The sequence below is a fragment of the Lethenteron reissneri genome, chromosome 21 (genome assembly GCF_015708825.2).
Source record: "Lethenteron reissneri isolate LAM-NWPU_2019-01 chromosome 21, ASM1570882v1, whole genome shotgun sequence".
Lineage (NCBI taxonomy): Eukaryota > Metazoa > Chordata > Hyperoartia > Petromyzontiformes > Petromyzontidae > Lethenteron > Lethenteron reissneri.
Genome location: NC_083799.1, coordinates 22,038,375 through 22,110,463, shown reverse-complemented (window position 1 = coordinate 22,110,463; position 72,089 = coordinate 22,038,375). Strand labels below are relative to the sequence as shown.

General features: G+C 41.8%; 1 protein-coding gene across 1 annotated transcript; it reads right to left on the bottom strand.

Annotated features, from left to right (window-relative positions):
- Positions 1 to 30,017: 30,017 nt before the first annotated feature.
- On the bottom strand, positions 30,018 to 71,816 carry LOC133344958 (amyloid beta A4 precursor protein-binding family B member 1-interacting protein-like). The gene is made up of 15 exons (XM_061555287.1): positions 71,539 to 71,816; positions 62,494 to 62,610; positions 61,955 to 62,039; positions 60,026 to 60,373; positions 58,361 to 58,440; positions 57,209 to 57,286; positions 55,059 to 55,218; positions 51,663 to 51,784; positions 48,148 to 48,213; positions 46,745 to 46,888; positions 45,095 to 45,205; positions 44,571 to 44,669; positions 43,592 to 43,697; positions 37,186 to 37,295; positions 30,018 to 32,423 (listed from the first exon to the last, which is right to left on the bottom strand). Exons 2-15 carry the CDS (start codon positions 62,596 to 62,598, stop codon positions 31,389 to 31,391), a joined length of 2,649 nt encoding a protein of 882 aa, XP_061411271.1. The 5' UTR covers positions 62,599 to 62,610; positions 71,539 to 71,816; the 3' UTR covers positions 30,018 to 31,388.
- Between the last annotated feature and the right edge of the window lie 273 nt (positions 71,817 to 72,089).

Sequence of the window (72,089 nt, the reverse complement as noted above, 5' to 3'; positions counted from 1 at the left end):
TACATAAGCGTTAACTGTACATGGTGGCCCAGATGTGTTGTTACCCCCTATTAAATTACCCCTAAAATGTTGTTTTCCCAGATAAACCTTACTTTAAAAACATATATCAAGCTTTAGAGTTTGAAATGGGGATCACAAGACATCTGGACCACCCTTTGCATTTGCGAAAAGGGAGCCTCCCTCATTGGAGAATGTGCGTGGTTCTATTTTCTCGTTGGAAGTGCACAATGTAGTTGCTTATGGTAGTCATCAAGTTTGTTTTACTGATAGGGTTTTCCCCCTTTTTCTGTACTGGCAAAGGAAGTCTCATGAAATTTGTTTTACATAATACGTTTTTAAACATTTGACCCGATTTCCATCTCCAACCAATCACAGAACTTGGCCTGATTTTGAGATGAAAATGTCCATGAGAGCATTATTATCTGCTCGGTCTGGGTTTAAGAATATTTGCAGACAGGTGCCTGTTAATGCATCCAACCCATTAAATGGAATAGTTAATTTAGGAATTATGATGTGCCTAACACCTGAGAGGAGACTGAACTATTAATGAAATACCTTGTGGTATATACATGGACTGTGCATGTGTCATGTGACATCACCTTCAATTCAACTAATTATGGAGCTACATTTTAAGAGGCACATGGGAATACAACAAAAATTCCGTACATCAGATTTTTTCTCGTGCCTTAATGTGATATAATATAATCACTGCCATGTTCTTGAAGCAGCAATTTTGTTAATTGTGTTACATGTTTAGTATGAGCAAGTGGTAATTACAGTGTTCATAAAGTGTTGAGATATTTCTCACGTAATACTTTAGACCTGTGCTGAAGAAATATTGTTGTCACTTTGATGTCTGCTGAGCATGGTCCCATTTATCAGTCATCCATTGGTTAATACTGGAGGTGTGTGAACTTCCATAATTCATTCATTACGAATTTAACCATACATCACCGGATAATTTTCGATTTAAAGCTTTCGTGACTACAGGGATTCATCTTCTTGGTTATAATAAAAATAAAACATGTTTTATAAAAATAAAACATGTTTTATTTTTATTCTTTTATTACTTCCCTTCTACGTGACTTTACCGAAAGAATCAAGAAGATGAATCACCAGATAACATGACATTCTGTTTGTAATATTTTTTGTATCCCCTATCTTGTAACTAAGCTTGAAATATACATGGGAACTATTGAATAAGTTATATTTCCAATCAGAAATTATGTACATTTTATAAGTACCCGGGTAGGGAAGATTAAAGAGAGCCCATTACAAAGACAATTTTTTTTAAGTCGCTCTGGTTTGACGTGTCTGTTTTTGCTGTGTATGTGGTGATGGGTAGTGCAGTTGTTATAATTCTATGCTACAAACATGGATCATTGATAACATCAATGACAAGCAGTATCTAAACCTGTCTCAGACCGTTCATGGATTGAATAATAATCCATACTTCAGTAGCTTATGCAGCAGTGTGCAAGAACAACAGTGCTGTGGAGACAAAGCTGAACAGCCATTAATTCGAGATTTGAAGCTTTCGTGACTGCAAGGATTCATATTTTTAGGTTTTTTCGGTAAAGTCACGTAGGTAAAACATCAAAATTAATAAAAATAAAATAAAGATCTTTATTTTATTTTATTTTTTATTAATTTTGATGTTTTACCTATGTGACTGACCAGCCATGGTTCTAGCCATACTGTTCCCCAATGTGCTATGCTGGTCTTAGTAGGCGCTCACCAACAGCATGTCCCTGCAGTCTATAAGGATAAATCGTAGATGTGTGATAGTCCATTAATGTGGACTCACCCAAGCTCACGCTCATGTTGTGTCTTCAACTTTCTTAGCCTTAATTCCATCTCTTGCTTTAGCTGCACGTCCATGACAGAGACACACCAAGCAACACATTGAAACTTACTTCACAACGCGTTTATACACTCATGTTACTAAATATGATATTTCCACCGTTGATAACATTTATATCAATAGCTTATTTGATACAATTGTCAAGGCATTATAAAAATCACTTAATATATTATTTTTTTGCAGGATTTTTTTTTATTCTTAACCCAGATTTATGGTTTGCACAAATTAACGTGAGGATACTTTTGAGCACTTAAGACATTGTTGACGTATGTGTGGAATGTTTCAGGAACTGCCTTAAGACTATGGAAGTGGTTTGTAGAAAATCTGAAGGCCTGGCAGAGGTGAAACCCAGAAAATCCCGCTATGTTGTTCGTCATAATGTCCGATAGTTTTAGTCTATATGCTGGGAGTTCCTTCAGCTGCTGAATCATTTCTAGAAGTTACCAAGACGTGGAAAAAAACATTGGACGTCCTGCCAAACAACACGTAGTACAGCCCGATAAAAAACACATTCAGAGCTGTACAACACAACTGTAAAAACCAAAGCGGTGCAGTGTACTGTGAAGGTTAATGCAATATTTGTTTTGTCATTAATGTTTAACAAAGGGCAACTTCATAAATAATAAACTGACCACAAATTGCATTTGTTACGTGTTGGGTTGGTTCTCATTCTTTTATATTTTAGCCCACGTGCTGGAAGATGGTGGCTTGTATATAAAACATTGAGTATTGAGAGGCCATTGTTGAAATACACAGATTTCAGCTGTATATGTATGTTTTATTTGCACTTAGGGTCAGACCTCATAAGGCACATGACCCCAAACGATCTCTTATTGGAAAGCTGGTGTATATGATGGATATAAAACGACATGACGGTGTGTACAAACAGAGCTCAAAGTGTAAGGAGGATGCTGCTATCAGTTACTCTTTTAGAGGTGTTCAGTGTAAGTGTGGTACAGCTGGATTCAACTTGCAGGCCAGCTGTAAATGCAATAATTGGCACTCGGCCTATTTACACTACAGCTTTAATGTCACAAGAATTGCAAAACAGTCTTTCATGAAATCAAACGGCAGCATGTGACAATCAAATCGGGTAATTATCGCTGGCGTACATAAAACAAAATTAGGCAATGAAATATATGCAGAAAATATATTACGTACTATACCTGACACTTATTTTTCTGTACGAGTTTTATGTGTGGCTTTCACCGTTTACGGACCTAGACATACCAAAATACGTTCCAATATAATAAAATCACAGCTACCATAGCTTCTAGCTACAGGGCTCAGATTACAATAAAATGGACATAGTCAGTGGAAAAGCCATGACTTAGTTTCATATTCTAGAATAAAACAAGATAAGCACTCAGATTGAAATGGCAACGCAAGTACTGTACCTCACTGCGTTCTCGATATTGCATCCATATTTGATGGATTTCAAGCACAAATAAGCAGAACAATTGTTTTTTCAAGCACGAATAATTTAACTCAATAATGATTAATAAGTCATTAATTTTTCGGGTAGATCGTGTAGCTATAAAGTAAATTCTGAAACTCTTATACCTACACGATCTAACCCAAAAATAACTAATTATGAATCATAATATTGGTCGTGAAAGCTTATCTATAAAATGTACATATTTTCATAATAAAGGTGTATGAAGACCTCTACAGACCCTGATGATCCTATCACACATTATCTTGACATCTCCGTAGCGCATCTCCCTCTTAGTCGTCTTCCCTCCGCTGGCTGCTATTCGATCACCAGTCCACCTACTTTCATGAACAGTCAATGTGATATCTATAATTTACATTTGTTCCCTGATCTATGAATTCCTCTTGGGTCCCTATGTGTAATTCCAAGCATGCATATCTCCATGATTGGTTGTATACTTCTTTTGTACACGTGTGGGAAATGTTGTAACTATCTTACTTTGCATTTGGCTCTCAAACCAGATCCCTTGAATTTTATTTCACAGGTCAGTGAGTGTTTATTAGATTCTCACTGACCTATAACCACCGTACTGCAGCTCATGGTAGCAGAGGTGGCCAGAGTGCGGTGGTGATTGTGGGTTAGTATACCATACGAATGTTAGGTCCTGCATGTAGTTGTAAGGTAACATACTTTTCACATAAAGTGACATCCAAACTAGATAGATATCTTATAGCAGTTTACCTCTTTACATATTGATGTCCAGTCCTACAAGTGGTATCTAACACATGCACACTCTGTTGGTCTGTAACTGGGAAGAAATGTACACCGACGGTGCGATAGTGTATATACAATTGGGGGACTACTACTACTACTGTAATTATGATTGTTAAACGATCATCTGTAAACCAGTAATCGTTTGCAGAATTAGATTTTCGACTCCAAAAGTCAGGACAGGGTAATTGATTCTGGATGAATTTTCTGAATGAATGTACTTATTGGCACGGACAGAGTGTTCAACCTGCACTGCGTGTGATCCGCGTCGGGGCGTGTTAAGGCACCAGTGGCAGGCCCAAGTCACAGCGTGGTGGTCATATTCACCTCCGTTTAGTACGGTTGGCTACGTACGGTGCGAAGGAAGTTCAACATACATACAGCCCAGCAATTGCTCACTCACTCCCCTTACTCGTGGAAAGGCCTCAGCCACAGGGAGCTCTAGAGATAATTTCGTCTACTCTTCCATGCTGACCAGAGGTGTTGGAAGAGGTGGGCGTCCCCACACTTTACCCCACCACCCGCAACCTGCCAGTCGACTGTGGTGAACCCATTCCTACTGCTGGCTGAACAGAGACGGGGGGGGGGGATTTAGGATTGAAAACCTAATTTCTTGATAACTGCTTTTTGTGTTTAGTTTGTTATCCTTCCCAAGCACCTCCGATTAGCACCGTTGGCCACGTACGGTGTAAAAGAAGTTAAACATACATACGCGAAACTTGTACCATTGCTTCCTCGGCTGTGCTGGGCGAAAGTTGAACTGGTTACCTCTGAGTGGCAAGTGCTGTATGCTAAATATTACACCACATCAGTTCCTACCCAGTTAAAAGGGTAAACTTGTCATGTTTAATGCCGGTAACTCACTTTTTATAGTTTTTATTTATGCAAATAATCCGATTTCAACTACTAATATATGCTTTCCAATATGCCAAGATGTAACCGTTGCTGAGTTATGATTAAATTGTTTACTCATGTTTGGCATGGTGGAGGTGTAGAGACTTGACGGCAATTGATCGAGCTCATTATATAAGAGTATATTTCTGGAAAACATTATTGCTAATATATGTTGCAGATTTTAATCACTGCAAGCGGGAGGGCTCATAAATAGGAATGAGCGTTTGTTATTTACACGGTGTGCTTCAAAAGGTTACTTGCAACACTCTTGGCCACACGATGATACATTAACCTTCCTTCGTCCCTCAATCATAGAGTTGGGGGCCATACAGATATCCCTTGATGACAAAAGTTAATTATTCATTGTTTTAACGAATAACTTTCCTCACCTAAAAAAATACCCAATTCAAACTGCATCTGAAAAGCATCTTATTCCATGTAGCAGTTTATCACACATGGCAGTAACGAACAGAAAATAGGCAGAGTGCCTACACATTCCACATGCAAACCAAAAATATCCACAGTTTTGTGCACAATTGAAAGTTTCGCTATGGAGCAGACCAACGTGTGCACCGGCTGAGAGAGCTTTGAGATGAATTAAAGGGCAGCACAGTTCTATGTGCACCGAATAGCACATTGTAATTCTGTCCAGAAGAACACCTCTTGCTTTGGTTGATTGATTAGTTGAGTGAATGTGAGTAAAGTACATTTTTGGTTGGTGTTGCTTGCTTCAACGCCCATCTCAAGAACATCGCACATTCACTGTACAGTTTTCTCTTGCTCTATGCGGATTTAGTTAGTGCGATTTCGCGTATGTATGTATGTATGTTGAACTTCTTTCACACTATACATAGTCAACCATGCTAATCGTAGGTGCAATATGCGGCTAACCAATTTATACCCAAAATTCACTATTTGTGGTTTGAATTCACTCACATGGAGCTATGCGGTGGGACGTGGGACAAGATTGTGCGTGCACTGTGTGCGCTACTTGGCAGGCAGCTGTCACATGCGATTTCACTTTGTGCTCGCCCATTTTTTTAATGCATCTACCGCATAAAGCGAGGGGAATCTGCACATGTCCATTTAACATCTATGTTACTGTTTGGCAGTGCAAATTCTAATTTTGTTTTGAACACAACTCATCTTTCCTGTTGTCTAACAAAAATGGCACATAATGGTTGCATGAAGCATATTGATTTTTAAAAATACTAACTGTCTGAAAAAACATGGATTTTGGTGCACTTTCTTGAAAAAAAAACCCCTGATATATTTTTGCAATGATTTTACTCTAACATTCATCTCTGGACTATCTACAGAGCGTACTCCAAAAGTTGTGTGTATCATGCACCTTTTATGTGTTGCCATGGAAAGGCCTTAAGGAGGTTAAAATTCCATTTGGTTGATAGACAACAGCCAATAACATGAAAGCACACCTGTCTTATTTTCAAAATGTGAGGAAAATTTCATTTTCTCTATCGGTGACCTGTGAGGTCCGAGCTTCATTTGTAAATGTGGAATTTTAATGGAGGAATATTTTCTTTATATAAATCGGTGGAGTTCACTGAACATGTATGCATCCAAGACAAGTGACTCAGAACACACGTATAAATGAGCTTTGTGCAGGATATCTGATTGAAACGTGATGCAAAATGCCTGATTTACAAAAGTCTTAGTGAGTCTCTTTTTATATCCTATCATTACCGAAGTGATCGAATAATAGCACGTCCACCTTTGGCCCTGCACTGGTGGTATTAAACAGCAGAGAAATATGCACCGCCTCAGTTCAAAAGACAACGAAATCAGTCTTATTCCTTTCTAAAAGCTAACATATTCCGTTACCCCAATATAATGGCACGTGCACATTGCTCACACGGACAGGCAGCCACTGCAGTGCCATGATGCTATCAAAGATACATTACAATAATAGGGTTATGTCTCAGAAGTGGATTTCAGTCCTACCCATTTTTCAGTATGTTAAGATCTCTCTTGGGCTATTCTTTTCAGTTTAGCGTTAAAACTGATAGCTGAGTAAAGCGTGACGCATGAACAAAGCTTTTATATGGAAGCACACCAATTGCTATCAGAACTATATTCTGAAATGAAATTAAAACTTCCTTTTGATGTAGTAGTCTAAAGTAAATTCAATGAATGAGTATCATCAGTCGGAGTAATGTGTAGAATTCCAACTAATGGTTGTATTGTGCACAATTAATATCTGCATGAACTAAAGGGTTTTGAAATGTCACCAAGCCCCGGAATTTGTAAGAAAATGTGTTTTATTTAATGATATACTTGTAATTTAAAATGGCAATACAATGTATAATTTGTCCTAACAAAAAAGTTAACAGTATTTGATCATACAACGTGCACACACGTTAATGATTAATGTGTATGTATGGATGTATGTATGTTGAACTTATTTCACACTCTTCGTAGCCATCTGAATTACATGATCAGCTGAATTACATGAATAAACCATTGAGCACATAATTGTTTTATGCAAATGATGGGAAAGTAAGATTTTGTTTTATAGATGTATAATTTCCATTAAAGACTAATTAATCGGACGGGCCAGGAGTGGAATTTTCTCAAATGCTTTTTCGTGTCCTAAGTAGTCCACCAGGGTCACAGTGACACTCTTCTGCTGTAGTATTATGCATTAACCTTGTCTGTTCTGATTCTTTACCATTGTGGATATTTTGTCTGTTTAATTAGCCCATCACATGAATGGTTTGTACCACTTGACCTTGTTCTAATAGACGCGGTAATACAATTATCCATTTGGCATGCAAACAAATGGAAACAAAATTACGTAGGTATAAAATAAAATAAATTATACCTACGTGACTTTACCGAAGGAACCAAAGAGTATGGATCCCTGCAGTCACGAAAACTTCAAATCTAGATGTAAACAAAATTATTAAATACATTGGATAGTTGCTGTACATCTCTTCTTCTTCATAAAAATACATAATACTCTATGGTATACGTCAATGACAAAATACAATTTTATCACACCTCAGAAGCTACACAAGACTACACAAGAGAAGCTACACAAGACGTAAACATTTGGATGGGTGACCACCAGGGCTTGCCAGGTAGTGTAGGTCTGGAGCTGTGAATCGGCAAGGGCATTCTGTTTGTTTTCTAAATGCCAAACACTAATTCATGTAATTGGTCAAACATCCCCCCAGCAGAACTCTGCGGGAAAAGTACTGAGACTCGGCGTGGCTTTTCTAGATATATAATTGACATTATTATTCATATTCACATTGGTTCGAGATGAGGTGGAGTGGTGGTTAAGTGGATAATACATTGTGCAATTAACCCAGCGGCCTTAGTTGGATTCCCCGCCATGGCTAACATCAGAGGTGAGTTATATCTAAACCAGTCCTGGGCCCCTCATTTCACCAACCTGCACTGACCAGTGTGGTGAAGTATAGTCATGACTGACATGGTATGTGGAGGCCTTCATCCAGCAGTGGATTGACAATGGGCTGTAAATTACTGTTAATATTAAGAAGTACCGTATTTTAAACAAACTCAGTAAATACTTTGCATTAAAAGTGAGACATGTAAAATTAGTTATTAAGTGATCAAATAAATGAAGCGTATACAATCACTGTTTTGTACCTTTTGTGAGTAGTGACAACTTTTTTTAGTTTATCAGCATGGAAATATACCTCTGGAAAATAAAAACGAACACGGAGCATCATAAGGAAGCTAAATATGAATGAAGCCATGGAGAGAGAGTGTTCATGTACAACCTTTCTGTCATCGGTTGTACTACATTTCATTTCAATCATGGTTACACAAGCAACACATTAATTATACTCATGTCAATCAATGGGGCAAAAAATGGTAGACAACTCACTTAATCTTAATATTCTCCCAGCTTCAATTCAATATAAAGCACCAACTAATAGATTGACGTAATCTGAGGCGACTGAAACCAAGTTAATGTCATGTTTATACACAATGTAGCTCTTGGGGTGTGCACAACATCCTCCATGTGATACAATTATCCAGGAAGCACTTTACGTATAGTCAGAGTACTGCTATGCATGATTAATATTAGGTACAAAAGGTTAATAACCACTGCGCAATGGGCCAAGAATTTCATCCACTTGACTCAAACTTTATTTTAAACACAATATTCGATATGTCAAACCTTCTGAATGCATATGGCAAGTTATCCTTTCAGTCGAGGTAGCTATCTTCCAAGGATTAGTCTCCAACACAGCATTAATCTTACACCACAGATCATGAATTGTGTTGTGCGGAGTAGACCAGGATTTAACTACAGACAAACCTTGGAATCCATTATTTGGCAGTTGCTCGATGATACTCATCCAATTCCAATGGAATGGCTTCTGTCAAGGTAAGCGTGACTGGCAGTTTTCAAACTTGAACAAGGACTGATTAGATGTCGACTTGAGGTAAAACACAAATCACAAGGTTTTGTTTGATAACTGGTTACTAGATGATAAAAATAACCATTATTAACTTAACATGTAGGCATCCGCAGCCAATATTTGAGTCATTTCTCGGCCTCGCTGTGCGCTGCGTTGCACCACTATCCGAGTAGTTAACCTCGCATTCAATAAACTTCCAGAGCCAGGGTGAACATTCGACTCCAACGTATTTAATGAATGAAATGAGGTAATAAGACAATGCTTCTTAAAGTCCCACGATGAACAGATGCACCCATCTTCACTGATACGCTAATTGTGCCTCCATTTTGTACTCTTTGTAATGGCTGACACCCCAACCTTACCTCGTGGCTTCGAGACCCTTAACTCGTAACTTCCTGGTCACGTGACCAAACTAAACACCAATGCTTGACTCAGGGAGGAGGACGCCCCTGCCATGCATAGTCCCATGGGATGTTGGCTATCAATAACAAGGCAACTCCTATGACTAATTGGGAATGGGACGCAAGCGTAGGATTGATCACCCTGTCGCTGGCCGCCTTTGGGGAGGGTGTATAGTATGAAAGGCCGAAACACCCTTGGATCCAAAGGTTCACTACTGACGATGCGCTCCCCAAATTTCACCAGGCTCACTGTTCATGAACTCTTGGAAGTGCTTGCACAAAGGATAGTAACATCTCATCCTGTGTTCTTTGGAATCATCATATCAGGAAGTTACTGTGTAACCACACCCCCATATCTGCCGTGGGTAGAACAAGTCATATTGGCTGAACCCCCAAAGTCAAGTATACAACTATATATAATAATTTGGATTATAGTAATAAAATTGACTCTTACAAAATTTTAATTATTGTGAAAGATGATCCCTTTCTTTGCTTTCAACATATATTTTCTGATGACTTAACTGCTCTGAAGGATGATTGCAGCTGTATTGACATCTACTAGCACTGAGTTTGTCCTATACAAAAACATTGACTACCAATCTTCACAATCTCTACCTCATATACAACATAATTTATGCAAACGTTGACACGCATTTATATCAATGAGGTGCTGTAGCTTGGATTGCCAGGAGAATGTGGTACAGCAAAAATGTGGACTCCACCTGTTCCATCCATATGAAAGTGGGTCTTTCCCCTTCATATGCATTGGTTTTCTCCACGTGCTCTGGTGTCCTCCCACATGTAAAACGCTCATTAAGCGGCTGTTAACACAGAGCTTGGGAAATTGTTGGTGGTGTCTCACCACGTGGCTGCCTTTTCTGCTTGTCTGTGGTTTCTCCTCACGCCTCTTGAGTCATTCTCTTTGAGAGTGGGCATAAACTGTGCGGCGCATTACAAGTGTAACGGGTTCCGGAGACACTTGTAGATGTAACTTCTTTATTACAATACAACACTCCAACAGTCCTGATACTCTGTTACAGCCTAGGTACACAGCCTAGCTACACAGCCTAGATACTCTAGATACTCTACTCTGGCTACGCTCGCCCTCACAAGGTCGTAGAGTCGGGAGTTCCAGAGTCCCAGCGCTGGCTCTCACAGCATCCCAGGGTCTTCAGATGGCTGGTCGTGGGTCTTGGGTCTTGAGTTACAACTGGGCCCCGATCGTCCAGGGAGCTCTCCGTTTATGCCTGGTCCGACGAGGGGTGGGGCCGTGTGCGCCACCAGACATCCCACAGAGCACACACAGCCCCCCCCCCGTTGGCGGCGCCAAAAAGGCTTAAGCGCCTGGGAACCCAACGCCTGGCGCCCAAAGGCTTAAAAGCGTCTGGACCCACCTGGGAACCCAGAGCCTACAGCAGCCCCTCCCTTCTTATGTCACTACATTACCCCCCTCTACGTAGCCTCCAGCCGACCCGGCTGTCAAAAAAAAAAATACAATTGTACAAGAAATTATTTGTTAACCATCAGAATGAGTGTGTGACAATCAAGAAAAAAAAATGAGAAGAAAGCGCCTCTCCCCCTCCTGTGGTCACCGATGCAGAACAACACTGTATAAACACATATATGCAGGATGAACGCACGCCCCAATCGCCCACTATACATGATGGCAAGGTGAGTGGCGTCGCATTGGGACGAGAGTTCGTGGGCGGGGGTCATGAAAATCGTTTGAGTTTTGAGCGAGTCCGAGTGGCAGGTCCATCGGTCGCGATGGAGGCGGGAGGGGACCGACGACCCGCTGTTGCGCTTGTGTCCTGGGTCGCTGATCCCGCGGGCAAGCTTGTTCCCGCTTGGTCGGCCGTGGCGGATTTCATTCCCAAGGCACCTGAGGGCGGGACAGCGGGACCTGCCCGAGAGTTAGAAGCAGCATCATCGCGGCGCGGCTCGTCAGACATGTCGCGCTCTCGGCCCCGGAGAAGTGAAGGAGGTGTGTAGGGTTGAATGTAAGGTTTTAGACGTGACGGGTGCACGAACCAACGTCGCTTGCCATGCTGGATCCTGACACACTGCGGGCGGAGAACGCGAATAATAACAACCGGGCCTCTCCAAGGCTTAAGCAGTTTTGAGGAAGTAGCCAATGGTACCTGCGGGCAGTGGAGCCAGGCGCGGTCCCCTTCCACCCAAACGTGGTGGGATGTGCGGAGATTCCGCAACCGCTCGTTGGCAAGCTGACGGGCTTCTGAGTTATTTTGAGCAGCCTCCCGGGCATCCATGAGACGACGCACATTAGCACGGATGTGGTCGGCAATCTTAGCCTTAGGTGCGGGCTGTTTAATGTGCAATTGTACGTCGATTGGGGGGCAAACCTCCCTACCATATATAAGATAGAATGGCGAGTACCCCGTGGCAGCATGGGGCGCCATTCTATAGGCGGCCAAGACACTAGGTATGTGGAGATCCCAATCAGTCTGTGACTCAGACACCTGGTGGCTTAGCATGGAGGTAAGTGTCCTATGTAATCGCTCGACCATACCGTCAGTCTAGGGGTGATATGGCGAGGTGCGAATTTTGTGTGTCCCTAGCAGGTTGCACACATCCCGCAACAGCGTGGAAGAGAAATTTTTCCCTTGGTCGGTCAGCAGGCGTTCGGGAGCACCCTTGTCCAGGACGTAGCCCTGGAAAAAGGCCTCCGTAATGGCTGCTGCAGACTGGTTGGGGAGTGGCCAGGCCATGGCCCATCGGGTAAAATATTCGACCCTAACCAAAAGGTACTTACTACCCCGAGGAGTAGCGGGAAACGGACCCAAAATATCCAATGCGACGATCTCATTGACCCGGGAAACTTTAATGGATTGGAGCGGCGGGCAGGACGGCCTAGCAGGTGGTTTCCGCCGTGCACATTCTGTGCAACCTTGCACAAGGTCAGCCACATCGTTTGCCATGCCCGGCCAGAAAAATTCCAATTGGATTTTAGCTAGTGTTTTCTGAACACCCAAGTGCAAGAGGCGACTGTGGGTTTCCCACACAAGTCGCCCCCGCAGGGAGGTGGGCACCACCAATGTGTGGGATTGGGACCCCCCATCCCAATGCATGAGGACGCCTTCCCGGATGACATATGATACGGGGCCCCCCTGCCCCCTGTGACCCTCGGCATCCCTAGCGCGGCGTCTCAATTTGAGGAGGGAGACGTCTTCCATCTGAAGACGTCCCCAGTCGTCCAACCCGAGGCCCAGCAATGCGTCCTGCGGAACTTGCGTGGAGGGAGCCCCGTGGTCCCCGACCCCATCCCCGGCCGCGGCCGCAAGGGATGGGGGCGGGACCCCGTCAGGCTGCCTACAACGGCCCGCACCCAAAAAACAAGCACAGCGCCCATTGTTCGGCAGTCGCGACAACCCGTCGGCGTTCCCGTGTTGAATCCCCTTGCGGTAAATGACAGTGAACGCAAAGTCCTGGAGGATCTCGAGCCAACGCGAGAGCTGTCCAGATGGTTGGTCCACTCGCAAGGCGTATTGTAGCGCCGCGTGGTCGGAGCGTACTGTGAAATGCCTGCCATACACGTATGGCCTGTACTGCTTTATGAAAAAAACGATAGCAAGCAATTCGCGGCGCGTAACGCAGTAACGTTGCTCCGCGGGCGACAGCACCCTGCTGCCATAGGCGACGACACGCTCCACTCCATTGACAATTTGCGACAGCACCCCTCCAATTCCGGTGTTGCTGGCGTCTGTATCCAGAATGAACGGAGTGGTAAAATCTGGATAAGACAGGGTAGGAGCATCGACCAGTGCTTTTCGGACGGCATTGAAAGATGCGTGTTCTAACTCTCCCCAGCGGAATTTGACCCCTTTGGCCGTTAATGCGTGGAGGGGCTTCGCGATGGATGCGAATCCCGCAACAAATCGTCGATAATATGAGGCGAAGCCGATAAAACTCCGCACCTCCCCAACAGAGGTAGGAGTTGGCCATGAGCGCACGCAATTTGTCTTTTCGGGGTCCGTGGCAATTCCCGAGCGGCTGACAATATGGCCCAAATAACGAACCGAATCCCTCATGAGGTGGCACTTTTGCGGTTTGAATTTGAGGTTAGCCGCTCGCATTTTAAGGAAAACTGCCTTCAATCGCGTGAGGTGTTCATCAAAAGTTTTGCTGAACACGATTACATCGTCGAGGTAGATTAGGCAAGAATCCCACTGGAGCCCAGCGAGGCTCAGCTCCATCAGGCGCTGGAACGTCGCCGGGGCCGAGTGAAGACCCATGGGAAGTCTGTTGAATTTGAACAGTCCCTGCGGCGTGGGAAAGGCCGTCTTTGGTTTGGATGCGTCATCAAGGGGTAGCTGCCAAAACCCCGAGAGGAGATCCAAGGTGGAGAAGTAATGCGCACCTGCTAAGGCATCGAGCGACTCGTCCATCCTGGGAAGCGGGTAGGCGTCGGCCACAGAAATCTTATTAAGTTTCCTGAAGTCAACACAAAAGCGGAGGCTCCCGTCGTGCTTCTTAACAAGAACGATCGGCGCCCCCCATGGGCTATTTGATGGCGCAATGACATCGGCCGCCAACATATCATTGACGGCCACCCGTACATGTTCCTTTTCGGCCGGGCTCAACCGGAATGGGTTTTGACGAATTGGAGCGGCATCACCCGTGTCGATGTGGTGGCTTAGCAATTTAGTGCAGCCAATGTCGAATTTGCTTTGACTGAAAACGTCGGCGAAATCGCTCAGCAGCGTGCGTAATTTAGCATGCTGTAATGGTGACAAATCGGCAGAAGTGGAGCAAAGCGCGTCGAGCCATCCTGTGTCAGGACCTGGCTTGGCAACGGAAGAGAACTCGCCCCCTACGTGACCCACGATCACATCTTCTGGCGGGGCTGGCGTCGCGTGAGCAAGCACCATTCCCTGACAGATAACGGCCGTTTCCAATCCCGCGTTAAGGACCTGGATAAAGGGGTCGTGGTCGCTTCGCACGAGCGTTTGTGCACACACGAGGTCCGGCACCCGCTCAGCTGAACGCGAAGGCCCGATCACAGCACCCCCCATGAACGCGTCGTAATCAAGGGGTTTACGAAACCGGAGGGGAACTAACATCTGAGAGCCAGGAGGAATGTGAATTGTGCACGCCGCCAACGCCTGCACCGTCGTAGATGCGGAGTGCAACCGAGTGGGTGTGGGTAGGAAGGCCATGCGTCGGCCGGAGGGGAGCTCAATACACCCTTTGTTAATGAGAATTTTAATGGGCATCTTCTCCAAGAAATCTGTTCCGAGGAGGCACGGAACGGCGAGGGTTGATGAGACCAAAATGGGCCCAACTAATTGGACGTCAGCAATGCGGATCTGAGCATTGATCCGTCCGGTGATGCCCAACGAACCCCCATTTGCGGCATAGCATGGCACATCAACTGGCTGCAAGGGACGGCATGTATCGGGCAAAATGTTATAAATTATGTCTGAAATGATGGTCGCCGACGCACCCGTATCGATCAACATACGAACATCAACGCCCTCGATGGAACCCACTACGGCAGAGGACCCTGCCGCAGCGGCAACGACCCTATGGGCCAACTCGGACCATTGACCCGGTCCGAGCGCCCGGTTGTTCAATGATGGGCCCGAATCCCCCTCCTCCGAAGCATGACCCCCCTGTGTGGTGTGAGGGTGCGTGCTTGTTGTAAGTGGGGGCCGAGAGTGCGAGGTGTCGTGACTCGCCTGGGTATGCCGAGGATAAGGTGGTGGCCGAGGCGCCGGAGGTCCTGAAGTCCGGCGTCGGGGGACCCGGCAGCCGGACGCCACATGGCCCCGAAGGCCACAGTTGTGGCAGACGATGGACGCTCCGTCCTGGCGCGAGGTTGGCCGGTCCCGCTGGTGGTGATCTCGCTGGGATCGCTAGTTGGACGATCCGCGATTTTCTGTTGCTGCGAAGGCCTGATGAGGCCCCGAATGCACGTCATAGGCTTGTGCATCAGGTGGGCCTGCGCAGGCGGCGATGGTCGTGTCCTCATCGCAATGTAGGTGTGCTTGGATGCACCTGGCAGCACGTAGCGACGTGAAGTCGTCGTCGTCGTCGGCTGTCGGCATGGCAACTCGAAGCTGGCGGGCCAAGCTCATGAGCTTCTGCAGCACGAGTGACTCCACAGCATCTTCATCCATGCGAGGGTAGGCAACCTTCGCCATGGCCAGCAGCGCGCTGCGGTACCCCATCGCCGACTCGGAGGCCTTCTTCCTCCTCGCATCGAAGCGGTGACGTGCTTCGGATGGGGGTCCATAAATCAGCCGCATCTGATGAAGGGCATCCGTGAGCGTGGCACGTTTCGCGCGTGGCACAGCAAGGAGTGCTGCGAGGGAGTCGTCGTCGAGCATGGCCGGGAGGCCCTGGAGCGCTTCATACTCCGACCAGCCGGACGTCTCTATAAGAGAGACGAACCGGCGTTCGAACGCTGCCCACTCACCCCCCTCTGAAGAAAATGCCTTGAGTGCCGGCAAGCGTTGCTGGACGTGAGCCAAGCTTCCGTTGCCTGGCAACCCGGCTGAAGGTGGCTGCGCGTTCGCAGCGCTGTCACTCGGCGGTTGCAAACAGCTGTCACTCGGCGGTGAGGGACGCAGCGCTGATGACGCGGCGTTGCTGGGTTGCCAACAGCTGTCACCCGGCGGTGAGGGACGCCGCGCTGATGACGCGGCGTTGCTGGGTTGCCAACAGCTGTCACCCGGCGGTGAGGGACGCAGCGCTGATGACGCGGCATCATCGGGATGGCCCACGCTGGGCCCGGAAGTGACGTCGCTCCCAGCGGCCACTGCTCCCCCCGCAGAAGTGACGACACACCCGGATGTGTTTGTGTTGGAGCCGGCGGAATGGCGCGGTCGCTGCGCCGCCTCTCTCCCTCCTGCCTCCGCCTGTGAGCGACGCACGTCGTCCAGGATGGAGACGGTGGCGTGGAGCAGCTCGGTGAGGCGAAGCAGCGTTTCCTCCATTGCTGCTCCCGACGCTGGAGGAGGATCGGCAGGTGTGGTGGACGCCTGCTCAGCCGGTGGTGCGGCGTTGTTGTCGGCCCGAGTTGGCTGCCCCGTTGCCGCTTGCTCCTCAACATCGCCGTCAGGACTGAAGGTACGTGGCTTACTTCTTGTCTCCATTACCCCACTTCTGACACCAAATGTAGCGGGTTCCGGAGACACTTGTAGATGTAACTTCTTTATTACAATACAACACTCCAACAGTCCTGATACTCTGTTACAGCCTAGGTACACAGCCTAGCTACACAGCCTAGATACTCTAGATACTCTACTCTGGCTACGCTCGCCCTCACAAGGTCGTAGAGTCGGGAGTTCCAGAGTCCCAGCGCTGGCTCTCACAGCATCCTAGGGTCTTCAGATGGCTGGTCGTGGGTCTTGGGTCTTGAGTTACAACTGGGCCCCGATCGTCCAGGGAGCTCTCCTTTTATGCCTGGTCCGACGAGGGGTGGGGCCGTGTGCGCCACCAGACATCCCACAGAGCACACACAGCCCCCCCCCCCCCCGTTGGCGGCGCCAAAAAGGCTTAAGCGCCTGGGAACCCAACGCCTGGCGCCCAAAGGCTTAAAAGCGTCTGGACCCACCTGGGAACCCAGAGCCTACAGCAGCCCCTCCCTTCTTATGTCACTACACAAGTTGGAATTATTTTTGCATCACCACCGAATTTTGGAGTTTTGCTGTGTTTATTAAAGACACCTGATGGAAGTTTTCAATTGGTTTCAGCGCTCCTGAATTTCCCTCGAATACAGACCCTAATTGTGAAGTATTGATCCCTCTCTGTGCTTAAATGATGTGCAAATCCTTTATGCGGTCTGCAAGTCATACTTCGTCTTGTTCCTTACGATGCTTGTGTTGTTCCTCTTGCACCATGAGCGACAGCAGGGAGATCTGTTGCTGAAGTTCAGCGACCATTTCCTCCCTGATTACCACACACACGCAGTACACACCAGTGACACTACACAGCGCACACTGCACACACAAAAACAACACTTTGCATTTCCTAGACACAGTAAAAGGGTGTCATAGGTACAGATCACAACAGAACAGTCCCACTGTTGTTAGGCTTTGTTTTATGGATTTTCCTCACTGATAATAGAATTAATGGTCACCACGGTGAATCTTGTCTTATCCCCCTCCCCTGATGCCTCATCGCTTCGAGATGATTCATCATCTGTTTCTCTGATCTGAACAGAGGTTCATGAACTCTGGCTTTGCCTCCAAAAACAGTTTGTGAAGCATCTCCGTCTTGGAAAATAATTCGTAGCTTTGTACATGCTTTAGTTGCCATTCCAGGCAAATAAAAACATAATCTATATTTTAAATATACAGTAAACTTAACAAGACAATGCATGATTAACTTTGCAATACAAAAGACCATGTAAATTTAGTACACCTTGAGATATTAATCCACGAGTGTCAGTTTAGTCTCTCTCATTGACAGTGACCAGATGTCACATTGATGCCAGAGGGGCGCATCAAAGGCAGGCTTCTATCTCAGGAACCTATCACCACAGCATATTTTTCCTGAAACCTTCGGGTCATAACTCATTCACATGGCAGCTAGACTGTTGGTTATCTTGCCCCAACACTTTCTTCTTTATTGTGGAGTGTTGCAGAGATAATGTATTTATCACAAGCATCTCACAAATAGATTCATGGGCTCTTTAGCCATTCAACGGCATTGGTTTTAAGCTCATGAATTGCTTGCTTGAAACTGTCCAATGGTCTTGATGGGGCAGCAGTTGGCTATTTTCTCCTTTATTCCATTCCACAATCGACTCACTAAGTATGATAGGTGGTTGGGATGAAAGGAATGTTTAAAACTAACGTTTAACTATTTTCATTTTACCAGGTAAGGCCCACTGAGCTATATAGCTCTTTTCAGAAGGGACCTGACCACAAATGATAGCTCAACGAAGTGACTTATCAAGTGAAAATTTATAGCAGCCAAATTCTATAAACGCATGTTGATTCTAAATGTGGAGGGAAAAACATGAGGACCCGGAGAAAAATCCACGCGACCACAGGGGAAAAGGCGCAAACTCCAAAAATACAGCAGGTGTCAGGGTTAGGATCGAGCCCACGACCTCCTATATACCAGGTGAGGTAGTTAACATCTCGCCACCATGTAAATTCATGATGACAGCAGCAGATGACAGGCTTATCATTTCCATTGCTTTAGTGTAGTCGATTCTGGTTGCACATAGGCAGGTGTGAATAGCAGTTCAATACATTTCAAATTAAAGTCCATATAAATATGAAATATTACTCTGTAATAAAAATGTTAAAGTATTAATAATATATCCACACATATTCGAATGAGTGGGAAAAATTAACATTTTAAATATTTAAACCTAACCAATATGAATAACAAGCGTGTACTTAATTAATACAATAGTGCTCAAAATACAAATGGATAAGTAATTTGCAAAACAAATAGACACCAACGTATTAGCGATGTATGACTTGGCACTACTCACATTGCATTTATGATACGTGCCCTACCTCTCTCCACCAGTATTTAAATTTTTTAAAGAGCCAGTAGATTTTAATATCATCGGTGCAATATTTTCATGCACCATAATACGATGTGAACTTCAATTGATCAGAATATATATTAAATCCCATTATTTTAGCTTCAAGCCTATTAAGTAATCGAAAAAATTGTTAAAATAATAATAAAAAAACAATGCCCGGATAAAGATATGTGGTGATGGTCAATTGAATGTATTTTGACGACGATGTCAGATTCAAGTCCCTGCTTTTTCGAGCGGAATGTGGGCAGCTATTGCAAGAGCACCACCATGCATGCGCCTGTAGATTGGATAGTCGCAATGCAAACCCCAGGGGTGTGGGGGATGCAGAGTTTTAAGACCTAGTCCCTGCTTTTCTAATGCTACTCTGGCACCTTGACATATCACCATTATCTCTTTAAACAGCCCACAGGAATGCCAGCCAAATTCCAACTGTCCATCAGGCTCATGTTGTGAACAAAGGATGGTGTATAACATTTAACCTGTTATTGACCTCGGCTGTCATTTTTTTAGAGAAACCCTTTAAACGTTGTAAATATATCTTAAACGTGTTTTTTAAATGCTCAGTGGTTTTTGTTGTTGCTCCGAAACATATGATCGCTTACTCTTTGGGTCTTTCGGTAAAGTCACGTAGATAGCAGATTTATAAGAGAATAATAATAAAAAATAATAATAAACCACGACGTTTCGATCGCAACACAAGCAATCGTCTTCAGGTGAAAAAATACAGCAGGTGGACTGCTGTGGCAGGAAGAAATATAGCTATATTTTTATAGCTAGGAATTTCTATACCTATATTTCTTCCTGCCTCAGCTGTCCACCTGCTGTATTTTTTCACCTGAAGACGATTGTTTGTGTTGCGATCGAAACGTCGTGATTTTTTAATTATAATTTTGTTATTATTTTATTAATTTCCTATATACGTGACTTTCCCCAAGACCCAAAGAGTATGAATTCCTGCAGTCACAAAAGCTTTAAGTCAAGATATATCATCGCTTTTTAAAGCAATATTGTATTCTGCAATCAAGCAATATACAAAGTTGCCTAATGGTTCTTGAAGTGTTACATTGTCTTCATGCAGGTATAATTTAGTCTCATGAAGTGTTTATGAGCATTAAAATAACGTGGAATAAAATACATACAACTAATAGCCAACTGTGATCATCACAATAACAATATGCCATGAGTATTGTAAGTGTTTAAATTTTTTTCGAAAATGGCTGACATTCTGTCATGACCGTTTTTTTAGTTTACGCATTAACTTTGTACATTTATCAGCATCCAAGCCACCTGCTTTTAGTGATTTTAAAGTTACCTCTCAGAAATGAAAAAATTGAAGCTTGCCTGATAAGTAATATGTGAAGCATATCTGAGAATAAAGTTTAATTGCATGTTATGGTAGCTTCCTCATGTATAATAATTATTCATGTCCTTTGTGAGCTATGTTTGCTCAAAGGCAATGCAAATATTCATTGTCTTCAACTGATAGTGTTGACAGGTACTTGCATTAGGACTGTTTGCTGTGCAGTTTTATTGGGGAAGAAAACTGTGGCTTGCATTACCAAGATTAGGGTTAGCTTTTACTGTTAAGCTCTTGTAAATACATGTGAATTGTATCCTCCTACTTCTGCTTGTGGCAGTAGATAGCAATATGAATTAATATCATATTTTTCTTGTGCAAGAGAAAAATAATAACCACTAAGAAATGAACTGGCGCTCCTTATGCATTTCATTTCACAAATAAATTAAATTTTCCTATTTACTTTGTGTTCCAATGTTGATTATTTGATGGACATGTTTTTTCTACTACAAGTTTAAATTTGAATATCTGTGGTCAAACAACTGTTGTGTTTCTTAATAATAATAAATACAGGCGAATCTGAATGATGGTTTTTAGTTCATGTCAGATATTTCCAGTTACATGTGTGGGTGTACAATATATATCCAGTCGTGAGTGATTGACTAACTTTGATGTTGTTTTGCAAGTTAGGCTTAAATTTCACTCAAATATCGTCAAGTTTAAATAATTTGAAAATCTTTAACATATTTGAGTTTAATGAAAATCAATAACTTGCAGTTGTTAAATACAAAAAACGAATTGTATCACTTCTCATGCATACTCAGATGCACATAGTGTGCCATTGGTGTGGAAAGAATTACTTTTGTATTATGACAAACATAACTGTTTGTGTTCATATTGTTTTAATTCTGTTAACACCTGATAAACTCCCTCAGTTTGAGCTTCAAATAATCACAAACCTTAATTATTTATCGTGTTTGCTTTGGATTCTGCCAAATAATGTGCACTCGTAGTGTTCCTCACTTGGCTTTGTTGATTTATTTCACATTTTGTTATGTACTTATTGAACGAAAACTTGTCCTTATAGGTTTGTAGATTGAAAGAAAAAGCAGGCAAATTTATCAAGGTATTTATGAACTCCGAATCTACTATAATCTTGCTCATCAACTGCGAACTTAATGCGTGCTTCTTGCACTGTTGTAAATTCACTCCAGTCAAAGTTATTTTTAATATCACATTCCATATGAAAACACTCATATTGTGCCATTGTTAACATTTCTGAAATTTAACCACCCAGGCAGCTGTTTATATTTAAGACATTACAGTCTTATGTTTGTTTACTCATGAATGCCTCGTTGAGTCTCAATACTCTTTTTCAGGAGGGTTCTGTCAAGTTTTCGCAGTTGCTTGGTATTGCTACATGGAATTCCCAATGGAGTAAACATGCAATGTAACTGGTAATTTACATATCTCCCGAAGCTAATTAATTACCAAGTTTTACAAATTTGGGAAGGCAATATTAGCATATATGGAGAAAATATTAACCATTTCATATTTTATGATGACATTGTCTAAGACTACCAATGTGTGTTAAACAAATTGAAGAAAAACTGTTCAACAGCGTTTAAATAATATGGGTCAGCGCAAATTGCATAGGTTACACCCGGCCATGTTTAGCATTCCTATTATTCAGTGTGAATGTCAGAGATTCCAACAGTCAAACTAATTTAACTTATTGAAGATTCTAAGAGCAGTGAGAGAAATGTACCAAACCATTCTACATGGCTGTCTTATTTAATTAATAGGGATGTGTATAGTACAATGTATCACTCACAGTTGAAAATGAAGGTCTCAAATTTCGATTTAAAGCTTTCGTGACTGCGGGGATGCATCTTCTTGGTTCTTTCGGTAAAGTCACGTAGAATGGAAATAATAAAATAATAAAAATAAAACATAATAAAATAATTCTCCCGTTTCGGCCACAACGCAAGCAGCCGTCCAGAGTCTCTGTCTTATAGACAGACCTGTTCTCCACCTGAGGACGGCTGCTTGCGTTGTGGCCGAAACGTCGTGAGAATTATTTTATTATTTTATTATGTTTTATTTTTATTATTTCCATTCTACGTGACTTTACCGAAAGAACCAAGAAAATGAAGGTCTCTTGAATATTTTCCTATTTTATTGTGCTAATTATAAGCCTGTGTTTACAACTGATGAAATAATATACCTGCGGAACATTTTCACCTAAATCGGTCAAGCAGACATTTAATTCCCTGTGCAATCCCCATAGTTCCTCAATTCCCATTGTGATTCAAATTCCTAATTTGAATTTGGAATGTCTGGTTCCTTTTCAAATGGTTTTGACAGTGTTATTCCCACTGGTGCAGATAAAACATTTAAAATTCCATAGCATTAGTCACTGAAGAAATGACACCATTCCTCACAAAACTTGCTTCGTCAAGCCTTCCAAGTCTGCTGCAATGATACTTTTATGGATTATATTTTTCAAAATGTAACCCAATTACAAAAATAAAAGACCATGCATGGCAATAACCACGCTTGAGTTACCCATTGAGACATTACTGACCTTTGCTTAGTGGGTAAGTTAAAATGTTATGGGTATGGTTCATATGAAAGGCAAATGACGTGTCGACATTTAAATTTAAAAGCAAAAATTTCACCATAACCTACACTGGGCATTAATCGCGGTGGTCCCAGACGACTAAATTTCAACTTAATTTACTGGAACTTAGCTCCCATGCAGGTCATGGTATTTGCACAGCTTTTATTTTCACACGTGAAGCTTCAGAGCAGTGCGTTGAATTGTCACACTGTTTACAGTTTTGAAAGTGTTTCCCACTCCCAATGCCACAGATGGCCTTGTAATATTTTAATTGGAACATTTATAGCCTTCAAAACCACGAAACTCATTTGGATGAGCCTGTAATTCAATTGAAATGGGTTTTTATACTGTACAGTAATTGATTCTGATTACGTAATTAGAAACTGCATGATACAGGACGTAAAAATAAGTTGACATGTTGTGTGGCTTTCTTGGGTCAAAACAATATATTTTGTAAAAACTGCACACATTTTATCTAGATACTTTTGATTTACCCTTGATCCTAAAGTTTTGACTTTTATTTCCAGCAACATATAACTTTTGTGCAGTAGAGGACACATTGTTGTGACCATTAAACATCACTCCCAATTCACACTCGTCCTTGGAAATGTTGGCTTTATCAATACTTACAATACTGTACAGCATGCATACGCTGCAATAGCATAACATGCAGAATGCCTCTTATCGGTGATGATATGGGGGGACCAGGTTCGTGGATTATTATCCACGGGGTTATCCGTGATTTGACTCCTCTTATCCGCGGGCGGGATGAAAATTTGCAGACAATTCCACAGATATTAGGAAATGGGCCACAATGAGTTGTCGCGAACCCTACAACTGCGGCTGATATGATTCGTGTGTATTAAGGCCACGGCTAAGAGGAGTTCTCCTGTACTCGAGTATCAGCTTCAGCAATACAGTTATGATACACGCAAAGGGTCGCACAGCATGCCGCACACCTAGTGTATAACGCTCTACTTACATGTTTGACACAATGTTCCGGCGCACGCGTTTTCTGCCAACGCTGTTAAAAGTGGTGGCCGTCCCTTCTGCGCGTGGACACAGCGGGGTCGATTGAGGTGGCTCATAAACTGCATAACTCGTCACCACGGAGACCACCACAACAAAACACGAATGCCATTCTTATTACTACGACGCTTGTTTACCCAGGAAAGCCTCACTGAGTCTCGTGACTTTTATTTTACAGGAGGGTCCAGCCAGGCTTTATTCGGTAGGGGGGTGGGGGGCAGATTATTGCTATGTATGATCTAAATAGAGGAATTTGCAGGTATTTTTTTTATATTTTGGCAAATTTGAACAACCAACTCTTGCGATGACATAACGGGATCCACTGTGAAGTGGACGGCACATGGTATATTTTTTTGTTATCGTAATGCACACCGCAGTGTTTATCAGGACGGCCGCTGGATTCAAACCATGAACCTCTTAAAAAATGGCGCATGTTCTACCACTACGACATGCTGCCACCCAAGCACTATGTACTAAATATGAAATAAATATTGTTTGTTTAACATTTACTCTGTATATTGTAATGCTTTGATGTAATTTTTTTCTTAAACATTTACTGCCAATATATGAAATAACAAACTCAATTACGTAAAATAACCACGACACATTCTTAATAACTGCCTTACAATAATACAATGTTATACGGGATATTTTTGGCAATGGCCCTTCATATCACAAACTAGTTACGTTTATGTATTGTTTCGAGTTTTTTTATTACCTGTGCAAAACTGCATAAAATGTATTAATCAATAACCATTGATGTCAATACATATCTATTGCCCATTCAATTAACGCTTTATAAATGTGTAGTGCAGATACTTACGTGATCTGAGGGTAAACACATGTAGTGGTTTAAGCACGCGCCACGCACGGGAGATTGTGAGCATGTGCGCGTAGAGTACAGTGGGGACATATGAGGACGAGCGTTGTTGCCAAGGCTCGAAGGGGTAGGCCAGAGACGGGTTGGGGCAATTAAGAACACGGGACCATGATTGGTTGGTGGTTGTTGTTGTCGTGGACTGGCACCGCGGAGTCTGGTAAAAGAGACAGGTGGCGGCGGGGGCTAGGGGCGAGGGGCGGCGAGGGGGTCGCCAACTAATTAATTGGGAGTTAATTGGGTCGGGCATAAATACAGGGGTGTTGGGAGCTGAGGGGGGTTCGGGCCTGGGAGTGGATGAAGACGGTCGGAGCCGAAGCAGTGGAGCGAGGAAAGTATAGGGTAGCAGTGGAGCGAGAGAAGTATAAGGTAGCAGTGGAGCGAGAGAAAGTATAGGGTAGCAGTGAAGTGAGGGACGCATAACGTAGCGCTGGAGTGTGACGGAGAAGCCGACAGAAGCAGCTGGAGTGTGACGGAGAAGCCGATAGAAAGTGGCTGGAGTGTGACGGAGAAGCCGATAGAAAGTGGCTGGAGTGTGACGGAGAAGCCGATAGAAAGTGGCTGGAGTGTGACGGAGAAGCCGATAGAAAGTGGCTGGAGTGTGACGGAGAAGCCGATAGAAAGCGGCTCGAGTGTGGCGGAGAAGCCGCGGAAGAGCGGCTGAACTGTGAAAGAGAAGCAGAGAGGAGAGGCGACGTAGACGGAGAGCGGAGCGAGTGAGGCCGGCGGAACGCGGTGAGCGAGCGGAACGATGTTGTTAGTGAAATAAAGTGACGACGGAAAAGCAAGAAGCTGTCGCGTGAAGTTCAGCACTCCACACATACTCGCTAGATTTTAGGATACAGTAGGAGGATGACGTCACAAGGAAAGGTAGGGGATGTCATCGGGAGAGGCGGAGCTCTTCTTAGCTCTTCTTTTCATTGGGTTAACAAAGTAAGTTCACATTTTCGTACTTTTTATCCTAAGCCCACTTACAAATGATGTTGGGTCATTTACAGAGCATGCCAGCATGTTGAAACTTGAGGATGATGATTGAAAATTGTTTAAAAAACAACTTTCCCAGGCACACTGGGAGCAGTGTTGGTGCCACTCTCCTCAAGGTTTTGTTGACATCAAATGTGCGCCCATGGAAATGAACTACGGTTGTGCGTTTTTGTATTCGATACCACGGGCCTTGCACTCATTTCCGTTCCTACTTTATTCCATTTTTTTAATGCAGGTCTCTCATCTTCAACTGTTCAAAACAAATTACATTTTGTCTGAGTGGTCTCGTATTCTATTCTACCAACGGTGGCCGTTTGTAGAAATTAATGAGTTGCAGCGAAAGGAGGGAATGTACCTGATAGGAGATGGAGCGATGAGATTATCTCGTGTGCGGGAGTGACGTTTATCGTTTGCATAATGTGACCGTGAGGAATGGCAGCAGCTTAGGGAAGCTTTTATCCAGCATTGGATAGCTCATGGGTGCTAATGATCACCTCTCATGTATCTACAGTATGTGTATGTATGTTTAACTTATTTCGCACCATATGCAGACAACCATGACAATCGAAAATTTGGCGAAGCACAATAAACTAAACACAAAATAAATAAGTTTTCAGTCTAGATTAAAAATTGCATAGCTCCAGTGGTTTGCTTATATTTGAAGCAAGAGAATTCCGAATTTAAGCGCACCTGAAAACGCACGATGCAGTGACCGTCTTTGTTCGACGGCTAGCCAAAAGTCACTGCGGGGATGATCGGAGTTCGCGTGATGGATTTTACTCCTTGACTAGATCAGCAAGGAATTATGCTTTATTTGTGGCAAGCACTTTGTGTGTAATGAGTGCGACCTCATAATGAATTCGTTCAGCAATCTGACGTCAATGCAGCTCATGAGGTTATGAATACATATTTTATTCATTGTAGTATAGTAATTGTATTGTATACGTTATATACATAAACACATATACATAGTTACGTGTTTTATTTAAATGTTATTGTTCATATTTGAGAGTGTGTTGTTTAGCGTGAACATGTTATAGTCAGATCGTGTTTGTTGTGTCTGCTCCTTTTATCCTTGTGCATAAATATTCAGTCCAATGGTTCAGAGGCATACATGCTCTGACCATGTGCCAGTACCGTATTTTACCGCATATAACCCGCGGGGTATACCACTTTTTACAAACAAACAAGACCTTGCAGGGTATATGGAGGTGCGGGCTATCCAAAAAATATTTTACACACGTGACATGTCATAACTCGTTAAATTGTTTCATGGTAGGACTATCCACTATGCAACACTTACCCTTGACTAAAGCATTGTTGAATAAACCACTCACCCTAAAATTGCACATGTTATCACGTTTTAAATGATTCGAATTGTTTGTACAATGAAACGACAATGTTTGAAGTGGGCGCACTTTGTTTACCGTAATACTTTTAGTGGCTGTAAGGGGGTGCGAAAGTTTTAGCTGAGGCTATGGATTGCACAATGGGAAGGGCTTTAACAAGCGTCTACCAGACTCGAATCATAATGGTTGAGTCCCTTAGGCCGCTGCTATTGGCTGAGCACGATACAGTCACGACCATGAGCTTTGTTACAAACTTCCAATGGCTTTGTTGCCAGGAGGCAATGGCGTTACCGTAGTGCCGCTATTGTCTGCGCAGTGCGCAATCTACCAGTGCTAAAACTGTACAGAGGTAACTACCGGTCCAGTAGCTGTAATATGATGAGGTCGAATGCTGGTAACCCTAACAGTACGCTTATTTACTTATCTACCAGTTATAGGTTATTTGTTGGATATTTACTTTTGTTACTTATTTACTTTATTAAGTTCACTCGTTTCCGGTTAGTTTGTTGTCTTTGTGCATGTTATGATTTTAATGTTAATAATTGATAGTGGAATGTATTACAAATGTAAACTTTGTATTAATATGATGGAATGAAGCTGTGGTAACGACGTTAAAGATATGAATACATGCAAGGTATATGGAGGTTTGGGCTATCTGAAATTTGTTTTACAACAAAACGCTATTTTTGCGGGGTATATGCGTCTGCGGGTTATATGCGTATGCGGGAAAATACGGTAGTTATCTATATATAAAAGGGATATTTGTCAATATGTGTGTCTTCGAAATGTTTATCATACTTACCGACATGCGACAAACTTGAAATTTGGCATGTGGGTAGCTAACCACTATTTTGACAATTTTTGTCTCTGTTAAATTCTTGCCTATTTTGACATTGCTGTTTTGACCATGTATTTACCATCGGATGTGAATTTGAAGTACAACACTTTTGTGGATGATTTTTGTCCATATTCTGTAAAAAAAAATTAGTTATGCTCTTTCAGATCATATAGTACAATTACTATGGTGCATTTTCTAATTATGTCTAGAAAGCACCTATACGTCTATTGTCATCCTCATAACTGAGGGTTGATACCCATGATAGATGCGTGAGCTTCAACGTCTCTCGTGGAGATTCCCATCCCAACTGCTCACTTTGTTCCACAAACGTATCTGCTATCTTCCTTTTCGAATTTTCCCTTCCGTTTTCCCTATCCAATGCAATAACGTTTAAATTACAATGTACTTGTTTTTTTTAATGTAACACGTAGGTTTTGGCGACCAATATGATTCATAATAAAGGTTTTTGGGTTAGATTGTGTAAATATAAATAGTTGTTAACCCATCACCACCCGACACAGCCAATTAGTTTTGCTGATGATTATAATTATGGCAAATCGCCTGATGTACCAGCAAAACGTCATACACAATTGTAAATGTTATGTGTGGGTTTACTCGGCATCAATTCGATTTGCTGAAATAATTTTCTAATTGACACATTTTGTTCACGTGACAAACCTTACTAATTGGCTGTGTCGGGTGTTGGTGGGTTAATGACACATATATGCTATCACACATTCCTGCGGAGCGAGCTGGTAGGAACGTTGGGTTGCTCGGTCAATGGCCAGGGTCAACGGCGGCGTGGTGTATTCCGCAAATATGGCCGACTGTGAGGGCGGGCACAAGCCGGCGTGAGTAGGTTAAACGTTTAAGGGCACCACGGGGTGACCAGCCCCTTCCCACCCAGCCCCACCCTTCCCACCCCCCAACCAGGCCCACCCTCCCCACCCAGCCCCTCCCCACCCTCCCCTCTCCACCCAGCCCCACCCCTCCCATTTTTGGATGCACGAGGGACAGACACAATAATCCCCTGTGGGCTGGTGTAACCAGGAGGTTCCTACCAGTATAACCATTATTATGAGTACTTCTTTTTCACTGCAGAGTAAATCAATAAAAACACGAAAGAGCATAACAAAACGATGATTGTTAACCCAGTGCCTTGCTGCACCCAGTCATGAAGTAGTGTGCAAACATCTATGTTGAGCAACTGCTATATTTTGAATTGCTCGAATGTAGATCGGTGTACCACAATGCATTAGCTTGAAAGAAATCACACTTTGCGAAATATTATAGGAAAATCAACGTCAAAGTTTAATATTGGCAGAAACAGTTTTTTTCTGTCACACTCACCTTCGTCCAGTGTGTGTGGTACTTTAAAAACTTGTTTTTCTTTCTAATACATTGTCATGCAACATTAATGTTCCATGTTTAATAAAACATTTTATTCAAAGAGCATGTACTGTAATGTCACAGTGAAAAGGCTTTCATTTAACTAGGTCACCTGTTTTCTTTTTACCCAGGTTATGTGGTCCATTCATCAAAAAATGGCAGGCTGCATAGCAGGGTTGTGCAGTCAGGTGTGTTTTATAACATTCCCAACGAAGTGATTAAAAGTCCACTGCATTGCCGTAGCATTGTACACGCACTGGAAATCTTTAACGAAAATACGTGAGGCTTGTCCACATTCAATAAACACACGTTTACATGGGGAAAATGTGGCATTTAATGACACATCAATTCATAGATTACAGTAAAAATCATGATACATTAAATATTGAATCATGCATGTAATAAATGATTATTTATGATTCAGGTAATTTATCCACACGTGATGAGCTAATTTTCCATTTAGACTAAGGGAGCAAAACAAACTTAACAGACTGGACAACACAAAGTTTAAAAAGTCAAACGAATTTAGTTCCCCTGGCATATGTGACAATTCATCAAATGTTGTAGCCGAGTGAATCGATTCGTGCCTCATGCAAAAGTGTCGCATGAGGCTATTGGTATTTCATTTTAGGATTATGTGTTACTCAATTTTGAACTGCATTTGTTTTTTTTCCAGGTGATGGGGAATCTCATTATCTAGAGAGGATGTTATCTTGTTTTTACCAGATTTCACTACTTATCTGAAGTGGCTTCATTGCATGCCACTGACATTGTGGCCACCTGCAAGTCATATTTCCACATCATGACATTAAGTGATGTGTGTAAGACACATAATTTACAAATATGTTGGAGGGGATTAACCAGATTGGATGGATGGATCTATAATGACATGATACAACTTGGGAAATCAGAACATACTGTGTTTATAAGTGTGTTATGGCAGGATAATTTCAATCACAAATGTGCGAATACCATTTTTATCTGAGATAATATGGACGTTAGAAGATTAGGTATTATGAGAGATAAACAGATGCGCATGTAAGAATTTGTCATAGTTGGTGATGAAAATGCACTGACATTGTGTGTTGTGCTGTAACACTTAATTTCTAAGTAAATTTTATGCTACATTTCTTGAAATTCAAGCAAGAAGTATTTTAATGATATTCTTTACAACAAAGAAACTCTGATCTCTGTTTTCATTACCAACATTTTCATTATTTAAATACAATGTCGAGGATGATGTGCAATTTTAAAAGTGTTTTCAGCATTGCAGTGAGCATATATCTTCCAAGAATGAGTCTGCATACGAAATGATAAAAAATTGTTTTTTTTAAGTAAGTGACTGGAGTTTTCAATTAAATATGAGCATCCCTTTTCATATTCAAATAATACTTTGTATTAACAAACAAAAATATCATGATGGTGCAACAGAGAAATGTTCCAATTGATTGGGGAAATTGGGCAATTTACTAGTTTCAACATTGAAAACGGTTAATTACTTACACAATTTTGTGCACTGAAGTAATCCTGCACCAACAGTTCTCAATCTCACGTAATGGGGGTGAGACTCAAAATTAGATTTGATGTTAGTTTCTATGAGGTTAGGTTGTGTACGCTAACTCTTAAAATTGCAATCAGCGATTAGTTTGCCAACTTGCTGTTAATTAATGGACATATATATCAGGGATTAACCTGTACCATGAAAACTCGGAGGTGGGAAGCCAGGCTTTGGAGGAATGGGTCGTGGAGGTGACAGCGTCAACACTGATGGTCCTGTTGCTCCATCCCCAGCGTTTTGTGCCAGTTGTTTCTTTCTAAGAGTGTTTGCAAGATCATCTAGGAAGTTGGGCTTGGGTGGAGGGATGGGATTGACAGGTGTTTTTTTGAGGACCACATTACAAGGGTTAACTGCTTTTACATGCATGGTTGAACTCGATGTAACTGGTGGTGGTGGCGGTGGCGGCGGCGGGGGCGGTGGTGGTGGTACTGCAGCACCAGGAGGGGCTGAGATGGACACATCTGGCATGCTGGGTTGAGCTGAGGGTAAGGAATTGTGGGCTCTCGGTGCTTGATGTATTGTGCCAACTTTGTTATGGAGCTGTGGAGCACATGGGATTTGGGGAGGCTGTGGTGCCTTGCCAGCTGGTGGACGTGGTTTTGGAAAAGAAGGAAGTGTAGGAGCATTGCAAGGGGGAGGAGGTGGCAGTGCCATTTCTTGTGGAGGGTAATATTTTGGTGGTGGAGGAAGGAAAGATGGAGGAGGTGGCATAAACTCTTCAGGCGGGGGTGGTGGTGGAAAGTCATCTGCCATCATCATGCCTTGCACCTGTTCTATGTCGCTGCTTGAAAGGCGGCTCGATTTGCGTTGTGGCACTGATGGAGGTTTCTTTGCTCTGACTGCCACAACAACTCCGCTCGCCGGGTTGGCACTCATTCTAGCCGCCGGTGCTGGCCTGCTTTGAGGTATTGCTGCTGGAGGAGGTGGGGGAGGAAAGGTGTCAGGTGGAGGAGGAGGAAACCCATCACATGGAGGAGGAGATGGAGAAGAAACATCATCTGACTTGATAATGGGCCGAGCTTGTGGCGCTGGGCCTTGGACCTTGGTTTGCACAAAAGATTCAGGAGGAGGAGGAAAGGACATTTCTGCTCCTGCTGTGTCCGAGTTCTCCAGAGCACCAGGTGGTGGAGGGAGTGGCAGGAATACATCATCCAGTTGACTCTCCTGCAAAAAAATTGGCACACATTTTGGTAATCACAGTCACGCTTACAATAAACAAATTATAACTCTGTCATATCCTTTGGCAATGCAAATAGCAGCACTCTTTGGGAAGTAAGGGTGGTTGTTCTACACAGGAAGTGGCCCCCATCATACAGATGTGCAATTGGCATCGATGAATCAAAACTGACAATGGAAACTAATGTAGCCCCATTTTGTAATTGAATACAGAGACACTTTAACTTGGCTGTATGAGGTCAGTCATTTTCAATAAATATGTAGTATTTACATAAATGTCACATGTCAACTAATTTTGGGTATCAAGTTGATCGGTTACTTTCAGGACATCACATTCATCTGTGTATGCAAGATACAAATTAATTACTGTGTACATAATTCCTGATTGTAAACATATGTATACGATATTCGATCGGGGATGCATTCCTAAAAGGTGCAATGAATATCGAAACGACGTAAATCAAAGCAATTTACAGGGTAGGCAGAGGCCAAGGCCAAGGTGACGGATACGATAAAGGATGGATGATGCTGTCAACCATGTAGGTGTGGGTTGAGGGAACTCAAATCAGGTAGTGGTATTAATTAAGTAAGGACGTAAAAGGGGGAGACGTAAATCTGTATATTACTGTATATGTGTATGTGGGTGGTAACTGGAGTACCTGGCGAAAACCTGCGCTTGTGAGGGGGCAACGCTTGATCCCATAAATATGGAACTGGTTTGGGTCCACATTTACTGTTCTGCATTCTCATGGCAAGCCAGGAAGGGAGTTTCCCAATACTTATTTGATCCACGAACCCTCGTCTCTACAGTGTTGGATTTTATGCGTTGCTAGCCACCACCACCAAGCGAATATTTAAAAACATATGTTAGGATGTAAATATTTTTAATATGTGAGCTGTACGTTTTAATTTGTTTCATTGCTTAAATATACATCAATATCAAATTATGACCGAGATATATGGCAAACTGATAATGAAGGCAAAATATCTTAAATCATTGTTAATTAACGGCCTCCATAATCATTGTGCAGAATTTGTTTCTAAATGTACCATTATGTAAGCAAAATCAGTGGAGCATGGTGACATAGTGGTTGGTGCATTTTGCTCTGAAAATGGCAACTTGGGTTCATTTCTTGGCCATGGCAAACATTGGTGATGAGCCGGTCTTAACCATCCTGCACTGACGAACGTGGTGGAATATGGTAAAAATAAAAATCACCTTCATGACAGTGTGTGCGGAGACCTTCGTCCAGCAATGGATGACATACAGTTGTAACTAATGAAGCAAACAGTCACCATGTTTCACCATTATCAACTTCTGTCAGGATGTTTGATAATATGTGATGATTCGTGAGTGTTTGCACGTGGAAGACAGGGTCGCCTCCTGATAAATGATGTTCATAAGAGGAAAATCAATTGTGGCTCTCTGGAAATCTTCAGCTACTGATATTATGATACCCGTTAAAAATATTTTCAACAATGGAAACACCAGGCCATTTCCCAAAGAAGCTCGTGTTACGTAACACGAAATATGTTTTATGTAAATGTTTTTGTCGTCAAATTGCAATGCGAGTTGACACGCTTGAGCAGACAAGACGTATGAATCATTAATGTCAGTAAAATTTTTGGGCTGTATAAAGGTTAACCCATTACCATTTGTGTAACACCTTTCATTGCACCAGAAGAGCACCCAACCAATGGGCAAATTCATATTGGAAGGAATGTCCAAAACACTTTGCGAAAGTGATTTGCCACATTTTTGATGGTGACAAAGGCATATGATTGTTTTGCATAGGAACATTTGCCCAACATATGAATCTGCACCCCTGTACATCAACAGACAATAAAGTGACATGTACACTAGGTATAGAAAAACTTATTTGAATACAAATATTTTGTTCTCAAAAAGGGAGAGAATAAAAATGTTGCCATGTAAAATCCTATATCTATAGCCATAGAATGTAGCAGAATATGTTAAATCTTGATTTGAAGTTTTCGTGACTGCAGGAATCCATACTCTTTGGTTCTTTTGGTAAAGTCACGTTGCTTGTGTGGCGATCGAAACGTTGTGATCTATTATTTTTTCTACCTACGTGACTTTACCGAAAGAACCAAAGAATATTTTCAGTAACAAAAAAAATACTGGATCCCAAGCCATAAAACCCATATTGCTCTAAATGCTAATGGACACTGAATTTGTTTGTAGAGACACTTTTATGACTCCATCAACACATAAACTAAGTAGGTTACCAGCTGCCACCAATGAGAGTGTGCTCTTAGTCACAGAGTGTTTATTTTGTGTTTGTTTAACCTTCGATGAACCTCAATAACTTATGGCTTAAATCAGATGACACTACACTTGATTTACAGGTTACAACACCAGTGGCAATATCAGTCACATTTAACATGACAAGGCTCAACACAGATGAGAAGAAGAGAACCAGAGGCTACAGGTGGAAGCTGCATGAGGAAAAGTTCAGGACCGGGGCAAGGAGGCGATTGTGTATTACGCAAAGAACAGCTGCAATCTGGAACCCCGGCTGCCCAAACCACACGCGGTGCAAGCAAATTCTATTTTTTGTTACTATTGTAGTGACATCACAGGATGTCACTGTGTGGTGCCGGCCCAAGAGAGGCACGGCATGCGATGTAGCGACGTCGCGGACACCACTTGGATGTGGGTGCAGTACCGGCCCTAGAGGGGCTCGGTGAGCGCTGACTGACACTGCTGGATGGCACCACGCTTGGCGTGCAGTGTCGGCCCCTACAGGATAGGGTGCGGGAGTGCCAGCAATGGAAATTGGGTTACTAAGGGCCGTGGCACTCTGGTTGATCCCAGAGGACACGAGACCGGTTAAGTCTACACAGGGGCCCCAAGTGGGGGATAGGGGTGGTCACGTGTCAGGGTCGAGATCCTGTTCGAGGATTCTGGAAGGTGGTCGTGGCTAAGGGCGGGGCCAGCCACGCCACAAAGGATATAAGCCGGGTCCCCCAGCGGGACCGGCACTGTTGTTCATCCTGAAGAAACCTTCGTCTACGTTCTACGTCCTACAGAGTCTCCAACACGTGGACCGGGACCCAAGCTGGGGTCCGGTCCATTGTAGCTAGTTACGATGTAATTAGTTTAGTTAGCCTGGTGGTCACCACCATAGGTTGTTATTCTGTTAAGGGGCAGTTACCCCGTGTCTTGGTGTTAATAAATGTGTTGCCTCAAAGAGTACGTCTGCGACTCAGTCGAACTCACTACACTATTGTTATTTTACCAGGTAAGGCCCACTGAGCTACATAGCTCTTTTGCAGAAGTGACCCAGCCACAAATGATAGCTCAACGAATTGGTCATCATCATGTGGAAATTTCTAGCAGCCAAATACTCTAAATGTGGAGGGAAAAACCGGAGGACCCTGAGAAAACTCCACGTGATCACGGGGAGAGATAACACGCAAACTACAAATATACAGCGGGCATCAGGGTTAGAATCGAACCCACGAACCCCTGCATACTAGGCAAGGTAGTTAACATCTCACCACTTTGGCACCCGAGATTCACTGGGACCCTTCAAGAAACACCTTACAGAGATTCTAGAATCTATCTTGAACTGACAATCGACAAGCCGGATGAACAGAATGCCCCCCCCCCCCTCTCATCTGTAATGGTTCTTAAAATACTGGATGCTGGAGGGCTATAAAAACACAACATTACTTTTAAGATCTCATGCATATGGTTAGATGTCATCTTGTAAAGAATTCAGTGTATGGAATAACATGTTATTCAGTGTTGGAAATGCTAATAGCGTTCACTCTAAATGAAACTACACTGCGATTAGATTTTACATTAATGCAAGCATTAATTTCTAGCGTACGTGTACGTGCATGTATAGAATAACACCGCCTAACTCCTCGTTGTAAATGCAAGGCCAACAATATTCTCTTTCGCTTACAACTGGGTTCCATGTCTTTGTTGGAATTTAGTTTTTATTATTCATGATACACTATAAAAAATTGTGCACAGATACATTGATTTTAATGCTCTGAATATATAAATGAATTGCCTGCATTTGAAAATCCAGATGCAATGCACTACTGTGTTTGTCACTTAAAAAAATGTGCCAACACAGAGGGAACACTGATTCGCAAGAGCAGCAGTGCATGGTGTGATTTTGATGATGCTATGAAGCATTCATCTGCCAACTCTTCACTGGCTCTTGTAATCTATCCATGGGCCTTTTCCCCAGTAACATGCTGTGGCCTCTTGTATCTCTACAAAAAATGCATCACTTTGGTTACCTGGCATCCTAAAAAATGAGGTTATGACCCGTTGTGCCAACTGTTTTTATAATCCGTGGGCATACTCACAAAAACAAAGATCCCCCATATAGCTTTAACAGACTGTTGGGGTAAGTGCTGTTAGCGAGCACCTATGAAGACCAGCACGGCACACGAGGGGGTGGGTGGCCAGCACCACGTCCAGGCGCCTTTGTCTCCCTAGTGGTGATGTTTACACATCGCACCAGGTACTCATTTGAGGCAGACCTCGGGGAGGCCCAGGACCGGTTCAGAAAATCGTCACTGATGTTGGCCGTGAGTGGGAATCGAACCCGAATAGTCAGGTTCGTAGCGCAGACCGTTAACCGTTGCACTCGTATACACACATGCACACAAAAATTCATCCACACCAAAGATTGGCTGCGAAACCGAGACATATATCCATAGCAATGGCCTAACGCACGCACGCACACATGATCGCACTGACCCGGTGGACCTGTGTGAGCTCGGTGCCTCGTTTCCAAGCCTCGGAGAAGATGGCGCTGACGGTGTTGGTGCTGCGCACTCCTTTCGATGTCGGGCTGTCGGCCACCACACCTACACAGCACAGTCACCCGCGTGTCACGAAGAACTTTGTAGGTGATGAGTTTGTTCTTTGCAACTCAGGCTTCTATGTATTTATGTGTGTATAAATATATGAACGCAAACATCTATTTTGTGCCTCCACATATAAATAAAACTATATGTTTCTTTTCATGAGCAGATTGGCTTTCCAGACAAATATTATAAAGCAACATTTATTGATCAAACAAAATCTGGACCAGTTTTGACCTGTGTCTCGTGAGCAGAGTCAGGCTTGTTAAACAAATGCTGCCAGATGGCCAGGTGCTATTGGTAACAGTAGGGCAAGGGTTAAATATGGGACCGCATTCAATGCGAAAAAAAGCAATGCCGAGACACAAATTCATTTGCACGTTTCCATAGACCATCATGGGTAAATAAAAGTCAAAAGAGTAGATACTCGATTTTGTCTCTAGCAGATGTTAAAAGAACGAATGTGTCGTGAACGAGAGGAGGTTTTTAGCCATGTGTCTGCTCTCGTTCACCACAGTGGATTCCTGAATTATGGCAGCACGCATATTTTTATAGTTTCGCTTGAGTTAAGTGATACAGCGTATGTTATTTTCAAGCTAATGTATACATTTATATATATTACAAAAATAATGTCTTAACTGGTGACAACTAATTGGTAAAAGAAGAATCAGTGATGAATGTAATGAAACAGTTTCATTTTCAGTCACGACATCGTACACGTGCATTTACTTTGTCGAAGTGGTAATTAATATGGGAAATGTAATGTTGCTTTGGAACATTTTGTAATTACAAACGTATGGCTCTCACCCAGTGTTTATAGTCACATGTTCCCAAAAATATTGGCCATATCCCTAAGTCTTAATGAGCTGCCAATTGTTAAGCATAAATACTAATTTCCTAATTACAGTTTAATGGCGGGATTATATATCTATCTTTTACAAACTTGTTGACTCACATGCACTGCTAATCATATAACGCTATTTGGATTCCAGGCAGTCAACTTGTCAACAACTGTTGCTGTTAGGTCGAGTACGACCTCTGGTGACATCCACAACCAGACTCTGCCATCCACACCTGCCTCTCCGCTGCATCTCGTAGCTGGGTTAGTGTATAAGGCCAGCGGTGTTCTTGATGTCGTCCATCCACCTTCTCCGAGGTCGACCTCTGCCCCTGCTACTTTTTCTAGTCCCGAGCAAGACCGATTCCTCTAGTCCAGAGGTCCTCATAACGTGTCCAAAGTTTGTCAATTCTTGCTTCACGAATAAGGCCTCGAGTAGAAGCGCAGGACCAATCTCTCTCAGGACGGGCATGTTTGATATTTTTGCTGTCCATGGTATACGTATCATTCTTCTCCAGCGCCACATCTCAAATGCGCTGATCCTCTTTCACTTACTCAATCTCGGCGTCCACGACTCACATCCATATAGGGCAAGAGGGCATAACAGAGCTTCGACAAGCCTCTTCTTGGTGTTTATGGTAATGCCCTTGTCTCTCCATATCGTATTGAGCCTAACATGGCTGTTCTACCGCAAACTAACCAACCGCCTTCTGATCTCGTGGCTACACTCAACGTCTTCAGCAATCAAGGAGCCCATGCATACAACGTTCTTCACAACTTCGATTGGATAATTTCCCAGACTAAATGAGTTTCGGTGTTGTGTCGCCATCGCCTTTGTCTTTTGGAGATCGAGTCAGAGTTCAGCCTTCTCACAAGCTTCTTTAACATTTACCAATGGGGTCATAAGTTCAGCTTGGCTATTTGCTAGTAGGATGGTATCATCAGTATATCCTAATTTGTTTATTAGTCTGCTTCCAATGTTCACGCCTGATTCGATGGAATCCAGGCCTGCCTCTCGCATAAATTGCATAGGTATGGAGACAGTATATATCCCTGTCTTACTCCTTTCCCATTGTTAAATTATTTTTTTGATTTAAAGCTTTCGTGACTGCAGGGATTCATATGCTTGGTTCTTTCGGTAAAGTCACGTAGAAGGTAAACAATAAAATAATAAAAATATAAAAAATATAAAACAAGAAAATTCTCCACAGCAAGAAAATATAGAAGGGAAACAATAAAATAATAAAAATATAAAACAATAAAATTCTCAATGCCGTTTCGACTGCAACACAAGCAATCATCATCAAGTGTGAAAACCACAGCAAGAACATTTTCTTGCTGTGGTTTTGATGATGATGATTGCTTGTGTTGCAGTCGAAACGTCGTGAGAATTTAATTGTTTTATATTTTTATATTTTTATTGTTTCCCTTCTACGTGACTTTACCGAAATAACCAAGAATATGTCAAATTATTGTGTCTCCCCATACTCTGTTTTAACCGTTGCTTTTTGATTGGCATATAGATTATGTAAAAGGCATACAAGGTTAGTGGGATTCCCATTTCCTTCATTGTAATCCACATCAGTTCATGGTCCACACAATCAAAAGCTTTGCTGTAGTCAATAAAGGAGGGGTACAGCTGTTGCCTCTATTTGTTTGATCTTTCCATTATCCGTCTGATGTTCGCAATTTGGTCCCTTGTTGCTCTTATTTTCCTGAAGCCTGCTTGAACATCTGGTAGTTTTTTTCTACATATATGTCCATTCTATGTTGAATAATCTTCAGCAAAAGCTTGCTGGTATGGGATATGAGAGCTATAGTACGGTTGCTGGATCATTCTCTGGGGTCACCTTACTGTATGTATAGGTATATATATAAATACTGAACGCTTCCAGTCTCTGCGCCACTCGCCACTCGACCAAATCTGTTGGCTGAAAACTGAGTAATAGTCTCATCTCCTGATCCCTTTGTAATAAAGGTCGTTGAGGCGACTTCTGGAATCCGTCTTTTATTCAACTTGTATTACAGCTTTCCTTCAGGCAGCGTGAGAGGGATAGAGAGAGACGCACTGCCACGTGGCAACCCGGAGCCCCGCTCCCGCGTGGCCCCCTTCCTCTGTTCGTTCCCGTTCTGACCACGTGTCGTTCGTCTCCACCCCTATTTAATACCTGGGTCACGTGGTACGTTTCCACCAATCCTGGTTAGCCTCCATGGAATATTCCAGGCTCCCTCGTAAGCTCCCGGGACCACGCCCCTGACTCATCTCCCCATTGGCTGTGGCCAAAGCCAGCAGAACCAATCCTCTACTTACAGCTGTCACCTTTCCATTATGTCAGGGCCACGCCCCTAGGCTTCCCCCCATTGGCTATAGACCAGGACCGGCAGAGCCAATCATCATGACGAGTTGTGATACGTCAGTGAGCCGGATATATCCTCACATTACACCTTGATGAGCTCAATGGGTATGCCATATCCTCCTGGAGCTTTGTTTGTATGCGCTTTCATGGTCTTTTGTGTACTTCACACTCAATCACAATAGGTTCTTGTTCATACTCTCCTGCACAATTTTTTTTGCGAATGCTTTCATCTAGCTTATACAGTGTCTCTGTGTATTCTCTCCATCTCTACTTAAAGAGAGTATTTGTAATGACTAGGTCATTGGCAGCACAAAAAATATATAAAATGCCCCCAGCATCATTCGTTTTTCCAAGGCCATGCTGTCCAGTTATCCAAGTTGTCCGCATGTCACTTATTTTTGCATTCCAATCTCCCATGACAACTAATATGTGGCCTTTGGGTGTGCTGTCAATTGTTTCTTGAAGTTTCCCATAAAATAATCAATGTAAGCTGCCTCAGACATTGAGGTGGGTGCGTAGACCTGCACAATGGTGATGTTAACTGGTATGGATTAGAAACGTACTGAGACAATGTGATCATTAACCGGGTTGTAACCTCCAGAGTTGGACGTTTTGCTGCCACAAATTAATGGCTACTCAATTCCTCTTGTACGATTCATGGCCTGCGTATAGAATCTTACAGTCGTCCGAATTAAAGTGCCCTATTCCTGTCCATCTTAGCTCACTGACACCGAGGATATCTTTACAGGTCCTTTTCATTTCCTTTTTTACAATCTCCAACTTGCCAGTGTTCATACTCCCGACATTCCACGTACCAATTGTATGTGTGTTAAGACAACGAAGATCTTGGCTTTCGGTGCTATAGACTTCAGCATCCGCAGTTCATTTAGGATTTCCTGTGGTAGCATTATTACAGGTAGCTCCACTTGTCAGAGTTCTTCATTCTTCCCCAGTAGTTATGTGGATGCTTTCTTGCCTGGGGGCCCACTGTCCAACACCAACGCAGCTATCCTTACATTTCTGGTCGTGAATATTTTCTTGGCAAATATACCAAAAGTGGTTTTCCATTGCCTACTTCGGTATGAACCATTCTTAGTCTGAAACCTCCCCTCGTTCGTCATGGGTGACCCTACCAGGAGTATGGAACTCCCAACGACATAGCGCTGAAGTTCATCGGAGCATGCAAGCCCCTCCACAACGTCAAGGTGATGGTTCACATCCACTGCTAATCAAATTATACTGTTTAGATTCTAGCCAGTGGCCGTAGGTAATTGGTTCAGTTGAATAATTGGATATTGTCCAGTTATGTTTCCTTTACAAGACTGAGACACATTTAATGTATTCAACTTTCAAAAAGCAACGGATTTGAATGCAGCCCAATGTTGTTGCAGAATGTACCGCTTCATTGTCTCAGCCACTCAGCCTTGAAAGATTACCGTTCAATATTTGAAAAGGAAATATGAAACTTCCTCTGAAAATGTAGTATTCAGCTCTCAGGCACACATTCTTATCATGCTAAAAATCATTGCAAAATCAACTGGCTACTCTCATATGTGCTGTGTCTTCATTGTGAAAATTTGGTTTAAAAGAAGCCACTCATCTCTGTAAATTAGAATGTGGATAGCACTGCTTTGAAACTACAATGGGATGTGTTACAATTTTAGTGTGCTTTCATAATGAATTGATCAAATCATTGAAATATAGTGATATGATAAAAATGTATACACTCTATGTTCATATGTCAATATCCAATACATTGCTCAGGAGAATGCCCCCGAAAGCTGATAGATTTGAGGTCTTATTTTTGGTATATTATACTGTACTGGTATATACTGCCACCTATTGAAAATAAAACTCAATGTGGCTTTATTGCAATAAATGTCGACATTTCAAGAATATATTCCCAGGCTACAAACTCACAGTGCCTTTCATCATCAACAGCAGCATTGAGACGTTTTTGTTTTAATTTAACCCTGTATAAAACCAAACGTAGTTTTTTTTCCATTGAACTCAATATATTAGAGAACCATTGCAGAGCCATGAATTGACTTATTCCAAAAATGTTCCAGATTGCAATTGCATATTTTATGAGGTGTTCTTTTGTTTGTATCATTTACTTAAGAAGAGCATTGTGCCCGTTCCTGACTTGAGATTGCCTAGCTGAGACGTGAGACTGGGGGGTGGTGGGTCGGTATCACGATGCAGACTGCATGACTCCACAACCTAAAAGCTAATTACTTGACTTAAGCAAATGATAACAATAAATTTCATCCCCTTTTTCATTATATTGCTGGATTAAGGCCACCACGTCCCATGCCAGCTGTATTGACTCTTTTGACCATACTTCCCCACACTGATCAACGTGGGTTAGTACTGGAGATTGCCATGACCAATTCAGATATCATCTACCAAAGATCGTAGCTGAGCGTGAGAATTAAACTCACATAATCATGACGAAGTGAATCACTAAATTGTTTTACTGATGCAGTCTTTACTTTTGTAGTATTTACTTGCCATTCTGTACTTTTTAATTGGTGAATGAATGGCACATTGTCTCCTTTAACAGGGGGTAGTACCCTGGCTTAAAAAAACACATGGAGGCCACTTCCTGGGCTTAACTGTAATGCTCTGCCACTACAGGTAATACCAAATGACCTAAAACAAAGTCTATGGCTTTATACGTTTGACTGTTTTAACCAATATGATGTATATAATATTGCTTTGTTTACCCAGGAAAGCTTCACTGAGCCTCGTGACCCTTTTTCAGGAGGGTCCTGCATTGGGATGATAAGCCAATTGTGTTTGATATGAGGGAGGAACCAGGGTACCCACAGAAAATCCACAAATATGAGAGAGTAACACTCAAACCTTCGCATAGATGGATTTCATATTACATTGCTCTACTGCCGATATTCCTAGACAATCTTCCATCCATGAACCGGGTTCGACACTGTGTGGTTTTTAACATCCGACAAGATGGGGCACGTTCATGGAGATTTGGGCACAAGCATCTGAACTAAGCCTGAGTTGTCGTTGTTGCGTGCTGTTGATTGTGTCCTGCTGTGGCTTTGTGCCTTGCTGTGGCTTAACTGGCTTGTCCGTACCTGGTGTAGGCTCTGGTGTTTTGACAACCAAGTTGGCCAGGGTGGGCCAGCCCTCGCCCGCCTTCCTGTTCGCCTCCTTGAAGTTGTCATAGAGATACTTGCCATACTGTATGAGAAGAGGATGAAGGAACAGCTCCTTAACCACTTTCAAAAGAAAATTAACTTACTTCTGCTTCCAGTAATTAACTGCTGAATTGTATTGTATGTTGGACTTCTTTCGCACCGTATGTAGCCAACCGGACTAATCGGAGGTATTCAATAAGTACAGCAAGTGTTTGAAAGCATCAACAGATGATGTTTTTATAAAAAAAAAAGGTTGAAAAAGTCCTATTCTATGCATTTAATAGCACTTTAATAATTGAAGACAGCATTTATTTTGTATGAACTTATTATGTGAACAAATGGATAGTTGATGTTAACATTTATTTATTTATTTATTATAAAAGGGGTATGTCGGTGCTAAAATGTCTTGCTGAGCAGCAGTTAATTTGTGTTGCTCAGTGAATGTTCTCTTTGCCCACGCTTGTTTGTTTTCTTGCACAGGTCACATTTTCATCCACTGTGCTACGAAGTTATTGAGCATTCTCGCTCTTCACCATCAAGCCACATTTCACTCCTTTTTGTTTTTTTTAATCAAACTGAAACGTTTAGGAGCATAAACCATCACGCGAATTCCGGTCATCCTTGCAGCAGCTTTTGGCCAGCCATTGAACAAAGACGTTTATCGCATCGCACGCTTTTAAATGTGCTTCTGCGGCCGTCTGGAAAGCTCTTCTCTACGATCTTAGGAAGCCACTGGAGCTATGCACTTTTAAATCTAGATTAAAAACTCATTTATTTCTAACAGCTTTTTGTGTTTAGTTTATTGTCCTTCCCCCACACCTCCGATTAGCATGGTTGGCTATGTACGGTGCGAAAGAAGTTTAACAAACATACTTATGTTAATTCTGAGCGTCACAACAAAGTGTGGGGATGGTACCTTGGCAATGCGGATGCCAGTGACCCACTGATGAAGGCTTCGTGCATCATCGCAACACAGGTACTTGATATACTGCGACTTCTTCTGAATCTGAGGGTGCTGGGGAAAATCATCGCGTATGATGTAAAAATGAGAAATGTTCCTCATAATACCATAAGATTTGCATATTTCAAAGAAAAAAAAGGTTTAAATTTAACAGAATTTGTTCATTCAGCCTATGTGATTGTGATATATAGGGGTCATTAGAAAAAAAGTGTGGTTTCAAAGAAATATGTAACTCATTGAATCATAGTGTCTATTCATTTAGACAATATGGCAATCAATATGCACCTCACTTTGGAGTGCTGTTCTTTACAAGTTATGAGCGCAGTGATTAAACGTGAAATTTATCAATATTAATAACGATCCTGTTGCTCCCACGTGTACTTTGAACATTTAGGAAAACTGTACCCTATTACATTCTTTATATCTTACTCTCAATACGGATTGACATTCACTGTGCATTATCACATTCCGGTAAGTACCTTCAGCGCGAAGCAGCAGTCTGTTGGTGCTTTGTACTTGTTCTTGTAGTCCAGGCAGTAGTACACATTGAGATTCTCAAACTGGATGAAGCAGGTGAGGTCCCGCAGGGTCTGACAACATACATTGTGATATGTGACATTCAAAAGGTTGCATATGCTGTATTACATACAGTATATAGTGCTGCATTTTTAACTAATGCAGGCTTTTCTAAAAAAGTATTTCTAAAAAAGACAAAGGAAAGACGTCACGGATCAACCAACACAGTACGAGAATAACTAATGCTGTCCTCTACCTTTGAACATCATTGTGCATAACAGACTTTATTAAAGGGCATTTTTGGTAGTAAGTAGCAATTTATATCATTAAAAGCTCGTACGCAGTATGGTTCCGTTTGTTGCTTGTTAGGGTAGTCAGTACATCTGTAGTGGCATGGTTGAACATGATTGCCACTACCTATAGCCGGCAATACTAGCTTGTGCCAGTAGGGAGCGGAAGGGAGGCTGAACCTGCTGGATAATGATGACGGGCCATTGGCCCGAGGCAATCGCTGGGGGGAGCATCGTGACCAACGGTCGTTACCCCAGACCCCAGGAAGGGGGCTGGGGGATGATGTCATTCTCCAGGCCCTTGGAGAAGGTCCTGGAAAGAAGGCGTGGCTAGGGGAGGAGTGAGCCGGGACCCTGTATATAAGCCAGGTCCCTGAGCGGTCCCGGCAGTCATCGTCAGATCGAAGAGCCTCACTTAGAGCCCTGAAGAGAAGAGCCCAATGGGCAGAGTCGAACCCCTGGCTCGGGTCGGCTCGAGCTCGTACCAGTGAGAGTACAGATTATAACCAGTGAAGACTCAAGAGAAGACCCAAGCCCCAGCAGTGTAGGCGTAGTGATAGCCAGTAAGAGGCGAGCTAGCCTGGAGGGACTCCCTCCATAGAGTATCGAGTAAAAGGGGCCGTTACCCCTTTGTGTTGTAGTCTGGTGTTGTAATAAACGTGTTGCCTCAGAGTAAGCTTCCTCCAGTTTATTACCCACTACACATCCTTAACTTTAATACTACAATCTGCATGTATCATTGCATGGAAATGTGTTATAATTGATGACATAGAAGAGGGTCGGCAGGTAGTCCAAGAGTGCTAATACCGTGGCGTATGACTGATCTCACACAGCTGAGATCCTGTGTTTGTATCTGGGCAGCCATCTATGAGCACATCTGTGTGCTCAAGTGTATTATATTCATTTGACGGTACCAGCCCTGTTACTAATGATAGCTAAAAAAATCTATCCTACTGGCCTTTGTTATTTAATTTCAGCTTATTTCAGTTTCTGAGAATTAAACGTTTCAGTTTGATCGAATGCGACAAACGTTGTTTGAATGGTGTGCCTTAAAAGTGTGCAGACAGTGTCAAGGAAATTTGAAGGCATAGCAGTTCAATTCTGTTATCTGGGGGTCATTTTATGTATATACATTGTAATTGCACTGCTAGAATAAAAACATGGAAATGTGTTCATCTCATTATATGGGAGAAAATAAAAGCAAAACAAGGAGCAAACATTTTTGTTTACAGATTTCCTGCAGCTTCCGTGAAAGCCGGTTAACCAAACTGTCATCGTTCACAGGGCTTGATGTCGCATCACAGCACCATGGGGCCCACTCACCTTGGTCTTGCCCTTGGGCACAAAGTAGATTCCAGAGGCTCGAAGCAGAAAGTAGCGCCGCTTCCATGACTTTTTGCCATCTTCCTTGAGGAAAAGCTCTCCTTCCAGCTCAGGTACAGCCACTGAGGTCCCACAGAAACATTCCTGCCCATTGGCAGCACGAGCAGGGAGGTAGGAAGGAAGACAGGGAGCAGAAGGACCGGAGGTGAGGCAAGGTGGGAGAGGGATGATCTGGTGCTGTTCGCAATCAGACAATTGCTTCTTCACGTGGGAACGTCTAAAACTCACGTTCGTAAAAGCAATTATTCTGTGGTGATGAGTACATACATAATCTTAACTGGAAATTTCCCTTCGTAGTTAAGTTGATGGGGAAAAAAATAAATATTTTTATGCATTGGTCAATATACCAAACACAATGGATGAATTAGTTTCGTTTTATTAGTTATAGAACAAGCAATAAGAAGTAATATATCTTTTGCAAGGGAGGCATAGATACTCTTACATTGGTTGAACCTTTCCTAAAATGACTCATCGATCAATGCACGTTTATCTTTAAACTTTGGATTTATGATATAAACTGGGACATGATAGTTGACATGAATTACAACATTCTAAAATCACAATTTAATGGAAGCTGCTATGCTTTCTGGAACTCTTTCCCACAACCTCTTTCATGGTGGATCACTGATGGATAATAATAATAGCCCTGAATTAGTATGCACAGCTACAATGGAATTCATGGGGAGATTAAAGGTGTAAATGAAAGAACACTGTTTTTGCTACTTGTCAGCTTTCATTAATAATGTAAATATTACAAGAACGTTGCATAAATGCAGTTCGCAGATATGCAGTCCTGACATTCTTCTCGAGTTCCTAACTTTAATCCCAGTGACGAGAGATCACTGCACATGAGCAGCCTCTCAAATATCTAAGATTTCCAAGTGACCCGTGCACTTGGTGGGCGTCCCCTAAGTCAATGCAGGCCACAATAAGCACATAATCGTCCACTTGTGGCCCCGTGCTCGGTATTACGCAGCTGGGTGTCGTGCTGAACACATCATCAACACGTGTGTTGAACCATGATGTAGTTAATTTTCCGTGACCAAATCACCCTACATGCAATTGACCTTGTTGGATCTCAAAAGAAAGGCAGGGCTCAGACTGGTTAGTACTTGGATGGATGAGCACCAGAGTTTGCCAGGTGTTTTAGAGGCATGGCAGTGCTTGGTGTCACCCCACTAATGTGGGTTTTATCTGGCTTCTCTGGTCAAACAATCCAATGCAAGACACTCCTGAAATAGTCTTGAGACTCATTATGATTTTCGTTGGTAATTATTATTACATGCCACAGATGTCAAGGTGTACATAATGCTCCATGCAGGTTGCAGCCATTCAATACAAACCTCCAGGAGTGATTCTTTATCCCTGTCCTTCACATCCTTAGCTTCTTTGTTTCCCAGCAGATAATTCTGAAAAGTGTAAACAATTGATAGAAAACGTATTGCGCAGATGTCATAGCATCTTGGCCATTCTGTGTTTGGAATGTGTGTTTAAACTAAACTATAAACTATTTTTTATTTTACCAGGTAAGGCCCACTGAAATATATAGCTTTTTTCAGAAGCGACCTGGCCATACATGATAGCCCAACAAAGTGGCTTATCATGTGGAAATTTATAGCAGCCAAATACTCTATTTATTGCTGAGATGCACCGTTGAGATGCTGCATTATTTCATTCATTAAACATAAACAATATCGATAATAATAAAAATGTACAGCCCTTTATCAATCTACTACTGGATGAAGGTCTCCCCATTGTTGTGTTATTAGTCATGGGGGTTGTTTGTCCATATTTTACCATGGTGCTCAGCGTAAGTTGGTGAAGGAGGTAGAGAGGGCCAGTGCAAGTTCAGTTATCACTCCCCGGGCACATAGCTGGCTCGCTGCGTTCCTCACGCACTGCACTAACCTCTGCACCACCACTCCAACCCTTGCACCAGATGCATCAACGTTGTGTATGTTTGTAGCGCACGGCAAATAAAAATTTAGCATAAGCAGGAAGGCATGACATTTTAAGTACAGTAGTTGTGTTGGAAATACGTGATATAAAATTTATAGCGTTGCATTCATGATTTTGTTTGTCTTAGAAAATGTACTCTTGTTATATATTTGTTTTCTAATTTTGTGTAATTCTGCTGTGTTACAGTGTAATTAGCAGGCTTGGATCTAAATTGGAAGACTGAGAATTCAAATTCCAGCTGGAGGTTGAGACAGGGCCCAATGGTGGCTCCTGGCTTGAGTGTTGGGGAGCTATAAACTATGCCTCACGTTATGACATCTCACTGGACCAGTGGCGGCTCCTGCAAAATCTCTCAGGGGGGGCAAATGTCTGGATGATTGATAAGGATAAGGTCCACCCATGCAATGAATAAATTAACAGCTTAAGCATGTAAAGGCAACTTCACTTCTTTAATATTAATGAAAAATAAAGTGACTCTTACAATACATCTTGTTTGTTTATATACTCACTATTAAAACAAACCACTCAAGTTTATTTTATGAAAGATTCCACTAGGTAGCGATAAATTATATTGTTGGATGAAACGTGCTTACGTATGATGACGTTAGCACGTATGATGACGTAAGCACGTATGATGACGTAAGCACGTTAGTGCATGCCCTCCCGGAAGCCATAGAGAATGCATTGCAGCGCCCCCGTTCGAAAAAAAACATCTTTGAATGTAAGTCTATGGGACCACTCGGGGCGATTCTCAGCCGGAGTGAAATCGCCCCAAAAGAGGCGGTACTCCACAGAACGTGACATGACGCTGATTGGACTATATCCAGAGGCTGACAGTGACGGCTAGCGTGACTCTGTGGTTGAATGACATTGGTGGTGCGTCGCCCAATCGCCCTAATGAAGAAACCGCCCCTGCACTGGACGAGTGCAGTTTGATTAATTGACAAATTAAATGTGTAAGCAACGTGTAGTAATGCACTAGACATGGGCACCAAGCATTGGTTCTACTGGGACACTGCACAGACTGCACATGGTTGCCTGGTGAAGAAAGCGCCGATGAAGATGCCGCCATTGTTGCCAGATAATTCACTTGTGCACATCACGGGTGAAGGTAGGAAAGCCCGAGGCATAGTTAACATTGTCCATAAACTGGGGTCGTGAACAACCGCGGACACAGCTAATCACTCAACTGTGCTATATAAAATAGGCACCACTTTGTGGAAAGTCAACGGTGATCGTCCCATGGAATGGCTCTCATCACAGCAAAATGGGATAGCAATAGCTGGCTCTCTCCATCCAACGGAGGTAAGTAAGCATTTATCTAATTATCATTTATCATGAAGATATATATTATTTTTATTTTACATTAAATATATATAAAAAAATATCCTATAATAGTCGATTAAGTTTTATAAGAAGGTGGTGTTGATTACGAAGTTGGCGATTATTATTAGATTTTTAGTATGGCTATGATCGAGGTAATTTGGGGAAGGCATGGATTTAAATACAAGTCCTTAAAAACCTTGCATCCGCCCTGGAGGACAAGCGAACTGCCACCAACTCCCTACCACCCCCAGCAGCATCACACCCCTTACGGACGACCTTTGTCCGCGAAGGGGCTAAACCACCAAAGAGCGGCTCTACACCAATAGAGCGAGACCAGCTGCGCTTGGCCCGCGACTGGAAAATGCTAGCTGACATTGGCCGGCAACTTGTGTTTCCTCCGGAGATCGCAACCACCACCCTAAGACCTGACATGGTGCTCTGGTCCCGTTCGCTCAAGAAGGTCTTCATCATTGAGCTCACAGTACCCTGGGAGGACTCAGTAGATGAGGCTTATGAGCGAAAACATCTGCGCTATGCCGATCTAGCTGCCGAAGCACGGCATCATGGCTGGAACACAGAAGTCCTACCAGTGGAGGTGGGCTGCAGAGGTTTTGTGGCAACATCTACAACCAGACTGCTTAGAGACCTGGGAATTAAGGGCCAGAGCCAGCGTTCGGCAATCAGAGCTGTATCGGAGGCGGCAGAAGGCAGCAGTCAGTGGCTCTGGATGAAGAGGAAAGACCCCAGCTGGGCCCCAAAGTGAGAGGGCCAGGAGGTATGCAGTCAACAATGCTTGACTCAGGGAGGAGGACGCCCCTGCCATGCATAGTCCCATGGGATGTTGGCTATCAACAACAAGGCAACTCCTATGACTAATTGGAAATGGGACGCAAGCGTAGGATTGATCACCCTGTCGCTGGCCGCCTTTGGGGAGGGTGTATAGTATGAAAGGCCGAAACACCCTAGGACCCAAAGGTTCACTACTGACGATGCGCTCCCCAAATTTCACCAGGCTCACTGTTCATGAACTCTTGGAAGTGCTTGCACAAAGGATAATAACATCTCATCCTGTGTTCTTTGGAATCAGAATTTGGGGAAGGCATGGATTTAAATACCAACAGGCCCGGGTGTTTTTCAGACCAACATGTTGAAATGTATTCAGAGATGTGGTTTAGGCTGTGGTAACCGATGTACAGTTCATATAACCTCTGTGAGGTATTCGGGAATTCAGAAAAATCGCACACAGTTCACTAGTGTTTACTTTTTCAGTTCCGTGACCTGTAAATCTCAAGAGGGTTGTCATAATTTAAACAAATTTAATGAAGCCCAAATGAGCCTTAACGGTAAGACTTTAGAATGTAAAAATTATATGACAAGAGAGTCATATTATACTAAATCTAAAACAGTTGTACAACATTCCTTGAAACCATGTTCCATTTTTAAGACGATTATCTACAGTAAGTATGTATGTATGGTCAACTTATTTACGCACCGTACGAAACCAACCGCTCTAATCGGAGATGCCGGGGAAGGACAACAAACTAAAACAGATATTCAGGCCATGCTGGTGCACCTGTGGGTTTTTAAAGAGAGCGTTCTTTTCCCTGCGCTCCACGAAGGTGAGCCCGTTCTGTGTATCGCGGGTCCACGTCACCAGGTTTTGCACCAGGTTCTCGTGGTCTTCATAGAACCGCTCTGAAAAGCCACGTCACGCAAACACACTCGGTTTAACACTTCGGCTTTCACGGCCAACATTAATAACGAAAACATTTTTTTGGCTTAGATCGCATGAATATAAATGCGTCGTTAACCCACCACCACCACCCGACACAGCCAATTAGTAAGGTTTGTCACGTAAACAAAACGTGCCAAGTAGTTGCTACTTTAGCACACCAGTGTGTTGAGTAAACCCACAACATTTACAATTTGAGTATGAAGTTTCGCTGGTGAATTCAACCAGCTTCACAGGCGATTTGCTAGAATTAACTGGCAGAATTAACTTTGTCAACTTCAGAACACACACTAAACTATGGATGTCAATCCCTTAACCAGGAGCTTGGGTGTCCATAAATGTTTTAAAATCACGAGTTAAGACTTCTTTTTTCAGTATAACGTTCATTATCTCATTTAGGATTGCCTTTTTTGTCTTCATTGTCACTTTCAGTTTTAAATGCACATCTCCATTTTAGAAATGTTTCTACGACTTTTTGTTTTCCTAATAGTTGCCGATTTAAAGTGTTTGTACAGATATGTTTGCAAAGTACCTAGAAACAACTTGTTGTGAAACCCACTGTCAACTTGATTAATAATTTGTATTAACAACTGCACAGTGTCATTGAATTGGCTGCTCGTAACAACATGTGAATTCATCGTCAAACGTTGGCTCCTCATCATCTTCACGATCCATAGGCAGGGAGACTGTAGGTGTCCACTTCACATTTCGTAATATGTTTCCACTTTCCCCTGTCTTGTGCCAATATGCTCAAGTAGTGCCACATCTTTCTGGCACCAATCTCTCATGTCATCAAACCATTCTCTGTTAGGTCTTCCTCTCTTTCCGGTTCCTTCCATTTTTCGCAACAACACACTTTAAATTTCGATGTTTTCCATCCTACATATGTGTCCAAATAGTGCCAGTTTCCTTCTCATCACTTGCTTGCATCATCAGCTTCTATGTGCAACCTTTTTCTTACTTCTACGTTGGTCACTCTTTGGGTCCAGCTTAGATCGTTCTGTAGCAATACATTTTGAATGCCAATATCTTATCTCTGCCAGTCATTTTTAAAACCTGACCAACTACTGTAGTAAATTACACATGCCATTCAGTAACTTCAGAAAATGGTACAGTGTTCTTCAAATGTGTACCAAATTAAATGTCAGGCAGGTGATACAATCTGAAGTTGTGAAGGGAAAAGTCGTTCCCTTTGGACAAAATGTCATTACATATTCGCTCACCACATGAGCATGGCTCTGGATTTCCCAGCTGACCTCGGACTCCACTCATCTCCAGTAAAGTATCCAATAGTGAAAGCATCCACATGGGTAATTGAATAGTAGCTGTGCACCAGTGCATGAGTAACGTATCTGTTGGCCACACTCGGCATCAATATATTTAATAATATGATGGCACTTGGTTTGATTAGCTCAATACAGCCTAACATGACCATTTTGGGTTTCCGCACAATCAAACACACAAAAGCCGTGCTGAGAGTTCTCTTGGGAGGGTAGATTGTGATGATGGCGTTGAGTACATTGGAATGCGATGTGTTCCTGTCTCAGACATTTTGAGCAATTGGCTTATCCTGTTGTTGGTGATTGGTGATCCACGTGCTGTGCATCAGTGCAGTAAGTGCAGACCGTGTCATCAGTTCCTTCGAGAAATGCTCTGCAGCGCATGAAATAATAACCACGATTTAAATAATGACCTACTATAATCACCCATAAATGTCTGTCCGTCCTGCGCGTGATGTCACTCCACATGAGGCCCACCCCCCTCATTAATATTCATGAGTGGGTGGATTTTTACACCAACGCAGAGGAAGGTCGGGCTGAATTAAATAATTTATCACGCAAAGTTGCTTCAAATATGATGTTTCTTTACAGAAAGTGACGGTAAAAAATTAATCTACGCAGCACAGTGCTACATCCGTGCGTGACGTCACTGCAAAAGAGCTCCCACCCCTTCATTAATATTCATGCACGCGTGGAAATTTACACGAACGCACAAGAAGGGCGAGTACTCCACATGCCGCACCCCTCCCCTCATTAATAATCATGAGCGGGTGACGTCACTCCATATGCCGCACCCTTCCCCAATAACCATTAGCGGGTGACGTCACTCCACATGGGCCACCCCCCCCTCATTAATAATCATGAGCTGAATTATTTTTCCATTGAATATTTCAGATTTACTGCAATATACACTCGTCCTTGGACGGGCAAAAAAGCTAGTTCATGATTATTATGCCTATTAAAAAAATGGTGCACATTTTGCCAGTTATTGTTAAATAGAAAACATGTCATGCAATTGACATACTGTATTTTGAAGTGCTTCCACTTTCTATTTTTCTAAAGCAAACAACATTGCAATGTTATCGTACCGTAACTCACAAAAATCGGGTGTATTTGTTCACATCACACGAATAATTAAGTGTGCGAATGACTGATTTGCTACCGCTTTGAGAAGATGTGTTGTGGTCTTTAAAGTACATGCTCATCTTGAGTGGGCCCAGGTTAGGCAACACAGAGCTACAATTACTTGATTGAATGTATGTTAAACTTCCTTTGCACTGTATTTAGCCAACCGTGCTAATCAGATGCGAGGGGGAAGGACAACAAACTAAACACAAAAAGCAGTTATAAAGAAATGCGTTATTAATCTAGATTAAAAAGTGCATAGCTCTAGTGTCTTTCTAATATCGGAAGGAAGAGCTTTCCAGAGGGCTGCAGAAGCGCATCATGAAAATGCGCGATGCAGTGACCGTCTTTGTTTGATGGCGAGCGAAAATCCACTGCGAAGATGACTGGTGTTTGCGTGATAATTTATGCTCCTTGACGAGATCAGCAAGGTATTGTGCTTCATTTGCGGCAAGCCCTTTGTGTATAGCCAATGGAGGTAAAAAAGCAAGCTGTATTATTAAATGTACTTCGACTCTAGCCTAATTACTGCCGTGCTGCTAAATCACAGCTAATTGACATGTCAAAATTATGTAAACGAACAATGTAATTCATATGTTTGTATGTTATACTGCATTGATAAACCTCATGCGGCAATAAGGCCAATGCATTTTCTGGGATGAAAATTTATACTGTGTCGAGGCTATCTAGCATCTCAAGTCATGTACAATTTGACTTATATTCTCCACATGTGATGTGGCATCTCAAGGCATGGCACATTTCAACTCTCCTGAGCATTGTCCCACTCCCGTTCCATAATGTGTACGTTCTGTGAACCCTCGGATGTCCGTACCCATGTCCAGATCAGGGTTGGTCTCCACCAGGCACCAGTCTGGGCTGTTGGTGCTGTGTGTCTTTTCGCGGAGGTTGTCCATCACCTCGCGCACTGACTGCTGCTCTTCCACCATCAGGTTCTTGGAACTCTTGTCCACAAGGCCAATTCGGATCACCAGCTGCAACAAAAGGATGAAGATCTCCTAATCATCTTTATCGACTGTTGGGGCAAGTGCTATTGAAACCAGCATGGCACGTGAAGGGATAGTATAACCATTACTACCCATGGCTGGGAACCATTAATTGATTATTACATTCTGAACCTGGTACTCAAGTTAGGGGAAAGCTCATGAGAGGTCCAAATAGCACTTGCCACTGATGGTATCCATGGCCTGGAATTAAAACCAGGTTGCCAGGTTAACTGGACCACAACTCCCCAACTACACACACACATGCATGGATACACGGGTGCATCCAAGTAATTTCAACATGTACGTTAAAACGCTAGCATGTGAGACAGTTAGATGTGTATAAAAGCACACAATATAAGAAAAAAACACACGTATGCTATAGAAGAGTTGTAGCTCTAAGAGACCAAATAGAACCATAGCACATGATATACACATAATTAGTAAGCTCGTGGAGAAATTTCATTCCGATCTCTAAAGAGAATTTTAATTCGACAGGTAAGCATTGATTGCTCAGATGCGGAGGATAACAATCCAGATATTGCACCTTAGGAAGTAACCACTGCTTTTCACAGTTTGAAACAAGGGGAATCTCCTGGACCAAATGTAATATCTGTGATAATTATCAAAGTAACAGGATTAGCTTTTGATACAAAATTAGAATACCTATTTACCAAATAGTGACACAGGAATTTAATGCCACAATCATGGAATGATGCCTCAACCATTCTTATATTCAACGAGGATGATAAAACTGACTTGAGAAACAACAAACACATCAAGCTCTTATCACACAACCAACCACGTGAACAAGCTGAATTTAGGAAAGGCGTTTCCACGGTCGACCATATACGCACTATCCATCAAGTCCTAGAAAAGACAAATTTATATCAAGTGGATTTTATATATGTTATGAGTAGGCTTATTATTCATGGACAACTGAAGAAGGAATACATTAAGAAGCTTGCCCATTGTTGCAACTGCCAAGCCGGGAGATAAGATCAAACCAATAACTCCTGGATTGCAAGTCCAGCGTGCTATGCATTACACACGTGGCATTATCCCTCTTTTACATGGACAATCGTGGGAAATGATTGGCAGTAATATAAGGTAAACTGGCAAGGTGGAACACAAGACGTTTCCCTTCAATACATTTGTTCAATAAACATTTACTCAAGACGTACGGCAAGGCTATTGCAGCATATGGGCAGACATGAGAATACCAGGAATAAAAAAATACATATCGTGAGCAAGTGGCATTAAGAAAAAAAAATATTGGTCCCAACCAATATTTATTCAATGATATTTTTTTTATGTAAAAGGCTGCAGTGTGGGGTGGGATTTGCCTTAATAAAACAAATGGATAATGGATTGCGTTTGTTTTGCTCAGCAGGCAGGAACACGTGTCACCGCACTTGCATGAGTAACGCACGCGGATCGCATGGCTCACATTTCATTTGCATGCAGCGCTGTTAAAATGTTACAATTTTTTTACGAAAATGGGTTTCTTATTGACCTTCAAATTTCAGTTTTGTGTTAACATATATTCGCTAAATTTGTATAATTTTGGAATGCACTTTCATCCGTTTTACGTGGCATTTTTTCAAATTAATTTGCAATTTTGAAGACTAAATGTTTTATACTTAAGCTTCCATGTCATCCAACGGTTTAATGATTCACTATATCATGTGCCAGATGTAGGGAAACTTGGTGATCTGGCTTCACAGCGTAAAATATATGCACTCGAGTAAATTATTATCATGGACTATTCGTAACCTTAAATTTCCACTTCAGATTTTTTAAACCAAAGTTCTATTTCAAATGTTGAATCGATACTCTTTTTGTGAACTTTGATTACACCGTTTGCATTGTTTGTTTTCAAACTGGTGAAAATGTAACTATTCCATTAAAGCTACACCATAAATAACTTGTATTGATTCGTTGTTTAATTGGCTTAAATAGAGAACACTGTATAACTCACCTTCCGAACTTGTGCCTCCTTCATCTTCTGTAAAGCAATACGGATCTTTTCAGCTTTTATTCTTGCTGCCTTCTCCTCCTACAAACACACAAAATGCAACTCCCTCATTCGGTGCTCCTGCCAACAACAAAGACAAAGATCCCCCGAATAGACAACACAGCCTGTTGGGGAAAGTGCCATTAGTGGGCACCTATCATGGTTAAGACCATGTCCGACTGCCTTTGCCTCTCAAGTGCTGATGTTTTTACATAACACACAAGGTACTCATTTAAGGCTGAGTCGACCTAGTAGAGGGGGCCCAGGACTGCTTCAGATATTCGGCAGTGATGTTGGCCATGTGTGGCAATTGAACCCGGGTCACCTAATTTATAGCACACTGTGCTAATAACTGCACTACTGCTCCCACCCAACCATGCGCGTATTAATACAGCACATTTATTCAGTAAGGTGCTCTCCTGTATGTATCATATCATTGTTATTCTACAGTGGTTGATGCGTGTGTAAAATAATATTAGCTTGCATGCATGTGTTGCCAAGACCTTCAACCCTATCTTGATAATTATGTATTTGGAACATGCTTTCTAAGCTTGAAATTGTGTTCTTGCAAATCGTACATGCAGGACTCCGTATGAAACAGGCTGTATTTCATGCTGGATGATATGAATATCTCTTGTTAGGACTGTCAGTAATGGGTTAATATTTGCTGCATGCACATTAATTATGCCAGTAGTACTGGTGTCCTTAAGCAGGTATAGTCTGTGTCTGTAAGCATCATTTTAGAGATCTTAGCATATTTGCCAACGAATGTTTATAACTTTTGGTTGACAATACATACTTATGCTAAGGGATTTTTATCTGCTAGAACAAGTCTTGAACGAAGCATTTTTTTGAGCAGTGATGGTGTTGAACGGACTTATTATCACCAAAATAAGTTTTCTGCTTAATCACCAGATGAACAACAAAACAATCTATGTTATACTTGTCACAAAGCAACTTACACATTAATACAATGCACCTTTGAAATGTTAAGCAAATTGGGCACCTATCTAACAAGTCGACATGCATTGCAGTTTCATGCACTTGAGGATCACAAGCAAGGTTCTGGAATGGGTATCAGTGGAGAGAAGCTCCTCAGGCTTGTACTCAGGTCACCTCCGAGAGTAGCTGGGCAGGTTTTCCGGCCATCTGATGCAACAGCAACGAGGTTTCGCTATCCAGGAAGCTTAACTTCACTTGCACAAACATTTGTGGGAAGCCGTTTTACAACAAAGCGCACATGAGAAAGCAGTTTTTTACAGCAGTGTATTACAAGCGTCAAGTTGAACAGCTAAACGCTGTACGCATTTCATCGGGGAACAATGAATGCATCAACTCATCACTCTAAAATAATTACATTCCTCATAGGTTTACATGTAATACATATCTAAATTATGTGATTAAAAGTCGCTCAAAAATAGTTCACAGACAAATTTGCATAACGTATTTTCTCGTAAAAAAAATTGGGATACTGATACAGCAGTTCCCCAATATTTGTAAATATGAAATGTACGCTACCCATCATAGTCACTTATATTGATTCCACAATCTTGCATGTCGTCATGCGAAACAAAATTGTGATGCACGTTGGGCATATGCTACTCTTATTTTGCACTGGAGCACTGCCGTGTGGCATCTGTGGCTGAATGCCTTCACTGGAAAATTTTTATTTTAATCGTGAAGGGACTTCCTAACACAATTCATTTAAATTTTACCAAAAAAAGAATGCACTGTAGATTAAGCAGACTTGATGGAATTGCAACTAACGCAAATCAAAATGCAAAACATAATCCCATTAGCAGCCTGCTTACACAATGTCTGAATGTGGAATCATATGAGAGCAGGGCAAGTGCATTAGAATGCACACGCACACTTTTCATCAACATAAATGTGCCAACAGCCCGGTCTCTTCTTCAAACCAAAACAAAGGGAACATGTTAATCAATGACATTTGTCCATCTCGTAAGACATCAGCGCGGATGAAGTTCTTCAACTATAGGTCCCCATGCAATGTTGTTAGTGACTGAAAAGACCGTTTCTTGAACTGCAACCCCTGCCACACTACATGCTGTTTCACACAAAGTTTGTGAGACTTTTTTTTGTCCTTATTTTTTTCTCCTACGCCATCGTCGACATAAAGAAGTTACAGCACGAATGAGACATTTTTGAAAGTTTCCCGTAAGATCTTATACGGAGATCTATTCTTTAGAAGTGCTTTTTGTGTTTAATTTGTTGTCCTTCCCCCGCACCTCCGATTTGCATGGTTGGCTACGTGCAGTGCGAACGAAGTTTAATAAACATGCATCCTCAGTTCTGGATGAAATGTAAAGCTGAGTAACGAGGAGAACAATATTACAAAGAGTGCTGGTGCAATATATATCCTTGATCAACTCCATTGCTGATTTCAACACTGACAGATTGATCACCGTCATACTGGCCTGTGATTGGATAAAATCAGACTGATTAGGGTTCTTTGGCAGTCAATCCTTTCTAGTGTTAAAGAAAGGCCATTCCTTCTGACCAGATCAAATGCTGCTCAGAAGGAAAGACAGCGTCTTCACCTGAGGACGGCTGCTTGCGTTGTGGCCGAAACGTCGTGAGAATTGTATTTTATTATGTTTTATTTTTATTATTTTATTATTTCCCTTCTACGTGACTTTACCGAAAGAACCAAGAAGATGAAAACTAAATAAATAAAGCAATATATGTTATTACGCTATGCGTAGGCTGGCAAACGTCAAAATGTAATGCTTAAACACACTGCCTCTACAAGCACTGTACCTCGGTAAGACTTCTCATCTTCGGGCTTGGGGGTGGAAGGTGGAGGTTCAGGAATCGTGGAGGAAGGCAGCTCGTGGCTGGGCTGTGGACTTCCTGACCCAGGGGCCACAGGTGTCAGGGCCTTGCTCAAGGGTGCAGCAGTCCTCTGCTCCTGCTTTGGGGGTGACTTTGCGACTAGCTGTGCGTATAGATGCGAAGGTGACTGTGCAGGTGGCTGGTCTGTGACAGTTGGGCAGCCGGCAGGCTCTTGGCTCAGAACATCTCCCATGGTCATCTGACTGAGCTCTTCCTCCATGGAGCAAAGGTCTGCCATGAGGGTGTCCAGCCCCATGCTGTCGTTCAGCATGTCTGTGTGTCAGAGTTTGAGATGCTGTTATCACGGTGACAATGTTCAACAATGTTTAAACTGGGTCCAATTTTTTTTAATGTAATACTAGCTTTGCTACCCGGCTTCGCCCGGGACTTGGATTCTTGTCTAGGATTAATTTCATATTCCCTTATATGTCACTGAAAACCCCTGAAAAACATTGATGTTTGCAAGAAAGAAAAAAGCCGAAACAAATCAATTTAACTAAATTGGAATGTTTTTCACTCAAGGAAATTCAACCTTAACCCACTTATACGTAAGGTCGATTTCGGAAACTCGGGAAGGGAAGAAATGACGTGCGAGCTGAAAATAGTCGCGTTTTCCTAGAAATTCCAGACAGCGTAAGCTGTGCAAATTTCATGATGTCAGAGCTCTGGATTCGAGAGTTTTTGCTGCTTCACACAAACAGATGTATTTTCTGCTTTATATTTAAGAGCGAGTTGACAATAGTCGCGTTGACTTAGAAAATCGAGACAGCTATGCCGCACATTTGTGCGGGATACACGGCCTATGCCGAGGGTTGGGGGGGGATGCGTGACGTCGGCAGGCACACTGCGTGACGCTGCCGCATGCGGGTGACATGACAGAGATGTGACATCACCGCTCACTTGCGTGCAAAATATATCCATTATTGCGCCCCCCCTGCCCCCCAAAATTCAAAAGTCTATTTTTATACTTTTTGCATTGTGTACAGTCTGGAAGCTACCCACATGCCCAATTTCAAATTTGTTGCATGTCGGGAAGTATGCTAAACATTTTGAACAGACTCACATATTCACACATTTCCCTTTTATATATATGATAAAGATATACTTCAGGAAATATTAAAGCATTTGCAACAATATAAATCAGAGTTGTGCGACATCCGACATCAATATTAATTTAGAAAGCGATAAGCATTTTCTGAGCTACTATGTTTTCAACTGCTGTAATTTATCTATTGCCTTACTGCACTTTGTCACTTTTGTAGTACTCCCTAGTATACCAAGATAATAATGTGCTGACATGTGTGATCTATACCATAACTGCCATTGTAATTTAACGTTTTTTTAACAAGCGTGTGAACACAAACATTGTGCTGTTTTCCACCCTTTGTATAGTTAATGCACAGTACTGAAAAAGGTATCTATCCTGTATTGGAAGGAAGATGTAAACAAAAAGTAAATAGAAAAATAACTCTTTTGCATAATTGGTTCTTTACCCTTCTATCTGGCAACAAAACTGACACCTTTTTGCAAGGAGTCATGTTTGCATAGACCGCAATACCTGCAGTCATAATACAAACAAAAGAACATAACTCTGATAATGTGCACTGTCCCTGAAGTTGATTGGTCCACACCCGAGACAGCTTTCCTTCGAGCCTAGTCTCATATGGGTTGGACCAGATGACGCCAAAAGGCGCATATTTTTACTGGCAAATGAGGTCCCCATAGTGTAAACTCTTTTGCAGTAATGATGCTTATTCGTTTATATATATTAAAACAATATTTGATGATTAATGCATAGATCTGGTTAACAAATGTTTATATCGACATTGAATATGTATCTGGTGTAAATCATACCATCTAAGTTAATGGTGGGCCACTCATTGAGCTTGGCAGCAGGCTGGCTAATGGTTGTGTCAGATGCAATTCCTCTGTCAATGTCCTGTGGAGAAAGCAATGAACATGTTAAGATTACCTTGGTCATTTTAAAAATACAGAAATCTATTCTGCAGTTGTGTATCGTGCCCCCCACTGTAATATGCTGTATTAATTTGGCACGAAAAAAAACACACCAGCATTACTACAGTCCTGAGTATTTCTGTTCCGCACTGTAGTTCTAAGATGTTTTGCTATGTGCATTGATAGCATATATGCTATCTTCATATATAATATATTGAGTTCACGGACAGTATATGACTTCTAGAGCAATCATAGAAGGAATTATTTTAAATATGGCCACTGGGCAGCCGTTTTCCAGACTGACGTGACAATAAAGCCTTCCAATGTGCAACTGGCTTATTTCTAATGTTTGAGTTAACACCACAAATAACCAACGGGACAAAGGGACAATAATTACGTACAATTGATATATGCTGTGAATTTACAAACGGTCTTACTTTAGTGAGCTCTTCAAGCTCTCCAAGAAAATCACCAAACATTTGATCAAATTCATTGGCGCCTTCTTCACACGCCTCCAAAATTTCATTTTCGGATTCATCCATCTCTGTATTAATCTGTTGAGAAAAACAAAACGTACTTGGTCAGGGCACATATGACTTACGATTTATGCAAATGTATGCAACTTGTCTTTTTCTAGCTGCATTTTTACTATGGAATGGTTGTTAAAAATTATTTGTCTGAGCCAACCTTCGCGACAGTAAATTTACATAATCTAATATATATTTTTTTGTTAGCCCTGTTTTTTGTTTGTTCTACTGGACATCTGTGATTACTGGACACCTGCGAAAACATCTTCATAGCTCATCGAGTTTCTCCAGGATAAAGAAAGATTATTATTCTGATTATTTCTTCCATAACGCAGTTGTCTTTGCTCTGTCTCTGCTCTGATTATTATTATTTGGTTCATTGTTGTGCTCGTGTTTATGTTATTGTTTTGGTAATTTTGGTTACCCAGGCCACTCTTGAAAAGGAGGCTATCCTTGTCTGTTGAGTTCTCACCTGGTTAAACAAAATCAAATGAACTTAAACATACATTTTTCGTCACAAACGCTCACAACATTTTTACTTGGATTTATTTTATTGTATTGCAATTTTCAAGAAATACCGCGTGTAAATAACATTTCAAACCCATATACTGTACGGTATAGCAAGGTGGCAGTGACAGGGCAATGCTTTGAAACGTTGACAAACATCTATGTTCCTTTCAAGTTGAGTTCATGTATGTGAAGTATGCAAACACCTTTTGCAATGCGAATGTTCATAATGCCTATTCTGCAGTGCAATAGCACCTTATCACGTGGACACAAGCATTCGACATTCAACGTCATCATTTATGTTTGCGCTCCTCACAAAACTCAGCATTGGAATCTGAATGCTTATTACCCACGTCAAATACACCAGGCTTTTGGCAATGGTAGCAAACCTCACGCATCCCCCTTTGAAAATGTGAAAATCGAGCTTGGCCGGTCTAGTGCATAGAGGTTTCCTGTCACACAAAGAACACAGAAGCCATGCAAAGGGCGAGGTTATGAGTGTGGGGGCAGGGAGGCTGTGACTGTTGGCTTCTCAAAAACAGGAACATGAGGATACGTATATATAGACTCACAATACCCAGGGGATTTTAAACCAATGCAATGAGTTCTCGTTTTATTTTTCATGAGCAACCTTTTGTAAGCCCATATGACCTACATTTTTAAATGTACGAAATTTGCATCTATACAGTGTGGTCATTTTTACGTAGAGTATAGTGTATGAAAAAGAAGTAATATGGTATTGTAAATAATTAATGTAATTAATAATGAAGCTCATGGCTGACACGATTCTGTAAATATATTTTACAATACTACAAGGTATCTATGCAGTAATTACATTGTGTAATTCACATATCATGCTCAGTATATGCATTTCAAAATTACACTAATGCGTCATAACTATATTGTATCATCGAAAATGCATCCATGTGTAATGTAGCTCTCAGAGACGCCGTCTTGTCTTCCGTCTATTTATTAAGAATAAAGTCCAATAACAACTCAACACGTAACACGAGTGACTCCATACAATCGAGTGATGAAATACAACCCTACTCGGAGACAATCTAGCTTCCAAGCTCCAGACAATTTGCAGACGATGGAGACGGCCCGATCCCAGGTGACAACGACGGCAGTTCCCCACACCAAGCTGCCCCAAGCCTCCGCTCATATTAGCCAGCTGTGTTCAAATATTTTCACTTTGATTGGAAACCCTGGTATAATCAGTTCAAACGTTATCCGGTGAACGGCATAAAATTATACATAAAATCATGGGGTCAATTTGTATTATTCATAATTGTCTTGAATACATTTAGGGTTTGGCAATTAACGAGACAGAACAAAACTATTTAACAATCCACAAAACAAATACGGAAAATATCGTAAAAACACACACACACCTAAAGCTAAATCTTGAATCAAACTCTGAAAATTCATGAATTTAATCTCTGATGGGGGGAGGAGGGGGACAGGGAGTCGTGAAGGATGACTTGTTACATGCCTAGTCAATACTATGTTAGACTCCAGACGTACTACATGTAGAGCACTTGTGGTGTTCATGCGAATCAGAGGGGTGCTGGAGATGAGCATAAACACACACACACACGGGTGTGTGGCAACAGAAGTAAATTCCCCAATACAAGCAGACACATTGAGCCTGATGTTATCACTTGACGTTTTTTTTTAATTGTTATTTTCCAAAAAATACATTCCAATTGTGTTATTTGATGAAGAATCCACATGGAAATCTCAGAGCAGTGCGCTCAATGTACCAGCCTGCAAAATAGATACTTTTTTTGTTCCACAGGACTCCTCCCAAGTGATCATTCAAGTGGCCTAATTAACCTTCACATTAAGAGGTACATTCTCACACAAGCTCTAATGTGAGATTGTCACATGCCAGCAAAAAACCCATAGAGTGCAAATTGTATGAAACGTCACATAGCTGGAATATAGCAAACTCGGTTGCAAAAGGCACATTTAACAGAGTGTGATGTATTTTTATGCAGCTATTGGTGAATACCAGTGGGGGCTCGTCAATAGAGGGCGCAGGGGCGCCGCCCCCATCAATATTCAAGAAATATACATATACAAAATTTATATAAAAATACATAAATAAAATATTTTTTTCATACGATGTGCCGGCTGGTAGTAAGAAAAGCATCAGCATTTAATAAAAACTGGCTTTAATCGGTCAACTATTTTCTATGTTTTTCAATGTGTTTCATGCGGGGCGCCGGACAAATGGATGTCTATGTGAGACTTTAAATTTTCGGACAGCATGTGACCTGAAGCTGGTCTCTAATTGGTTTCTTTAAGATTCTCCTCGGGGCGAAAGTCGTTGCGTCCCTGGCCAATCAGAATTGGATACATGTTATTTTATCCAATCTGATTGGTTCTCGTCACCTGTCATTCAAATTTACGCTCTGGGCCACTACTGCGAGTGCGCAGGCGACACCACTTTGACACTTGCTAGGCTGATCAAATTTTTGTGTAAACAATGGCAGCAGTTCATCCAAATTCTGTAATTTATTTACAAAAAAACCCTTTCACAAGACTTTCGCTGGAAGAAATAAAAAAGATAAAGGATCTCGGACCGGACCAACCCGATTTACAAATCCAGCAGCAGGCCAGTGACAGAGGACGAAGCTACACACGAAGCTTCACCCGCGCTTGTTATGAGAAACGGAGGTGGCTGGCTGGATGTGATGTTAGCAATTTTCTTTTTTGTTTTCCCTGTCTTTTATTTCAAAGTGTCGGCACTGAAGTTTTGTGGACAACGACGGGGGTAAGAGACCTCAAACATCTCTCTGACAAATGCAAACGTCATGAAAGTAGCCGCAGCCATATTGATAATAGCATGAAACTAACGTTTTTATGTTCAAGTAGGAAACATGCTTTTTGGTACTTTGGTCTGAAATGTATATAAAAGAGAAACATTTATGTTCAAGTAGGAAACATGCTTTTTGGTACTTTGGTCTGAAATGTATATAAAAGAGAAACATTTATGTTCAAGTAGGAAACATGCTTTTTGGTACTTCTTTTGGTCTGAAATGTAAATAAAGATCATCAAAATTTATATTCAAGTAGTGAAAATGGTTTTTGGTACTGCTTTATATTTATTTGCCCCCCTCAATAAAATAAAAAAAATGCGCCCCCCAAAAATAAATATCACCAGCCGCCACTGGTGAATACACTAAAACAAACCATCAACCTTCAGAACCCACTTTAATCGTGGAAGGCTGCCTGGACTCAAACCCAGCATCTCAACGGTGCCAGCTCAGTCCCCTGACGTCCGAGGAGCCACCTGGCGATCGCCTCCATTTATAAGATTAGAAAAATGGGGGTAGATTAGTGATGCGGTGGTTAGTACGCTGTGCTATGAACCTGCTCACTTGAGTTTGGTTCCCGGCCACAGCTAACATTAGTGGTGAGTGAAACCTTAATCAGTCCTGGGTACCCCCTTCAAAAACCCACACTGAACAAGATGGTGAAGTATGGTCAAACACTCTCCCATACTGACATGGAAATTGGGAGTTCCTCATCCTGCAATAAACTAATAAATGGTTAAAAGTACTTCTGTCTTATTACACATATAGACTGTGCTCCTTTACATTTAGACCTGCACCAACACAGATTTCACCATGAAGAGAATGATACTGAGTGCACTCACAGGAATACAAATGGATTGTGGGTACTGGATCCTGTTGAGTTTTAACGTAAAATATTGGCAGCACCTGAGTGTCTGGGTTGAAAGATAACACAGAGAGCAGATGCTCTTTTAGTTTTTTGCACAGTAAAATAAATATCTTATATCAATAAATACAATTGAAGCTGCAACCCACAATTATGATAAATTATATGGAACATATCAATTAACTCAAGATAAATGTGGGCACAGCCAATTCTTTCCAAGCAATATATAATTTGAAGAGCTAAGATCTAGTAGCCAGTCTCGTGAGATTGTGGTCAAATTGTAATATTTGTACATTCATTAAACTATTCATATTTTCATTACAAACACATGCATTACTGTACTGTATTTATAAAATATATTATAAAAACATACCACACCCTAATTGTAGCGTGAGAATAACATTGCATGTTAGAGTAGCATTTCATATCCCTAGCAACAATCTGCCCTTTGTGGGTTCGCAAATGTTCCCAACAGAAAATGTTTGGCTGTCACTATTTGCTGTAGCAAGCAACAGCTGTGTACATATCGAAGCATACACAAAGTTAACGGGTAGCAGATATGCATTGCAGTTATTCATAAAAGGGAACGATTGTTCTGGAATGTACAGCACGTGGTCAATTGAAATATTTATAAGATGCCGTATTGTATTCAATTCATACTCATGGTATTCTACGCATTCTCTGAGACATACCACAACAAATTCTAAATGCTTTCATTAAATGCTACATGAAGAGGATTTGGTCTTTCAACGACGATATTTTACGGAGAAAATATTTAGAATATGTATGAGAAATTATCTACAAATCCACCCGATCTTGTTCGATGTCAGAAGCTAAGGAGGGTTAACCCTGTCTTGGTTAGCTTTTATATCGGTGGCCACCAGGGCTTGCCTGGTGTGGTAGGGGTGTTGCCAGGAAATCGCAGCTCTGAGTGTCAACCCATTTTACGTGTGGGGTTTCTCCAGGTACTCCATTTGCCTCCCACATGCCACTCATTCATGGTATTGGCAAACAATTTCAATGCAGGACCCTCTTTAGCCTTGAGACTCATTAATCCTTTATTGGGTAAACAATTGGCATTGCTGTATTTTATTATTGGTAGAGTGGTGGATTCCACAGCACGGCTACCATCAGCAGCAACTAATATCTAAACTGCTCCTGGAGCTCGGCTTTACATATCTGCGCCACTCACCAGTGTGGTGAAGTGTAGTTACACGACCTCTGTAACTAACACGACACGTTGATGGATTTATCAGCAGTGAATTGACAATGGACTGATATTTATTCTTATTATCAGTATGTTGTTACTATTTTATAATATAGTAAACATAATTATTTACATATCTTGTGTTAATTTACAACATGGTCCAGATGTATTGTGACCCCCATTTATTTCTCTCAAACTTTATATTGTTTTATTTCGATTTAAAGCTTTCGTGACTGCAGGGATTCATATTCTTGGTTCTTTCGGTAAAGTCACATAGAAGGAAAATAATAAAATAATAAAAATTCAACAATAAAATTCTTACGACGTTTCGATTGCAACACAAGCAATCATCATCAGGTGTGAAAACCACAGCAATACATTTTATTGTTACATTTTTATTATTTTATTATTTCCCTTCTACATGACTTTACCGAAAGAACCAAGAATATACTTTGTATTGTTATATACCAATAAGTGTTTAATATAATGTAAGCAACATAAAAATTACACAATCATTTTATTAAATATCATCGTATCAGTCATCTGAAACAATCAAGAAATGTTTATTTAAAACAGAAATTAATATGCAATGTAAATATGTTAGGGATAAATTAATTGGGGGCCACAAGACATCTGGACAACCCAATACTATTAGATTAAAGTCGTGTTAATCAGGAGGCTTTTTGACCATAAGTTGCCATGCTGGTCAGTGCAGCTTTTTGAAGTGGAGGGACTCAGGACCAGCTGTGATATCACTCACCACTGTGGTTCACCGTGACCAGGAATCAAACCCAGGTTACTGGGTTCGGAGAAGATCATGCTGACCACTGCGCCACAGCTACCACCATTTCTATTGCTTGTGCTTTGTATGAATAAAATTACATGAAAGGTATCCACATTCATGACATTTTCACCATGGTAGTATATATTTTTTTATATTTCCTTGTATGAGAACAAAGTGTAGGCTGTAATGGTTATTGTATGAATAGTTCTCACATACAACTAGCTCATGTTTGAATGTTGCCTCTATACCTTAGAGGGAAAAAACACATTTTAGATTTGAGCAAGTCATTTCTATTAACTCTTTATCCATCACCCGTTCCACTAAAACTCTTCAACGATCAAAGTTCTATTATGTTACAACACCACCTCCATTTCAGAGGATGATTCGTTACCAACAATGGTGTCATAATTGAATGGTATCAGAAATGCAATGTATCACTTAGTGCCGGAATTAAGCGGCATGAGTTGGACTATTCGGGGTTAAAAACGGGAAATTCCCGAACAGTGCTTTGTCGTGCGCCAGTGGCATAATATGATACGATGGCTCCAGTTGTGCGATGAGGACACACCAATTGTGAAACCAGAAGTAATGCAACATTTATCTCGGTCTTGTTGCTTTGACTCTGTAATAAAATGCTGTCCCGGTGCTTTAGATTTTTTTTTTATTATATAATTATTGTTTGCATTTTTATAGGATAAAAATAAAATAATCAGACGGGCTTTTGGGTGAATATTTTATGGCACGAATGGGAAAAACAGGAGAAACCCTAAATGACCTCCACTGTGAATGAGCCGAGATGAGCTCCCAGTAGCTGTGTATTGTTACCATAAGCGACTCTTGGCATCTGTTGGTGGAATGAATGGTCATGCCAGCTGTAGTCATAACTACTGTTGAGAAGGGAAACTGTATCGAGGCTCCAGCCCACTCGCGCTGGAATTGTAGGTACTTAAGCGCTATGAAGAATGACGAATGTCTGAAACGTGATCTCTTATACTATTTTCCTATTTTATTAAGGTAGTCTTGTTGAAAAATGTGTTGAGTTTTTCTTGTTAACTGTGGTTGTAAACCACTGCCAACGCACCATGTATGTACGTTGAACTTACTTCGCACCGCACGTAGCCAACCGTGCTAATCGGAGGTGCATCTCCATATAACAGGAATTGTGAATAATTTTAATTTGGCTTTATTAAAATAGACCATGAGCTAGTCATGCATGAGTATATATACTGATGCAGCTATTATTATAAAATATCCTGTGCTGTATATGCTCAGTGTGATAAATAAATGAGGATAGTCACATTTTGTTGTTTCTTTAATCTTCATATTTAAGCTACATGTATCTTTAAATTTCACCTTTACCTAATACTGTGTATCTGAAGGAACTATAATTTGAAGCAAATTTAAATTAAATGTGTTGTAGACTAGCACTGCATTTAAAGATGAAATACACTACAGTATTATGAAATACTAAACGCAAAGCTAAAACAAGTGTTGTTATATTCCCATATCTGGCCATGATTTAAGAAGAACCTTTGATATAATTTCACTGTTTTGTTTGCATATTATACAAATAATGATATACAGTAGCTCATTTTAGTAGTTTACTTATCAACTAAATTACAAATAAATTAAAATATCACTCAATTGTGAAATATGTTAATTATTTTAAGAAATATACTAAATTTTCTCGTAGATTGATTCTACCCACTGGCAGAGCCACGTGATTTCGATCGGATCATTGGGGCTTATTAGTAATGAATCGGCATTTTGGGACCCCCACTGTCACTATGTAGCATATTATTATGTGCCAAGGACTCTATAAGATGATAGGACAATAGTCTGAGTCCATAATTGGCAATAAGTAACGGCAAAGCAGTTATAAGTGACTCAGAATTGTGCGCAGTTGCGTATACAGAACACGACTTCCCTGAAGGCAAACATCTTCGGCGAGCGCGATGCCGATCACACAACGCGGTTCGAATTCGACCCTCGATCGATGGCTGCGCCATCGCCGCACACGCGTCGAATAAAAAGCAAGGGACAAGTCCTGACTTACTAGCAACTCCTCTAGCATGTTTCATTGCTGGAGGGATTGCCCCCCTACCTGAAAATCCTGGCTCCGCCATTGATTCTACTCAGTAACATACGTAAATATAATGCTAAATATCCTTACCAACATTTTCGTGATTTATAAAATTCATTTAAAAATAAATTATAATGCATGTCCAATAATACAGTAAATCTAGTTCGACGTTTTATTCCTGTTTAAAAATGATTAAACTTTTGTCTGTGCATTATAATTAATTGATTTAGATACCTTTCCAATACAGTCCACTGCTTTCAACAATGCTATATGAATCATATACAAATTTACAACATAATATACGCTTAAGTTTTAAAGCTACGTTTTGTTCCGTTAAAAATTACGACATTAACTCTCTCCCTAAGCCCTCTCGTGGCTAACAAACCTCGACATTGGCATTTAGCTCCTGAAAATATAACCATTTACAAGAATAGCATTAATGCCTAAAAAATACGCTTTTGTTTGTATCCAAATAAAGTACTCTATATATTCCATGACAGTTATATTGCTTGAAAACAAGACGATGCAAAGCTTAGCTTTAGGAGGAAGTGTTGAAAATAATATATACGTTAATACTACGGTTGAAAGTAGCTAATCTAATATTTTTTTAACAGTATCTGAAATAACGAGGGAAATCAGATTTAAAATGTAAAAAGAAAGGTCAATAAAATTGCTTTCTCCTACCTTGTGGGATTCTGTTGAGTGACTTTCCAGTTGACAAACAGATGACAACACGTTGAGTTGAAAAGAAATGTATGGTTTGTGCTCAGCTGTGCGTCCTTGATCAGTTTTAGTTCGAACGTATTCCTATGGCAGTCAACGCGTGACCTCAGCCTGTGTCAGGACCTTTGAAAATAATGGCTTAAAAGATACTCGCAATGACTTTTGTTCGAAGCTCAGGTTCTTCCTGTAGAAAAAAACAGTCTCGTATGCACGCACACGCATCATGAATGTTGCTTTGGTACAGGCGCGAAACAGGAAACATGGGCAGGAAATCGTTTTTTGTTATCACGGCCTGCACAGTGTGTTGGATGAGTGACAACAACGGCTGCACGCTGCAGAAATGTGCAACACGTGGGGACAATCACCGCACAAGGGTCGCCTATGTGCAATGACAGCGCCGCACACACACGATGTCATCGACACAGTATTAGTACACTTCTAATGCTGCAGCTGAAGGATCTCAAATTGAAGAAAACCTCCTGATAAACATTTATGAAACGTAACTTTTAAGC

What these genes read in the sequence shown, in the direction of transcription:
- LOC133344958 (XM_061555287.1), bottom strand. Translation starts at nt 62,598, where the DNA reads ATGGATGAATCCGAAAATGAAATTTTGGAGGCGTGTGAAGAAGGCGCC. An exon ending in CAACCCTGATCTGGACATGG is followed by an intron (nt 51,785 to 55,058) that starts GTACGGACATCC and finishes GTGGCTTTTCAG; the next exon opens with AGCGGTTCTATGAAGACCAC. An exon ending in ATAAAGAATCACTCCTGGAG is followed by an intron (nt 46,889 to 48,147) that starts GTTTGTATTGAA and finishes GCCAATGGGCAG; the next exon opens with GAATGTTTCTGTGGGACCTC.